A 72,089-nucleotide genomic window follows, 5' to 3' on the forward strand; every position below is an offset into this window, starting at 1 on the left:
AACTAAATTCCACCTGAACTGCTTAGTCATTCCAGCACTTTCTGTCCCCTTTTTAAACCAACATCTGCTGTGATACACGTCTCTTTAAACCTTTTGCATGTAATATTAAGCGTCCTGAAATGGACCTCAAGAGTCAAGAGAGTAAAAAATGTTTAATTGTCTTATTTACAAGGGGAATTTATGACAAGGTCTATATACATCATACCAGGGAACACCAGGGGACACCTTTCAACTGTCCTGCCAACTTCCTAAGTTCAGTGAGAGCCATCTCATCAAATAAAAAAACATTACCTTCTACTATAAAGTCATTCAAGTAGAAAGAGGTTCTCGTATTTTTATTGTGTGCTTTGAACTTAAACCTTCCTGACTCATGTAGCACGGAAACAGACCAAGTCATTCATGTTAACCAATATGTCCCATCGAAGCAAGTCCCATTTTCCAATATTTACCCCATATTCTTTATAACCTTTCCTATACTTGTACCTGTCAGGAAAAGTCTCGACTCGAAACGCCTCCCATTCCTTCTGTCAGATATGCTGAGTTACTCCAGCATTTTGTGTCTATCAAGTGTCTTTCATATGTTGCTATTGTACCTCCCTCAACTACCTCCACTGGCAGCTCGTTCCATCTGGGATTCATGGGAGGGGGTCTTGGAGGGGAGGATGCTCCTCAAACTGCAGAGCATCCTGGACAATACAGCTCACCCTCTCTCTCCATGACACTCTGGTCAACCTAAGGAGCACCTTCAGCAACAGACTGGTTCCACCAAGATGCAGCACAGGACGCCACAGGAGATCCTTCTTCCCTGTGGCTATCAAACTGTACAACTCCTCCCCCTTCTGTCGTGGGGTAGACTGAATCACCCCCCCAATTTTTGTACATCTCCCAATCCTTTCCACTCATCATTTTGATTTCATGTTTCGTGTATTTTGTGTTTCATGACTGTTGGCAAATCAATTTTCCTCCTGGGATAAATAAAGTTCTATCGTATTGTATTGTATCGTATCGTATCATATACTCTCTGAGTGAAAAAGTTGCCCCTCAGGTTCCTATTAAATTTCCCCTCTCACCTTAAACCTATGTCCTCTGGTTTTTAATTCCCCCACTGGGTAAAAGACTGCATTAATCCTATCTATTCCTCTCATGATCTGATACACCTTACAGAACCAGGGGCCACAGTTACAAATAAGTGGTGTGTCATTTAGGACTGAGATGAGGAAAAAACTGTTTCACTCAGAGAGTTGTGAATCTGTGGAATTCCCTGCCACAGAAGGCAGTGGAGGCCAAATCACTGGATGTTTTCAAGAGAGAGTTAGATTTAGCTCTTCGGGCTAACGGAAGCAAGGGATGGGGGGAGAAAGCAGGAATGGGGTACTGATTTTGGATAATCAGCCATGGCGATGTTGGCTCAAAGGGCCAAATGGCCTTCTCCTGCACCTATTTTCTATGTATCTATGTTTTTATGTTTCTATATTTCTAAGGTATAATTCTCCAGAGAAAAAAACATGTCTAGCATGCGCTGCTTTAAGCTGCAGGGCTGTGGAACAACTAGCTGAGTGGGGTAACACACTGTAGGTGGTGGCTAACTGCTTGCTGTGCCTATTTGTTCCGATTTTGAAACTGATGTATGAAATGCTTTGGGTAGGAGAAGCAATGGAAGTGGCTGGGAAGTCAAGCCACCTGTCTCTTTAAATTATCCTCCCTGCTCCCACTCTGATTTGTTTGCCTTTTGACAAAAGTTCAGTCTAGTTTGTTGTCTTGTGTACAGAGGTACAGTGAAAAGCTTTTGTTGCGTGCTATCCAGTCATCGGAGAGACAGTACACGATGGCCGGTGATATGGCCACTCAAAATGTTAGTTTGGTTAACATTTCTTAGTTTTGCAGTTTATTTATCAAACGATTGCAAATGAATCCTCATAGATGTATTTCTTTTGCAGCTTGATGCTGTGTACAGACCGGACCCAAATTATCTTCGAGCAATAGTCAATAATTTCAGGTAAGGAATAAACAATTTGCATCTCTTGGCTGTGGGTAGTCAATCAACTTAACATTTTTTAACCTCAACCTAAAGGGAGTGCAAATAGAAAAAAATTCAGGTCCACTGCATGGAACCAACTAATGGCTGGAGTCCTGCCATTAGACCACAGAGGTTGATAATAGAAAATATACCCTAGAACACAGTACAACACAGGAACAGGACTTTCAGTCTGAAGAAGGGGCTCGACCCGAAACATCACCCATTCCTTCTCTCCAGAGATGCTGCCTGTCCCGCTGAGTTATTCCAGCGTTTTGTGTCTCTCTTCGGTTTAAACCAGCATCTGCACTTCCTTCCCACACACTGGAAAAGGCCACTATGTTGTCCATCCAAGTAAACCCAACTACCTCCACGTGGTATACACCGATCAGCCAAAACATTATGACCACTGACGGGCAAAGTGAATAACATTGGATCGCGCCCTGCTGCGTATGGGGCTGCACATGGAGGACCAACAGCATATTAGGCAGGTGGTCATAATGTTTTGGCTCATCAAGACATAATGTTTTGGCTGATTGGTGTAAATCCATCTATTCCCAGCCTGTATATGTCTCTGTCTTAATGCCTCTAACATTGCTATCGTATTTACTTCCACCACCACCCACACAGTATGTTCCAGGCACAAACTGCCCTCTGAGTAAAAATCTTGCCTCCCATATCTCTTTTAAACTTTCCCCCTCTCTCATCTTAAAGCCATGCCCTCTAGTATTTGACATTTCAACGCTGGGAAAAAATATATCATCTACCCTATCTACGCCTCTCAGAATTTTATCAACCTCTATCAGGCCTCCCCTCAGCCTCTGATGCTTCAGAGAAAACAATCCAAGTTTGCCTAATCTCTTCTTACAGCTCTTCTTCTTCTTAAGCCCTTGGCTCCTCGGTCTTTCGAGATCTCCCCAGTTGAACCACTCCCAGACATTTGTGCCTGGACCCCTCTTCTCCAGCTGTTCCTGGGGCCACCTCTTTTCCTTTTTCCTTGGGGGTTCCATTTCAGGGCTTGCCGGGTGATGTTTGTGGCGCGTTTTCTGAGGGTGTGTCCAATCCAACCCAATTTTCTCTTTCAAATTTGTAAGTCAATGGGATCCTGGCTTAGCTATTACTCCTTAATCCAGGCATCATTCAGTTTACAACTCAGCGGTATGAATATAGACGAAATGTGTAGGAAGGAACTGCAGATGCAGAGACACAAAAAGCTGGAGTAACATATGTCCTTTGAACCTTTGGGGTAAGATGGTTCTGGATCTGGCTTTAGAAACAAGGAACTGCAGATGCTGGTTAATATATAAAAGAGCACCATGTGCTGGAGTAACTCAGCAGCATCTCTGGAGAACATGGATGGGTGATGTTTCGGGTCGAGAGCCTTCTACAGACTCTAAAGAAGGGTCTCGACCTGAAACATCACCCACCTTTTTTCTCCAGATTTACTCCAGAATTTTGTATCTATCTTAGGAAAGGTTTAGAGGGATACAGGCCTAATGCGGGCAAATGTCAAGTCAAGTCAAGTCAATTTTATTTGTATAGCACATTTAAAAACAACCCACATTGACCAAAGTGCTGTACATCAGTTCAGGTACTAAGGACGAACATACAATGGCACACAAACATAACAGCACATACATAAACAGTTCACAGCACCCCCTCAGAGGGCCTCAAAAGCTAGGGAGTAGAAATAGGTTTTGAGCCTGGACTTAAAGGAGTCGATGGAGGGGGTAGTTCTGATGGGGAGAGGGCCATCTTGGTCAGCACAGACGGGTTGGGCCGAAGGGCCTGTTTCTGTGCAGTATGATTATGGCTATCTATGACTAGTTCAACATTTGTTCCAAACTCCTGTCTAAACATGGTTCTCAAAACGTTGCTGGATATGAAATAAACTGGATATTACAGTTCAAGATGTATAACCAGATGAATTTACTTTTTCTAGGAATGGATCCATTATCGCAAACTGTACCCTAGAGTATGGAAATACCACCCCACCTCCCAATGGGTCAGAAGTGGAGAGACAATTGGTTAATAGTTTAGCAAATGGCACGGATTTAGGAAACGTCACACTTATTCCAGGGACCATCAGTTCTGGTGGTAAGTGTTATAAATTATGCTGCAAATTTCACAATGCAAGAGCTACCTGATTGTTGCAAAGACTGATGTACATGGATAGGACAGGTTCGGAGGGATATGCACCAAAGGTGGGACTAGTATAAATGGGGCACGTTGACTAGTGTGGGCAAGTTGGGCTGAAGGGCTTGTTTCCACAATGTATCACTCTGTGACTCTAACCAGCAGGTTGAAGTTGACTGGTCAATGTTTCTCGTAAAGGTGAAAGGGGTCGGAAATAAAGGTTCCAAAGAGGAAATTCCTCCCACATCCCTCCATAACATTAATAATGTTGTCACCCTGTGAATCAATTGAAAAAAAACTTGCATTAGAGTATGTTCCTTTATAGTAAGTCACAGGGTGATGGAGAGATTTAGTGGCTCTTCGGCCCAGAGTCCATGCCAACTATCAATTACCCATTAATCACATTTTCTGTTCTAACCACCTTCTTGTCAATTCCCTCCAGATTCTCCACTCACCTGAATGAATGAATGAATGAATGAATGAATGAATGAATGAAAACCTTATTGTCACATGAGACAAGTCACAGTGAACTTCTATCCTTGCATACCTTGGCCCCCATCCCTGCACCAGTTCCCCCTTCGTTCTTGCCCCCCCCCCACGGCGGTCCCCCCATTTTAGAAGGATGAGAGGAGATCTTATCGAAACGTATAAGATTATTAAGGGATTGGACACGTTAGAGGCAGGAAACACGTTCCGAATGTTGGGGGAGTCCAGAACAAGGGGCCACAGTTTAAGAATAAGGGGTAGGCCATTTAGAACTGAGATGAGGAAAAACTTTTTCAGTCAGAGTTGTGAATCTGTGGAATTCTCTGCCTCAGAAGGCAGTGGAGGCCAATTCGCTGAATGCATTCAAGAGAGAGCTAGATAGAGCTCTTAAGGATAGCGGAGTCAGGGGGTATGGGGAGAAGGCAGGAACGGGGTACTGATTGAGAATGATCAGCCATGATCACATTGAATGGCGGTGCTGACTCGAAGGGCCGAATGGCCTCCTCCTGCACCTATTGTCTATTGTTCTTCAGGGCGGTCCCCCCACGCCAGGTCCTCCTTTGTTCCTTCCCTTGGCAGCGACTTCCTTACTTCACGGGGACGTCTCGCCCGTCGGTCGGCGCCATCATCGACCGCCGCTGTGACCTCTCAATGAAATATGAGATGCTGTTCCTCAAATGATTCTGGGTGATCAGCCATGATCATGTTGAATGGCTGTGCTGGCTTGAAGGGCCAAATGGCCTCCTCCTGCACCTATTTTCTATGTTTCTATGTTAATTTGCGTTGTGCCTCTGACAGTGGAGGAGGCCCAGGATAGGAATGTCAGTGTGGGAATGGAAGGGGGAGTTAAAGTGTTTAGTCTAAATAACGTCCAAAAATTAAGTATCAGTATAATGTGGAAAATTAACGTGACAAATGCTATGCAAAGCTTCCCTGGGGGAATGGAACACATTGGGTAAGGCTCAGTGGTCGGAAGCCATTATATATATATATATATATATATATATACATACATATATATATATGTATATATATATGTGTGTGTGTGTGTATATATATATATATATATTCAGTCTGAAGAAGGGTCTCGAACTGAAACGTCACCCATTCCTTCTCTCCCGAGATGCTGCCTGACCTGCTGAGTTACTCCAGCATTTACTACACCAAGAACCTTGGGGCAAAGACTATTCCCAACCCATTGTAACTGTCCGTCTTTAGTTTTTTAGTTTTAGATGTACAGGCCCTTCGGCCCACCGAGTCCGTACCAACCAGCGACCCCCGCACACTACACTATCCTACACACACTAGGGACAATTTACATTTATACCAAGCCAATGAACCTAGAAACCTGCACGCCTTTGGAGTGTGGGATGAAACCGAAGATCTCAGAGAAAACGCAAGCAGGTCAAGGGGAGAACGTACAAACTCTGTACGGACAGCACCCGAAATTGGGATTGAACCTGGGTCTCCGGCGCTGTAAAAGCTGTAAGGCAACAACACTACCGTTGCGCCACCGTGCCGCCCACAAATGTCTAATGTAACTGCACCAAAGGCAGATATGCCAAAGAAACAGAATTCCAGTAATGCAAGCCTGGTACCCAGGCTTAATGTGTGACATGCTACTGGAGTCCAGAGTCCTAGTTTCACCTGACATAGATAGTGCAATAATACTCGGATATCAGTCTCAAAAGGACGTGAAGGTACAGAAACTGGACCTAACAGGACACAAATAGAGCAGAAAATTGTGGGTCGTGGGATGATGCAAGTATTAATGTCAGAGGGAAGATTAAAATGAACTTTCCAAAAGACAAAAATTATGAACTAATAATGTTGTTTTCCTCATTCAACATTGTACCACCAGATTCCGCACAATCACAATTCTCCAGTACAACTGAATTACCAACTACATCTGGACCAACAACTGCCAGTACAACAGAATCACCAACTACAACCACGCAAAATCGGGTTGTAGCTAATGTCCCACTCTCTTTCAGTGTTGTTGGTGATTTTGAACCAAGCTTAAATAATCGAAGTTCCCGCAACTTCCGATCCTTGGCTGCCAGTATTACAACTGGGGTAAGTTCCCTTATTCTGTGTTGATCTATTTATTAATCTCTCGTTGATCCTATTGTTTTTACGAAACAATGCCTTAGAACTTCATTTATCCCAGGAGGGAAATTGATCTGCAGACAGTCATAGAAACACAAAATACATGAAACATGAAATTAAAGTGACGAGCAGAAAGGATGGGGGATGTGCAAAGATTGGGGATGGGGGAGGGGGAAGGTTGGAGGGTGGGGGGGGGGGGGGGGGTGGTGGAGGGTCAGTCTACCCCACGACAGAAGGGGGAGGGATTTGATAGCCACAGGGAAGAAGGATCTCCTGTGGCGTTCTGTGCTGCATCTTGGTGGGACCAGTCTGTTGCTGAAGGTGCTCCTCAGGTTGACCAGTGTGTCACGGAGGGGGTGAGCTGTATTGTCCAGGATGCTCTGCAGGAGATGCTTTGAGGAGCATCCTCCCCTCCAAGACCACCTCCCATGGACCCCATATGGATCTAGCTGCCAGAGGAGGTCGCTGACAGGTTTTGGTGCGTTCTTTATCATTTTCTCATTTAGTAAGGAATACAGCCTAAGTATTACTGTAGATATGTTTAATGGCATATTTTCTTTTAGTGTGCTTTAAGTATGAGAAGGTGCAGGAGAGTAATGTTGCATCTCTGAATCTCCAAGGAGATTTGCTGAGTGGATTTTCCTATCTTAAGCCACGTTGACAGAGACAGAGCCATTTCAATCTTTCAAAGGAAAAATGCAGAGTACAATTTTGGGAAAATGTTGTGCAAGGGAACTGGCTGAGTGATGTTGACTGGTTTGCCCCACTGGTTGCTAGCATGGGCCAGCTGGGCTGAACGGCCTCCTTCCCTGTCTTTATGTTCCGTGAGTCTAATACTTGTACAGGACTGAGCAAATGCTTCAGTGATGATGAATGACACAAAGTGCAGGAGTAACTCAGTAGGTCAGGCAGCCTCTCCAAAAGACATGAATAGGCAATGTTTCAGATTGGGACCCTTCTTCGAACTCATTGTCCCGACCCAAAATATCACTTATTCACGTTCTGTCGAAATTCTAGGACAGCGCGGTGGTGCAGTGGTAGAGTTGCTGCCTCACAGCGCCAGAGGCCCGGGTTCAATCCAGACTACGGGTGCTGTCTGTACGGAGTTTTTACGTTCTCCCCATGATCGCGTGGGTTTTCTCCATGTGCTCCAATATCCTCCCACACTCCAAAGACGTACAGGTTTGTAGGTTAACTGGCTTTTGTAAACATTGTTCCTAGCGTGTGGGATAGTGATGGTTTACAGGGTTTGCTCTTTGGCGCGGAATCGATGGGCCAAAGGGGCAGTTTCCGCGCTGTATCTCTAAACTAAACTAAACTAAAAGCCAGATAGACACAAAATGCTGGAGTAACTCAATGGGTCAGGCAGCATTTCTGGAGAGAAGGAATGGGCGACGTTTCGAGGCGAGACCCAAAACGTCACCCATTCTTTCTCTCCAGAGATGCTGCCTGACCTGCGGAGTTACTCCAGCATTTTGTGTCTACCTTCGATTTAAACCAGCATCTACAGTTTTTTTCTTAAACTAAATTCCACCTGAACTGCTAAGTCATTCCAGCACTTTCTGTCTCCTTTTTAAACCAACATCTGCTGTGATACACGTCTCTTTAAACCTTTTGCATGTAATATTAAGCGTCCTGAAATGGACCTCAAGAGTCAAGAGAGTAAAAAATGTTTAATTGTCTTATTTACAAGGGGAATTTATGACAAGGTCTATATACATCATACCAGGGAACACCAGGGGACACCTTTCAACTGTCCTGCCAACTTCCTAAGTTCAGTGAGAGCCATCTCATCAAATAAAAAAACATTACCTTCTACTATAAAGTCATTCAAGTAGAAAGAGGTTCTCGTATTTTTATTGTGTGCTTTGAACTTAAACCTTCCTGACTCATGTAGCACGGAAACAGACCAAGTCATTCATGTTAACCAATATGTCCCATTGAAGCAAGTCCCATTTTCCAATATTTACCCCATATTCTTTATAACCTTTCCTATACTTGCACCTGTCAGGAAAAGTCTCGACTCGAAACGCCTCCCATTCCTTCTGTCAGATATGCTGAGTTACTCCAGCATTTTGTGTCTATCAAGTGTCTTTCATATGTTGCTATTGTACCTCCCTCAACTACCTCCACTGGCAGCTCGTTCCATCTGGGATTCATGGGAGGGGGTCTTGGAGGGGAGGATGCTCCTCAAACTGCAGAGCATCCTGGACAATACAGCTCACCCTCTCTCTCCATGACACTCTGGTCAACCTAAGGAGCACCTTCAGCAACAGACTGGTTCCACCAAGATGCAGCACAGGGCGCCACAGGAGATCCTTCTTCCCTGTGGCTATCAAACTGTACAACTCCTCCCCCTTCTGTCATGGGGTAGACTGAATCACCCCCCCAATTTTTGTACATCTCCCAATCCTTTCCACTCATCATTTTGATTTCATGTTTCGTGTATTTTGTGTTTCATGACTGTTGGCAAATCAATTTTCCTCCTGGGATAAATAAAGTTCTATCGTATTGTATTGTATCGTATCGTATCATATACTCTCTGAGTGAAAAAGTTGCCCCTCAGGTTCCTATTAAATTTCCCCTCTCACCTTAAACCTATGTCCTCTGGTTTTTAATTCCCCCACTGGGTAAAAGACTGCATTAATCCTATCTATTCCTCTCATGATCTTATACACCTTACAGAACCAGGGGCCACAGTTACAAATAAGTGGTGTGTCATTTAGGACTGAGATGAGGAAAAAACTGTTTCACTCAGAGAGTTGTGAATCTGTGGAATTCCCTGCCACAGAAGGCAGTGGAGGCCAAATCACTGGATGTTTTCAAGAGAGAGTTAGATTTAGCTCTTCGGGCTAACGGAAGCAAGGGATGGGGGGAGAAAGCAGGAATGGGGTACTGATTTTGGATAATCAGCCATGGCGATGTTGGCTCAAAGGGCCAAATGGCCTTCTCCTGCACCTATTTTCTATGTATCTATGTTTTTATGTTTCTATATTTCTAAGGTATAATTCTCCAGAGAAAAAAACATGTCTAGCATGCGCTGCTTTAAGCTGCAGGGCTGTGGAACAACTAGCTGAGTGGGGTAACACACTGTAGGTGGTGGCTAACTGCTTGCTGTGCCTATTTGTTCCGATTTTGAAACTGATGTATGAAATGCTTTGGGTAGGAGAAGCAATGGAAGTGGTTGGGAAGTCAAGCCACCTGTCTCTTTAAATTATCCTCCCTGCTCCCACTCTGATTTGTTTGCCTTTTGACAAAAGTTCAGTCTAGTTTGTTGTCTTGTGTACAGAGGTACAGTGAAAAGCTTTTGTTGCGTGCTATCCAGTCATCGGAGAGACAGTACACGATGGCCGGTGATATGGCCACTCAAAATGTTAGTTTGGTTAACATTTCTTAGTTTTGCAGTTTATTTATCAAACGATTGCAAATGAATCCTCATAGATGTATTTCTTTTGCAGCTTGATGCTGTGTACAGACCGGACCCAAATTACCGTCAAGCAATAGTCAATAATTTCAGGTAAGGAATAAACAATTTGCATCTCTTGGCTGTGGGTAGTCAATCAACTTAACATTTTTTAACCTCAACCTAAAGGGAGTGCAAATAGAAAAAAATTCAGGTCCACTGCATGGAACCAACTAATGGCTGGAGTCCTGCCATTAGACCACAGAGAAAATATACCCTAGAACACAGTACAACACAGGAACAGGACTTTCAGTCTGAAGAAGGGGCTCGACCCGAAACATCACCCATTCCTTCTCTCCAGAGATGCTGCCTGTCCCGCTGAGTTATTCCAGCGTTTTGTGTCTATCTTTGGTTTAAACCAGCATCTGCACTTCCTTCCCACACATTGGAAAAGGCCACTATGTTGTCCATCCAAGTAAACCCAACTACCTCCACGTGGTATACACCGATCAGCCAAAACATTATGACCACTGACGGGCAAAGTGAATAACATTGGATCGCGCCCTGCTGCGTATGGGGCTGCACATGGAGGACCAACAGCATATTAGGCAGGTGGTCATAATGTTTTGGCTCATCAAGACATAATGTTTTGGCTGATTGGTGTAAATCCATCTATTCCCAGCCTGTATATGTCTCTGTCTTAATGCCTCTAACATTGCTATCGTATTTACTTCCACCACTACCCACACAGTATGTTCCAGGCACAAACTGCCCTCTGAGTAAAAATCTTGCCTCCCATATCTCTTTTAAACTTTCCCCCTCTCTCATCTTAAAGCCATGCCCTCTAGTATTTGACATTTCAACGCTGGGAAAAAATATATCATCTACCCTATCTACGCCTCTCAGAATTTTATCAACCTCTATCAGGCCTCCCCTCAGCCTCTGATGCTTCAGAGAAAACAATCCAAGTTTGCCTAATCTCTTCTTACAGCTCTTCTTCTTCTTAAGCCCTTGGCTCCTCGGTCTTTCGAGATCTCCCCAGTTGAACCACTCCCAGACATTTGTGCCTGGACCCCTCTTCTCCACTGTTCCTGGGGCCACCTCTTTTCCTTTTTCCTTGGGGGTTCCATTTCAGGGCTTGCCGGGTGATGTTTGTGGCGCGTTTTCTGAGGGTGTGTCCAATCCAACCCAATTTTCTCTTTCAAATTTGTAAGTCAATGGGATCCTGGCTTAGCTATTACTCCTTAATCCAGGCATCATTCAGTTTACAACTCAGCGGTATGAATATAGACGAAATGTGTAGGAAGGAACTGCAGATGCAGAGACACAAAAAGCTGGAGTAACATATGTCCTTTGAACCTTTGGGGTAAGATGGTTCTGGATCTGGCTTTAGAAACAAGGAACTGCAGATGCTGGTTAATATATAAAAGAGCACCATGTGCTGGAGTAACTCAGCAGCATCTCTGGAGAACATGGATGGGTGATGTTTCGGGTCGAGAGCCTTCTACAGACTCTAAAGAAGGGTCTCGACCTGAAACATCACCCACCTTTTTTCTCCAGATTTACTCCAGAATTTTGTATCTATCTTAGGAAAGGTTTAGAGGGATACAGGCCCAATGCGGGCAAATGTCAAGTCAAGTCAAGTCAATTTTATTTGTATAGCACATTTAAAAACAACCCACATTGACCAAAGTGCTGTACATCAGTTCAGGTACTAAGGACGAACATACAATGGCACACAAACATAACAGCACATACATAAACAGTTCACAGCACCCCCTCAGAGGGCCTCAAAAGCTAGGGAGTAGAAATAGGTTTTGAGCCTGGACTTAAAGGAGTCGATGGAGGGGGTAGTTCTGATGGGGAGAGGGCCATCTTGGTCAGCACAGACGGGTTGGGCCGAAGGGCCTGTTTCTGTGCAGTATGATTATGGCTATCTATGACTAGTTCAACATTTGTTCCAAACTCCTGTCTAAACATGGTTCTCAAAACGTTGCTGGATATGAAATAAACTGGATATTACAGTTCAAGATGTATAACCAGATGAATTTACTTTTTCTAGGAATGGATCCATTATCGCAAACTGTACCCTAGAGTATGGAAATACCACCACACCTCCCACTGGGTCAGAAGTGGTGAGACAATTGGTTAATAGTTTAGCAAATGGCACGGATTTAGGAAACATCACACTTATTCCAGTGACCATCAGTTCTGGTGGTAAGTGTTATAAATTATGCTGCAAATTTCACAATGCAAGAGCTATCTGATTGTTGCAAGGACTGATGTACATGGATAGGACAGGTTCGGAGGGATATGCACCAAAGGTGGGACTAGTGTAAATGGGGCACGTTGACTAGTGTGGGCAAGTTGGGCTGAAGGGCCTGTTTCCACAATGTATCACCTGACTCTAACCAGCAGGTTGAAGTTGACTGGTCAATGTTTCTCGTAAAGGTGAAAGGGGTCAGAAATAAAGTTTCCAAAGAGGAAATTCCTCCCAGATCCCTCCATAACACTAATAATGTTCTCACCCGTGAATCAATTAAAAAAAAACTTGCATTAGAATATGTTCCTTTATAGTAAGTCACAGGATGATGGAGAGATTTAGTGGCTCTTTGGCCCAGAGTCCATGTCAACTATCAATTACCCATTAATCACATTTTCTGTTCTAACCACCTTCTCGTCAATTCCCTCCAGATTCTCCACTCACCTGAATGAATGAATGAATGAAAACCTTATTGTCACATGAGACAAGTCACAGTGAACCTCTTTCCTTGCATACCTTGGCCCCCATCCCTGCACCAGTTCCCCCTTCGTTCTTGCCCCTCCCCCCCCCCCACGGCGGTCCCCCCATTTTAGAAGGATGAGGAGATCTTATCGAAACGTATAAGATTATTAAGGGGTTGGACACGTTAGAGGCAGAAAACATGTTCCCAATGTTGGGGGAGTCCAGAACAAGGGGCCACAGTTTAAGAATAAGGGGTAGGCCATTTAGAACTGAGATGAGGAAAAACGTTTTCAGTCAGAGAGTTGTGAATCTGTGGAATTCTCTGCCTCAGAAGGCAGTGGAGGCCAATTCTCTGAATGCATTCAAGAGAGAGCTAGATAGAGCTCTTAAGGATAGTGGAGTCAGGGGGTATGGGGAGAAGGCAGGAACGGGGTACTGATTGAGAATGATCAGCCATGATCACATTGAATGGCGGTGCTGGCTCGAAGGGCCGAATGGCCTCCTCCTGCACCTATTGTCTATTGTTCTTCAGGGCGGTCCCCCCACGCCAGGTCCTCCTTTGTTCCTTCCCTTGGCAGCGACTTCCTTACTTCACGGGGACGTCTCGCCCGTCGGTCGGCTCCATCATCGACCGCCGCTGTGACCTCTCAATGAAATATGAGGTGCTGTTCCTCCAATGATTCTGGGTGATCAGCCATGATCATGTTGAATGGCCGTGCTGGCTCGAAGGGCCAAATGGCCTCCTCCTGCACCTATTTTCTATGTTTCTATGTTATTTTGCATTGTGCCTCACTCTGACTGTGGAGGAGGCCCAGGATAGGAATGTTAGTGTGGGAATGGGAGGGGGAGTTAAAGTGTTTAGTCTAAATAACGTCCAAAAATTAAGTATCAGTATAATGAGGAACATTAACGTGACAAATGCTATGCAAAGCTTCCCTGGGGGAATGGAACACATTGGGTAATACTCATATATATATGTGTGTGTGTGTGTGTGTGCGTGGGTGTGTGTATATCTATGTGTTGTATATATATATATATATATATGTGTGTGTGTGTGTGTGTGCGTGTGTGTATATATATATATATATATGTGTGTGTGTGTATGTATATATATATATATATATAGGTGTATGTGTGTATGTATATATATATATATATGTGTGTGTGAATGTATGTATGTATGGATGTATTTATTCACAAAGTGCTGGAGTAACTCAGCAGGTCAGGCAGCATCTCAGGAGAGAAGGAATGGGTGACGATTCGCGTCGAGACCTTTATTCAGTTTTCTTGGGACTATGTATGTATGTATATATATACGATATTAGAATATACATAAAAATATAATGATATAAAGCTGCTTTACTAAATATTTATATATCTATTTTTTCTTCTCCAGGTACCACTCTGAACAATTTGCAACCTATTTCTTTGAGTATTTCCTATGTGATAGAAAATATGGCTTTCACCAACACACTCAACAACATGAGTTCTACTGAGTTTATAAACCTCACATCTTCAGTGATAAATTGGGTATGTCACAGCAAATCGCTCATACTGTCTGTTGACTTTGCCAAGTGCAGGGACAGACTACTGAGACCAAGTGTAAAGTTTAACCAACTAACCCTTTTTGTTTCTTTTCATTAAACAGCTTAAACCAGTGTTGACATCAGTGTTTGGTGCAAGAACCACGTCCAATTATAATGTCAGTTTTAGGTAAGTCTCCTAAATGCTGACCCTTGTACAGGAGGGGTAGTGTCACCCTAACGTCACAGTGCTGCGCCTGTGAAATAACAGACAATAGGTGCAGGAGTAGGCCATTCGGCCCTTTGAGCCAGCACCGCCATTCAATGTGATCATGGCTGATCATTCTCAATCAGTACCCCGTTCCTGCCTTCTCCCCATACCCCCTGACTCCGCTATCTTTAAGAGCTCTATCTAGCTCTCTCTTGAATGCATTCAGAGAATTGGCCTCCACTGCCTTCTGATGCAGAGAATTCCACAGATTTACAACTCACTGACTGAAAAGTTTTTCCTCATCTCTGTTCTAAATGGCCTACCCCTTATTCTTAAACTGTGGCCCCTGGTTCTGGACTCCCCCAATATTGGGAACATGTTTCCTGCCTCTAACGTGTCCAACCCCTTAATAATCTTATACGTTTCGATAAGATCCCCTCCTGTCCTTGTATTCCAGTGTATACAAGCCTAGCCGCTCCAGTCTTTCAACATATGACAGTCCCGCCATTCCGGGAATTAACCTAGTAAACCTACGCTGCACGCCCTCAATACATAGAAGAGCACAGAACGCGATCAGGCCCTTCAGCCCACAAAGCCCGCGCCGACCATGATGCCAAGTTAAACTAATCTCCTGTGTCGGCATGTGATCCACATCCCTCCATTCCCTGCACATTCATGTGTCTATCTAAGAAGGGTCTCGACCCGAAACACCACCTATTCCTTCTCCCCAGAGATGCTGCCTGCCCCACTGAGTTACTCCAGCTTTTTGTGTTTACTATCTAAAAACCTGTTCCATGCCACTGTGGCACCTTCACGCCCACGTTGGTTTTACATACAGCCTGTCACCACAGGCAACTTGCCAGCAGCCTCACGAGAAGGTCCAGAGCTCAACAACAACTCCAAGGCCAGATGCACTAATTGGGCTTATCTGCACACGGGTTTTGATTGGTGAGAATGTAGGTAAAAGGGGCTTCTGGAATAAATGTGACACAAGGTGTCTGGCTCAGCTAAGTGTCGTTTGTTCTTTGCCTTGTGTCGTGGGATTCAGTAGATCCTACACCACTGTTGTGTCCACCTCCACCACCACCCCTGGCAGCGCGTTCCAGGCCCCCACCACCCTCGATGTGAAAGAAAACTTGCCCGGCACATCTCCTGTAAACGTTGCCCCTCTCAACTTGAAGCTATGACCTCTAGTCTGAAACGTCACCCATTCCTTCTCTCCAGAGATGCTGCCTGTCCCGCTGAGTTACTCCAGCTTTTTGTGTCTATCTTCTTGTCCTTGACATTTCCACCCCAGGGAAAAGGATCTGACTATCTACCCTGTCTATGCCTCTCATAATTTTTTATATACTTTCTTCAGATTCCCCCCCTCTCAACCTCTGAAATACCGGAAAAAATAAACCAAGTGTGTTCAAAATCTTCTAGTTAATAGCCTCCACTCCAGGCAGATTCTGGAAAACCTCCTGCACCCTCTTCAAAGCCTCCACATCGTTCCTGTAATGGGGCACCTAGGACTGCCCGCAATGCTCCACACACAGATAAACCAGAATCCCTTAAAGTTGCAACATGGCTGCCCAACTCATACTCAATGCTCTGTCCATATTTAGGACAGAGATAGATAAATTCTTGTGTAGGGAGAAAACTGCAGGTGCTGGTTAAAATCGAAAATGGAAAATGCTGGAGTAACTCAGCGGGTCAGGCAGCATCTCGGGAGAGAAGGAATGGGTGACGTTTCGGGTCGAGATCCTTCTTCAGACTGAACCTGAAATCTTCAGTCTGAAGAAGGGTCTCGACCCGAAACGTCACCAATTCCTTCTCTCTCTCGAGACGCTGCCTGACCCGCTGAGAGACTCCAGCATTTTGTGTCTACCTTAGACAGATTCTTGATTAGTACGGGTGTCAGGAGTAATGGGTAGAAGGCAGGAGATTGGGGTTAGGAGGGAGAGATAGATCAGCCAAGATTGAATGGCGGAGTAGACTTGATGGGCCGAATAACCAATTTCTGCTCCGATCACTTATGGCCTAATGATACAAGAATGTCAGCGGAAAGTCAATGATTCAGCTCTGTGACAAACGAACATAGAAAAATGATGCAGGAGGAGGCCATTTGGCCCTTCGAGCCAGCACCGCCATTCATTGTGATCATGGCTGATCATCCACAATCAGTAACCCGTGCCTGCCTTCTCCCCATATCCCTTGATTCCACTGGCCCCGAATCGAATTCTCTTTTAAATTCATCCAGTGAATTGGCCTCCACTGCCCTCTGTGGCAGAGAATTCTACAAATTCACAACTCTCTGGGTGAAAAAGTTTTTTTCTCACCTCAGTTTTAAATGGCCTCCCCTTTATTCTTAGACTGTGTGTGGCCCCTGGTTCTGGACTTCCCCCAACATTGGGAACATTTTTCCTGCATCTAGCTTGTCCAGTCCTTTTATAATTTTAATAACGTCTTGTGATTATTTTTTAGCAATGTTGCAACAATGGTGCAAGTATCTACAAACGTGCTGATCAACACCACCAACTTTGCGAATGCAACAATGCTGCGTGATCTACTCATTCAAAATGTCACTGCTTCAGGCTTTGACATTGTCATATCCAGTATTCGCGTGGACGGTAAGTCTCCTGGCGAACTGTGTTACAATAGACAATAGGTGCAGGAGTAGGCCATTCGGCCCTTCGAGCCAGCACCGCCATTCAATGCGATCATGGCTGATCACTCTCAATCAGTACCCCGTTCCTGCCTTCTCCCCATACCCCCTCACTCCGCTATCCTTAAGAGCTCTATCCAGCTCTCTCTTGAAAGCATCCAACAAACTGGCCTCCACTGCCTTCTGAGGCAGAGAATTCCACACCTTCACCACTCTCTGACTGAAAAAGTTCTTCCTCATCTCCGTTCTAAATGGCCTACCCCTTATTCTTAAACTGTGGCCCCTTGTTCTGGACTCCCCCAAAATTGGGAACATGTTTCCTGCTTCTAATGTGTCCAATCCCCTAATTATCTTATATGTTTCAATAAGATCCCCCCTCATCCTTCTAAATTCCAGTGTATACAAGCCCAATCGCTCCAGCCTTTCAACATACGACAGTCCCGCCATTCCGGGAATTAACCTAGTGAACCTACGCTGCACGCCCTCCATAGCAAGAATATCCTTCCTCAAATTTGGAGACCAAAACTGCACACAGTACTCCAGGTGCGGTCTCACCAGGGCCCGGTACAACTGTAGAAGGACCTCTTTGCTCCTATACTCAACTCCTCTTGTTACGAAGGCCAAGATTCCATTGGCTTTCTTCACTGCCTGCTGTACCTGCATGCTTCCTTTCATTGACTGATGCTCTAGGACACCCAGATCTCGTTGAACTCCCCCTCTTCCTAACTTGACACCATTCAGATAATAATCTGCCTTTCTATTCTTACTTCCAAAGTGAATAACCTCACACTTATCTACATTAAACTGCATCTGCCATGTATCCACCCACTCACACAACCTGTCCAAGTCACCCTGCAGCCTTATTGCATCTTCCTCACAATTCACCCTACCCCCCAGCTTAGTATCATCTGCAAATTTGCTAATGGTACTTTTAATCCCTTCGTCTAAGTCATTAATGTATATTGTAAATAGCTGGGGTCCCAGCACCGAACCTTGCGGTACCCCACTGGTCACTGCCTGCCATTCCGAAAGGGCCCCATTTATCCCCACTCTTTGCTTTCTGTCTGTCAACCAATTTTCTATCCATGTCAGTACCCTACCCCCAATACCATGTGCCCTAATTTTGCCCACTAATCTCCTATGTGGGACCTTGTCGAAGGCTTTCTGAAAGTCGAGGTACACCACATCCACTGACTCTCCTCTGTCAATTTTCCTAGTTACAGCCTCAAAAAATTCCAGTAGATTTGTCAAGCATGATTTCCCCTTCGTAAATCCATGCTGACTCGGAATGATCCCGTTACTGCTATCCAAATGCTCAGCAATTTCGTCTTTTATAATTGACTCCAGCATCTTCCCCACCACTGATGTCAGACTAACTGGTCTATAATTACCCGTTTTCTCTCTCCCTCCTTCCTTAAAAAGTGGGATAACATTTGCTATCCTCCAATCCACAGGAACTGATCCTGAATCTATAGAACATTGAAAAATGATCTCCAATGCTTCCACTATTTCTAGAGCCACCTCCTTAAGTACCCTGGGATGCAGACCATCAGGCCCTGGGGATTTATCAGCCTTCAGTCCCATCAGTCTACCCAAAACCATTTCCTGCCTAATGTGGATTTCCTTCAGTTCCTCCATCACCCTAGGTTCTCCGGCCCCTAGAACATTTGGGAGATTGTGTGTATCTTCCTCAGTGAAGACAGATCCAAAGTAACGGTTTAACTCGTCTGCCATTTCTTTGTTCCCCATAATAAATTCCCCTGCTTCTGTCTTCAAGGGAGCCACATTTGCCTTGACTATTTTTTTCCTCTTCACGTACCTAAAAAAACTTTTGCTATCCTCCTTTATATTATTGGCTAGTTTACCGTCGTACCTCATCTTTTCTCCCCGTATTGCCTTTTTAGTTAACTTTTGTTGCTCTTTAAAAGAGTCCCAATCCTGTCTTCCCACTCTTCTTTGCTATGTTATACTTCCTCTCCTTAATTTTTATGCTGTCCCTGACTTCCCTTGTCAGCCACAGGTGTCTCTTACTCCCCTTAGAGTCTTTCCACCTCTTTGGAATAAATTGATCCTGCAAACTCTGCATTATTCCCAGGAATACCTGCCATTGCTGTTCTACCGTCTTCCCTGCTAGGGCCTCCTTCCAGTCAATTTTGGCCAGCTCCTGCCTCATGCCTCTGTAATCCCCTTTGCTATACTGTAATACCGACACTTCCGATTTTCCCTTCTGCCTTTCCATTTGCAGAGTAAAACTTATCATGTTGTGATCACTGCCTCCTAATGGCTCTTTTACCTCTAGTCCCCTTATCAGATCAGGATCATTACACAACACAAAATCCAGAATTGCCTTCTCCCTGGTAGGCTCCAGTACAAGCTGTTCTAAGAATCCATCTCGAAGGCACTCTACAAACTCTCTTTCCTGGGGTCCATTTCCAACCTGATTTTCCCAGTCTACCTGCATGTTGAAATCTCCCATAACCACCGTAGCATTACATTTTTGACACGCCAATTTTATCTCCTGATTCAACTTGCACCCTATGTCGAGGCTACTGTTTGGGGGCCTATAGATAACTCCCATTAGGATCTTTTTACCCTTACAATTTCTCATTTCTATCCATACTGATTCAACATCTCCTGATTCTATGTCACCCCTTGCAAGGGAATGAATATCATTCCTTACCATCAGAGCAACCCCACCCCCTCTGCCCACCTGTCTGTCTTTTCTATACGTTGTGTAACCCTGAATATTCAGTTCCCAGCCCTGGTCCTCTTGTAGCCATGTCTCAGTGATCCCTACAACATTATACTTGCCCATGACTAACTGAGCCTCAAGCTCATCCACTTTATTTTTTATACTACGCGCATTTAAGTACAACACTTTAACTTCTGTATTCACCTCCCCTCTCACACTGGTCACAATTGGCCCTGCCCTTAATTTCTTTTCCCCTCTAGAACCTCTGTTCCCATTCTTCCGAGAGTCTTTTGCAATATCTCCTGTATTCCCTTTTTTTTTACCTCATCTTCATATTCACAATTTGTTAACCCCTCCCCCCCACAACTTAGTTTAAAGCCACAGGTGTCACACTAGCAAACCTACCTGCCAGAATGTTTGTCCCCCTGCTGTTAAGATGTAACCCGTCCCTTTTGTACAAGTCACCCCTAGCCCAGAAGAGATCCCAGTGGTCCAGAAATCTAAATCCCTGCTCTCTGCACCAGCCCCTCAGCCATAAATTCATACCCTCTATCTCTCTGTTCCTGGCCTCACCAGCACGAGGTACCGGTAGCAGTCCAGAGATAACCACCTTCGACGTCCTACTTCTCAGTGTTTTTCCCAACTCTCTAAACTCCCGCTGTAGCACCTCCTTCCTCTTCCGCCCGACGTCATTCGTGCCCACATGCACAACGACTTCAGGTTGATCGCCTTCCCTCACTAGGATTTTCTGAAGCCGGCCCGTGATGTGTTGAACCCTGGCACCAGGGAGGCAACAGACCATCCTCAAGTCCCTCCTGCTGCCACAGAATCTTCTGTCCGTCCCTCGGACGATGGAGTCACCGACCACTGCGGCTCTTCCTGACTTCGGTCTCCCCTGTCGAGTATCCTTGCCAACAGGTCCGCTACTCGGACTGGAAACGTCTTCTGCCCCGACAGTTCCCAAGAGAGTATACCTATTTGCAATAGGCACAGCCACTGGGGTCTCCTGTAGTCCTCGTCCACTCCCCCCTGAAACAGTCTCCCACATTCGCTCGACCTGGACCCTTGGCGTGACAGCCTCACAGCAGGTCCTGTCGAGGAAACTCTCGCATTCCCGGATGGCCCTGAGGTCATCCAACTGCCTCTCCAACTCCACCACACGTCCCTTCAGGAGCTGCACCTGGACACAGTTCTTGCAGGTGTAGCTCCCAGAAGCTCCAGCAACGTCCCTGTCTTCCCACATCCTGCAGGAAACACACTGCACCAACTTTTCCGCCATTACCTTGTGTCTGGCTTAAAACAATTGTAACCTCCTCACCTCAGCCTCCTCGCCGAAGACTCGCAGCCAAAGACTCGCACTTCCCTCACAGGGCACTTCCCTCACAGGGTTGCACCCTTTTGCAAGTCTTGCTTATATCACCAATTAAATTACCTGATTGTCCAATTTACCAGACTTCTCACTTAAATGATCAACCAATCCACGTATTCTCTTCTGACTGACTTATTACACTAATTCCCACTCACTTACAGCCAATGGTGGTCCTCTCTCCAACTTCCCGACCTTTACGATCGACACTTTACATAGAAACATAGAAAATAGGTGCAGGAGTAGGCCATTTGGCCCTTCGAGCCTGCACCGCCATTCAATATGATCATGGCTGATCATCCAGCTCAGTAACCTGTACCTGCCTTCTCTCCATACCCCCTGATCCCTTTAGCCACAAGGGCCACATCTAACTCCCTCTTAAATATAGCCAATGAACTGGCCTCAACTACCTTCTGTGGCAGAGAATTCCACAGATTCACCAATCTCTGTGTGAAAAAAAACGTTCTCATCTCGGTCCTAAAAGACTTCCCCCTTATCCTTAAACTGTGACCCCTTGTTCTGGACTTCCCCAACATCGGGAACAATCTACCTGCATCTACCTGTCCAACCCCTTAAGAATTTTGTAAGTTTCTATAAGATCTCCCCTCAAACTTCAAAATTCCAGCGAGTACAAGCCGAGTCTATCCAGTCTTTCTTCATATGAAAGTCCTGCCATCCCAGGAATCAATCTGGTGAACCTTCTCGGTACTCCCTCTATGGCAAGAATGTCTTTCCTCAGATTAGACGACCAAAACTGTACGCAATACTCCAGGTGTGGTCTCACCAATGCCCTGAACAACTGCAGCGGAACCTCCCTGCTCCTATACTCAAATCCCCTCGCTATAAATGCCAACATACTATTCGCTTTCTTCACTGCCTGCTGCACCTGCATGCCTACTTTCAATGACTGGTGTTCAACTTGGAGCTCAAAGTCCTGCCTTCTGTAAATGGATTACAGTTGACTGATCATAGTTACCCAATGTCAGTCAACTGGGACCTTGTTCTGAACTATGGACCAACAGTCAATGGTAGACCAGCATCTGCAGTTCCTTCCTACACGATGGTCATTGGAGCTTTAGTGTCACATGTTTGCATAGAATTCACTAAAGTATTGCCATATAAGAGGCCAATTCACTGGATGTTTTCAAGAGAGATTTAGCTCTTAGGGCTAACGGAATCAAGGGATATGGGAAAAGCAGGAACGGTGCTACTGATTAGGATGTTCAGCCATGATCATATTGAATGGCGGTGCTGGCTCAAAGGGCCGAAAGCACCTATTTTCCATGGTTCTATGATATGTGCCAAATGCAGGCAGGTGGGCCTAGTGTAGATGGGGCATGTTGGGCCGAGGGGCCCGTTTCTGTGCTGTGTCACTCTATGATGGACGTGTGGACTTGACTTCTGAAGGTCTCACTTCTGAAACGTCGCCCATTCCTTCTCTCCAGAGATGCTGCCTGGCCCGCTCCTGCTTTTTGTGTCTATTCGATGTGGACTTGACATCTAGTTGTTGTTCCTCCCACAGGTTTGGCCCTTACCACTCAAAGCTTACCACTGCAGCTCCGCTTCACCAATCTAAACTTCACAAATGACCTCACCATGCGAGGAAGCGCCAGGTTCAAAGGCCTCAGCGCCAACATCACGAATGTGGTACGTACTCCGTCTGTGGTTCTTGGTTCTTGGTCCTCCAAAATATTCCAAATGGAGTTTAAACTGGAGGTGGCGGAGTATGGACTTAAGCAAGAAGGGCTTCTTGGAGAAGAAGAGCTGCCTTAAACTTAGTTGCCGAGATGCTGTGTGAAGTTGCATCTAACTTTCTGTAGCTGCAAGATATTTTATGAATGACGTTTCTGGTTACGGTTTGCGCTATGCTTAATTAAGATGGGTTATTGCATGCCAATTCCACAAGGTGAAAACTATCACAAACGTGGAATTAAAACGTCTATATCTTCCTCACCCCCCCCCATCCCCCTCTCCCCTCCCTCCCCTGAAACCTCGCTAGCCTTGCACCATCCGCCCACCACCCCCCATCCCCAAATGCAGCATTCACAATGGACACACCATTCACAACTTTTATCTCCCCCAGTTTAACAATTTGCAAGTCTTTATCCTTTTAGGCTCACACCTGTCTTTTCATCTCTGGTTTTTATAGAAAATAGGTGTAGGAGGAGGCCATTCGGCCCTTCGAGCCAGCACCGCCATTCATTGTGATCATGGCTGATCATCCACAATCAGTAACCTGTGCCTGCCTTCTCCCCATATCCCTTGATTCCACCAGTTCCTAGAGCTCTATCTAACTCTCTTTTATCTAACAATCTGCTTATCAGGGGTATGGGGAGAAAGCAGGAACGGGGTACTGATTGAGAAGGATCAGCCATGATCACATTGAATGGCGGTGCTGGCTCGAAGGGCCGAATGGCCTACTCCTGCACCTATTGTCTATTGTCTATCAGGTAACCTCCTCACCTGGGTTCACCTATGACTGGTCGTGCCTCTCTACCCCAGCTCCTGCCCCTCTCTACCCCAGCTCCTGCTCCTCTCTACCCCAGCTCCTGCCCCTCTCTACCCCAGCTTTCTTTCCTGTGCCCTCCCCACCCCTACAATCAGTCTGAAGAAGGGTCCTATCTCAAAACGTCACCTATCCATGTTCTCTAGGGATGCTGCCTGACCCGCTGAGTTACTCCAGCACTTTGTGTCTTTCTTCGGTACATACCAGCATCTACAGTTGCTTGTGATCACAGTAAAACCTCGATCTTTCCTTGGGCCACTGACAGGAGGTGATATTTTCACCATTGTTGCTGGATCCAATGTTATTTTTTGTTTGCCTCCATCTATTTTACTTAATGGGAAACAAAAAGATTGTTGGTGTTGCCAACTTCCTCACTCCCATATTCGGGACAATGTGATGTCACCGCCCCGCGCCCCAGGTGACCTCACCCAGTCAGCGGCCACGTGCTCCCGCTCCACCAATGGCGGCCGCTGGCTGGGTGAGGTCACATGGGGCGGTGACGTCACCCTTTGTCCCGTATTTGGGAGTGAGGAAGTTGGCAACCCTACTAAAGGGGATAAGGGCGGTCCTACACAGAACAAACCAATTTAGCCCAAAATACGGGATGTCCCGGCTAATACGGGACAGTTGGCAACTCTAGATATGGTACCACTGTACTGGAACATGGATCAGTGCAGCACAGGAACATGCCCTTCATTCTGTAAAGTCTGTGCTGTACATGATGCCAAGATCAATTAAACATGATCCTTATCCCTCCATTCCCCGCATGTTCACTCCTTTTTATGTCTGACAAGGTGACAAAAACATTCTGTTTAATGTGAAGTGTGTGACTGTTTTACTCAGTGCTCTCTGCTGTGGCTTTGCTTCTGTTAAAACATGTGCTTTTGTGTTCTAGGTGAACAATATCTACATGAATAATCCCAACTTCGTCGATATCGTAGTTAATGAATTTAGGTAAGTACCATGCTCCTCCATCGCTCAAAGAAAGTGTGGTTCCTTCTCTCCAGAGATGCTGCCCATCCCGCTGAGTTACTCCAGCATTTTGTGGCTGTCTTTACGGGTGTCAGAGGTTATGGGAAGAAGACAGGAGGGGGAGATAGATCAGCCGTGATTGAATGGCGGAATAGACTTGGTGGGCCGAATGGCCTAATTCTGCTCCAATCACTGATTGGCATGGGGCGGTGATGCCACCCTCTGTCCCGTATTTGGGAGTGAGGAAGTTGGCAACCCTACTAATACGGGACAAGGGCGGTCCCTTACGGGACAAACTAATTTAGCCCAAAATACGGGATGTCCCGGCTAATACGGGACAGTTGGCAACCCTAAACAGTACAGCACAGGAACAGGCCTTTCAGTCCACCACATCTGTGCTAAACATGATAATAATAATAATAATAATAATATTCATTTATTGTCATTGCAACGAGTACAACGAAATTAAAAAATAGCCAATCCTGACGGTGCGTAAAAACATATATGCAATAAATGCAAAAACAAATAAATACAATTATATTAAGTACAAAAGATTTTTTAACAGTGTTGCCTAGTGCAGAAGGTAGTGTTCAGTTCTCGTATGGCCCTGGGGTAAAAACTGTTCTTAAGTCTGTTTGTTCGGGATTTGATCGACCTGAAACGTCGACCAGAGGGCAGATGAACAAACAGACGGTGGCCGGGGTGGGATGGATCTTTTATTATTTTGCCTGCTCTACTGAGGCAGCGTAGGCTGAACAGGTGCTCCAGGGAGGGCAGTGAGCAGCCGATGATCTTCTGGGCCGTCGTGATGACCCTCTGAAGGGCCTTCCTGTCCTTTTCTGAGCAGCTGGCATACCATGTGGTTATACAGTATGCCAGCACACTCTCGATGGAGCAGCGATAGAAGGACATCATGAGCTTCTCCTGCAGGTTGGTTTTCCTGAGGATCCTCAGGAAATGGAGTCTCTGCTGTGCCTTCTTCACTGTGGTGATGGTGTTGGTAGACCAGGTAAGATCCTCTGCGATGTGCGTACCCAGGAACCTGAAAGCGGGTACCCTTTCCACACAGACCCCATTGATGTAGAGTGGGTCGTATTCTACACTGGTTTTCCTGAAGTCAATTATAAGTTCCTTTGTTTTGGAGGAGTTCAGGACAAGATTGTTCACTGAACACCATGCTGCCAAACTTTGGATTTCATCCTTGTAGGCTGTCTCATCTCCTCCTGAGATGAGTCCAACCACAGTCGTGTCATCCGCGAACTTGATGATGGTGTTGGTGGGATGGGTGGGGGCGCAGTCGTGAGTGTAGAGGGAGTAAAGGATGGGGCTCAACACACAGCCCTGTGGTGAGCCGGTGCTCAGTGTAATGGTGGAGGAGAGGTGAGGGCCTATTTTGACGGTCTGGGGGCGGTTGGTCAGGAAGTCCTTGATCCATTGGCAGATGGTTTGGGAAAATCCAAGGTCGGAAAGTTTTGTGACCAGTCTGCTCGGGATGACCGTGTTAAAGGCAGAGCTGAAGTCGAGGAAGAGCATCCTCACATAGCTCCCCTGGTGTTCAAGGTGGGTCAGTGCAGTATGAAGAGCAGTGTCGATGGCATCCCCTGTAGACCTATTTGCTCTGTAGGCAAACTGGTATGGGTCGAAGGTGGGTGGGAGGCTGGCTTTGATGTGCTGCAGGACCAGTCTCTCGAAGCACTTTGTGATGACCGGTGTGAGTGCTACCGGACGGTAGTCGTTAAGGCCGCTGATGACAGACTTTTTCGGCAGTGGGATGATTGTGGCGGACTTCAGGCAGGGAGGGATGGTGGATTTTAAAAGGGACAGGTTGAAGATTTTTGTGAAGACCTCAGATAATTGGTCTGCACATTCCATCAGCACTTTGCCCGTCACACCATCGGGGCCTGCAGCTTTCCTGGGATTCACTGCTCTGAGCACGCGCTTAACATCATACTCCTGCACAGTGAAGGTGTTGCTGTCAGGTGCTGGAGAGGGTGTTATGTCTGCCACTGCAGCTTTCACCTCGAAATGAGCAAAGAAACAGTTAAGTTCCTCTGCCAGCGAGGCGTCGCCGTCGGCAGTCGTGCGGTTGCTGGTCTTGTAGTTGGTGATGTGCTGGATGCCTTGCCATACCCGCCGTGGGTCATTGTTGGTAAAGTGGTCCTCAATCTTCCTCTTGTAGGACGCTTTGGCATCCTTGATGCCTCTCTTCAGGTTGGTTCTAGCAGCACTGTATAGAGCTCTATCACTAGACCTGAAGGCGGTGTTACGGTCCTTGAGGAGAGACCTGAGATCCTTTGTCATCCAGGGCTTCTGATTGCGATACAACCGGATACGTTTGTCGACGGTGACATTGTCAACACAGTTTTGGATGTAGCAGAGTACAGTTGATGTATACTCCTCCAAGTCCTGATCCTCAAAAATATCCCAGTTGGTCCTTTCGAAGCAATCCTGCAGCTGCGAGGAAGCTCCTTCAGGCCATGTCTTAACAGTCTTTATGGTGACTGGAGCTTTCCTCCTGAGTGGGGTTTATGCTGGAGTTAAGAATATGGACAGGTGATCTGACTGCCCCAGGTGTGGTAGTGGTGCTGACCTGAAACCCTTCTTAATATTTGAATAAACCTTGTCTAGTGAGTTTTTCCCCCTGGTAGCACATCTTATGTGTTGTTCAAGTTTCGGGAGAACTGACTTTAGGTCTGCATGATTGAAGTCCCCGGCTATGATGTGGGCTGCTTCTGGATATGTGCTCTGTTGTGAGTTTATTGCACCGAGCAGGTAGCCTAAAGCTGTGCTAGCGTTAGCATTCGGTGGGATGTAGACTGCTGTTACTATAACCCTGTAAATTCACGAGGAAGGTAAAAAGGCCTGCATTTAACTGTTAGGAACTCCAGATCAGGAGAACAATGGCTATCCATGATTTGGATGTTAGTGCACCAGTTGTTGTGCACGTAAATGCATAACCCCCCCCCCTTGCTCTTACCGGAGTCGATGTTTCTGTCCCAGCGAAACGCTGTACGCCCGGCTAGCTCAATGGCTCCGTCTGGGATAAGTGGATGAAGCCATGTCTCTGTTACTAAGAGAATGCAACAGTCCTCCACGAGTTTGTTTGCTGATATCTGTAGTTTTAGTTCGTCCATTTTGTTGATGATGGATCTGACGTTGGTGAGAAACATGCTGGGTAGCGGTGGTTTGTGTGGCTGTCTCTTTAGCTTGGCAAGTATACCGGACCGGCGTCCTCGCTTTTGCTTCCTGTTTCTCCTCCGCCTGGGACGCCTGTTCGCGCCGACAACTATCCACGGAGAGCCCGGTGTCCTGGCTATCTCTTCCGGTATATTTCGTGGGTGTAGCAATTCGCTCGTAAGGTCCCGATTGCACTGGAATCCTATGATCAGAAGATCCTTGCGGTTGTAAGTAGGATTTGCCTGATTTGCATGACTAAAATTGACTAACAGACATAACACAGATAAAAAGCACCGAAAGGGAGAGCTGTGAGCCGCTGCGTCCGTGCGCGCCGCCATCTTGACATAGATAAACTATTCTTCACTGCCTGCACGTTATCCATATCCCTCCACTCCCTCCTAAACTTATTCTCCTGCCTTCTCCCCATAACCCCTGACTAATCAAGAATCCATCTATCTCTCTCTGAAAAATATCCATTGATTTGGCCTCCACAGCCTTCTGTGGCAAAGAATTCCACAGATTCACCACCCTCTGACTAAAGAAATTCCTCCTCCTCTCCTTCCTAAAAGAACGTCCTTAAATTCTGAGGCTGTGCCCTCTGGTCCCAGACTCTCCCACTAGTGGAAACATCCTCTCCACATCCACTCTATCCAGGCCTTTCACTATTCCGTACATTTCAATGAGGTCCCTCCTCATTCTTCTGACCTCCAGCGAGTACAGACCCAGTGCCATCAAATGCTTAATTGATCTAACGCTGAATATTAATTGATTTGTATTGATATTGAACAATTGAATGTCATGTCAACGCTTATTTTTGGTTCTGTTTCTATTTATCTAGGAGTGGTTCAGTTGTGAGCAGCACGGCTATCACTGTGCAACCAAACACCATATCGCAAGCTGAGGCAGCCCAAACACTGGCTAATAACACAGCACAGTTTGCCAATGCGGGTCTACATTTGGATGTCAACGCCCTCACCAACACAAGTATGTTGCTATTGTTGCTCTTGAGGGAGTGCAGCGTAGGTTAATCCCCGGGATAGTGGGACTGATATATGATGAACGAATGTATCACAAAATGCTGGAGTAACTCAGCAGGTCAGGCAGCATCTAGGAGAGAAGGAATGGGTGAGGTTTCAGGTCGACACCCTTCTTCAGACCCGACCCGAAACGTCACCCATTTCTTCTCTCCTAGATGCTGCCTGACCTGCTGAGTTACTCCAGCATTTTGTGATACCTTCGATTTGTACCAACATCTGCAGTTATTTTCCTACACAACTATGATGAAAGAATGGATCAACTGGGCTTATATTCACTGGAATTTAGAAGGATGAGAGGGGATCTTATAGGAACATATAACATTCTTAAGGGATTGGACAGGCTAGATGAAAACAGCACCAGTGAAGAAAGGTCCCAATCCAAAATGTCACTTAACCTCGTGTTTTCCAGAATGCTGTGCGACCTACTGAATTTAGTTTGGTTTAGTTTTGTGCTGTACCGTGTGGAAATAGGCCCTTCGGCCCATTGAGTCCATGCTGGTCAATGATCACCCGCAGACGAGTTCTATCCCACACACCAGGGACAATTTTAATCAAGCCAATTAACCTGCAAAACTGCACGTTTTTGGAGCGTGGGAGGAAACTGGAGCACCCGGAGAAAACCCACACGGTCACGGGGAGAACGTACAAACCCCGTACAGACAGCACCTGTGGTCAGGATGGAACCCGGGTCTCTGGCACAGTGAGGCAGACACTCTACCGCTGCGCCACCGTGCCACACAAACTGTTGCTCTAGCACTTTGTGTGTTTTTCTCATTGTAAACAAACACTTGCTGTTCCTTTGTTTCTGTGCGCCTGTGAAATGCTTGACCTTTTGTTTCTCGTTCCCAGCAACCACGCCAACCGCAGCAGGCACCACCATCACGTCAGGCACCACCATCACCACGGCAGGCACCACCATCACCACGTCAGGCACCACCATCACCACGTCAGGCACCACCATCACCACGGCAGGCACCACCATCACCACAACCGGTGCTACGGTCAACCAGCCAACTCCAACACGACCATTCCCAAGTTATGCTATTGCCATCATCGTCATTGGTGTTCTCCTTCTCATTGCCGTGCCCTTCGTTATTGTTCTGGTGAGTTCACATAACGGCCAACGACTGAGGCAAAACCATAATCACCACACCTCTTTAATCATCAACAAAGCACTGTATTTTTTTTAAATTACCAAACATAATTGTAATCAACTATTTACAAAAATACAGTGCAAAATTATAAACAAATCCACCACCATAACTCAGCGGGACAGGCAGCATCTCTGGAGAGAAGGAATGGGTGATGTTTCGGGTCGAGACCCTTCTTCAGACTGATGTCAGCGGAGAGGGAGATGCATAGATAAGGAAGTGTAAGGTGTGAAAACAGGACAAAGGGAATGTGGATCAAGGAAAATGTGGAACAGATCATTGTTAGCTGGGAGAAGATAAAGCAAACAGAGATAAAATGTAGTTGTAAACAGTACGACAGGTTGGAGAACTGGGAAGGGGAGGGGTGGAGATAGAGGGAAAGCAAGAGCTACTTGAAGTTAGAGAAGCAATGTTCATACCGCTGGGGTGTAGGCTGCCTAAATGAAATATGAGGTGCTGTTCCTCCAATTTGCGCTGGGCCTCACTCTGACAAAGGAGGAGGTCCAGGACAGAAAGGTCAGTGTGGGGATGGGAGGGGGAGTTAAAGTGTTTAGTGACCGGTAAGGCAAATGTAGAAACATGGCAGAGTCTAGTTTAAAATAAAAAGAGAACCGAGAGAAAAAGGAAATGAGAGAACCTGGACAAAGTCTAAAGTCTAAACTCTAATATGTCTCCTCGTGTTTTCTTTCTGCAGTGTGTTAAGACTGGTTATTGTTCCAAAGTGGCAAACGCCTTCCGGTCGGAATCTCCTGAGATTTCGGATACGCGACTTCCAATGTTTGGGGTAAGTGCCCTCCGTACACAACATGCCAGCATCAGAATGACGAATTGCCCTAACTTAAGCTGAACAGTCCTTTGTACCCAGAAGGAACACAGTGGCACAGCGGGTAGAGCTGCTGCCTCACGTTCCCACATACCTGGGTTCCATCCTGTCCTCAGTTCTTTCTTATTTCAGTTCAGTTTAGTTTATTGTCAGGTGTACCTGAGGTACGGTGAACAGCTTGTGTTGCGTGCCAACCAGTCAGCGGAAAGACAATACGTGATTACAATTGATCCGTCCACAGTGTACAGACACATGATCAGGGAATAATGTTTAGTGCAGAGTAAAGCCAGCAAAGTCCGATCAAGGATAGTCCCAGGGTCACCAAAGAGGTAGATAGTAGTTCAGGACCGCTCTCTACTCCCTATTAAATCTTGCCCTTGCACCATCAACCTATGGTTCTTGATCCCCCTACCCTGGGTAAAAGACTCTGCATTCACCCCATCAATTTCCCTCATGATTTGACACACCTCTGTTCAGCCTCCTGTGCTCCAAGGAATAAAGTCCTAGCCTGCCCAATCTCTAGCTCAAGCCCACGAGTCCTGGCAACACCCTCGTAGGTTTGCTCTGAACTCTCTCCAGCTGAATGTGTTGATGGTTGCTGGATAAATTTGCTTCTTCTGTCCCCACTTTAGAGGCTGTCCCACAACTTCAACTGATGAGACACCAAAGAGACCAGAGCTTTGGATTCACGGGGAAAAGTTGACATGGATTTTGAAGATCACAAATGAGGAATATTGACTGCAGTACTTTTCTAAAAAACAACCAAACCAATGCATGAGTATCTTAATGAACCAAGGTTTCATCATGCTAATTCTTTCAAATCAAATCAATTTATAAAGTGGTAGTTACCAGGTTTTCCTTCATAATGAAAAATATACATATTGTTATGTTGTATGGATGTGGCTGTATCAAGAATTTGCTTTTAATGGGAGTTTTGTGCTAAATTTATATTTGTTTGTAAAGTTTTGTCTCTGAACTGGTATATACATTATGTTGGCCCAAATCAGCTTTCTGTCTAATTGTTGATGGTCCCGTGATGTGTGGAAGCTTACTTGCTTGCAGGCATCTCCAATGTTCTGCCATCAACAAAACCGTAACCTGCATTGAGTGAGTGAAGTTTTATTTCACTTGCAAGTGAATTGTACACTGGTGTCTGCTGTTTTATTTACTGGAGGGCCAAGTGAAACAAGTATGAAGCTGGGGCATTGAGGTGAAATGAGAATCAGGAGTTTGTGCACTTCAGTGATGGTGGGATCCACTGCTTACATCCTTGGCAAAAGGCCAAAGCACATACTGTGACCAGTTTAACTCGGGGTTTGCTTGGTGTTGCCCCAGACTGGTTAGTTTTCAGGTAACACAGAAACCAACCCCAGCTAAAGGGCAATCTGAGATCAGAAACACAACCGAGCTGCCTCGGATGTGTGCGCACGGATGAAAGTTGTACGTGGCCCTGGCTTGCAAGCTCAATGTTAACCTTATTGTCTTGGTGCCAAAGATAGACAAACAATGCCGGAATAACTCAGCGACACAAGCAGCCTCTCTGGAGAGAAAGACTGGGTCGAGACCCTTCTTCAGACTGCTGTTGCTTCTTGTGGGAGAGTCAATGGTGGACATCTCAGTACACAGGATGGAAGCCACATCTTCAGAGATAGAGGGTGGTCAATGTCATTAATCAGAGGCAGATCACCTCAAGTGCACCCATGCTTGCTTCCTCCTGCACACTTTGGAGCTCTGATGCTAGGTACGTGCTTTAATGAGAGTCTTCATTGCATGTGGACATGGACCACTGTTTACGTAGCTTTACAAAACACATCTTCACTGCCGGTCAGCACTGTTTTGACTTATGATACACCTTGGGTGTGTAGGGGAAAGCATTATTTATAAGGATACCCTGTCTTGCAGTAACATTGTGTGAGCCAGTGGCAAAGACAGGAGGTCCAGGACACTGGGGTGCAATTGTAGAATGCGGTCGCATTCATCTGCTATGATCCACTGCAGGGGGACTTTGTCCATTAGTGCAGTGAAGAGTTTTAAAACATTGTGTTTCAGAGTCCACGTGCCTGTCACCCACCCCCCCCCCCCCCCCTGCCCCCCCCCAACAACACAACCTCAAGGCTCAGATGCCCAAGATGGACATGCCAATGATACGAGGCATATACACCATTAACCTGCAGCTTGCCGGAGGTTAAGGGGAGAAGGCAGGGGATTGGGGTTAGGAGGGAGAGATAGATCAGCCATGATTGAATGGTGGAGTAGACTTGATGGGCCGAATGGTCTCCTCCTGCTCCTATCACGTATGACCTTATGACTTTTTAATTAAAATCGTTGAAGGTAGCGATGAATATTTAGTTCACATCATAGATTGTATAGACATGTAAGGATTTAACTTATGTTTTATAGTTTTGTATCTTTCCACTAAGTTTCACTAACTGTATCAGACATTACGGCTCAAACTAAGGTGGGAAGTGGCATGTTGCCAATGGAAACATAAAACAAGTCGCCCATGCCTTGTTTGAAATGCTGATTTTATCGAGACTTTGAATCTCACTGTTAAAGCAAGAAGGATTCCAGACTGTTTTGATTTGTAAACCTAGTGTTTGAGGCTGAATCAGGACTGTCAGCCTGAGTGTGTGAGTGGGAGACGTAACCACTACATTATATAAACTGGTCACCTCCGGTTGCAAATGTATACTGATCCCTTGTGTTTCAAAAGGAGCTTGAAGTTAGTTTTGCAATTGGAAGAAATTTAAAGACTTCTTGAAAAATAAAATCTCAAAACCTGCACTTTACGCGTTAAATCCACCTGTAGCCATAACCAATTCTCAGGAATAGATTGATGGCAGGAGTGGCTGACACTATTCCAGTCAGGCAAGTTAGCTTCACTTGAAAACACACTTAACAGCCTTCAGTCCGATCCCTAAGGAAACGCACCGAAACTATTGCCCAGAGATAGCTTTAGTTAAAATTCAACCTCTCCTTTATCAGAGCAGTCATCTTACACGAGCATATATTTACACTGATTTCACCATGACACTAATTGGCCCAAACCTCACACGGGAAGAATGCGTACAACATTCTCACAGCTTTACGCTACTCAATCAGTGGTGAAATTCCTCCTAGACAGTATCTCTACCCCCTTGCAGTTTCACGTTATCTGATCGTGGCCAGGGCAACTGATTCTCAGAACTATTTCATGGGTTCTAAAATTGTTTTGAAGCATCCTGAAGGGGAAGTAAAAGGAACTAAAATAAAATGACTTTCTTCTCAAAGGCAGTCCCAATGTAAATCGCCACTCCTAGTGTTTCTAAGTACAGAATGTAGGAACAAGGAACTGTAGATGCTGGTTTACGCAAGAGGTCACAAAGTGCTGGAGTAACTCAGTGGGTCAGGCAGCATCTCTGGAGAACATGGATAGGTGTCGTTTCACAGAGTGCTGGAGTAACTCAACGGGTCAGGCAGCATCTCTGGAGAACATGGATAGGTGACGTTTCACAGAGTGCTGGAGTAACTCAGCGGGTCAGGCAGCATCTCTGGAGGACATGGATAGGTGACATTTTGGATCGGGACCTTTCTTGGAACATCACCCATCCATGTTATAGAGTCTTAGGGTCATACAATGTGGAAACAGGCCCTTCGGCCCAACTTGTCCACGCTGACCAACATGTCCCATCTACACTTCTCCAGAGATGCTGCCTGACCCGTTAAGTTACTCCAGTTCTTAGTGTCCTTTTGTTTGTCAGTACATTGGGAATATAGTGTCAGTCATAAGCTATCTCACCTTGCAGGAATGCTAAATTGAATCAAATCAATTTTAAGGGATTATTTATCGACTATTCTTACTGTTAAACACTACAATAATTTAATTGTGCCAAGTTTTCTTTACAAAAATGTTCTAGTTCAATTGATGCAACCTGTTGTTAGTTTGGAAACAAACACAATGCAAAGATATATATTTTCTGACCTTGTATTTTATGTTGTAAATGTATTATAAAATTGAATAAATATTTCTTACAAATCAGAACAATTCTTTGGCTCTTATTTTTGCTTCATTTAAATAAAAGAGATCAAGTTATATAATATTGACCTCTTTAACTTCAAGTAGCCCTTGCTTTCCCTCTCTCTCCATACCTCCCCATCCTAGTTCTCCGACCAGCCTGACTGTCCCCCTTGATTATATTTTATCTCTGTATACTTCGTTGTCACCTTCCCCAAGCTAACAATGAGATATTCTACATGATCCTAGATCCCATCCCCTTTGATGTCTCGTTTTCACACCTGACCCTTCCATATCTCCGTGTCTCCCTCTCCCCTGACTCAGGTCTCAATCCGAAACATCACTCATTCCTTCTATCCAGAGATGCTGCCTGCCCTATTGAGTTATTCCTGCGTTTTGTGTCTATCTTCTAAATATTCCCAGTGCCAGCCCAGTTGTTGACTTTGGGCATTATTGGTCAGTCAAAACCAACTCCTTTGTGTGTGTGGCTCTGTCTCTGAAGCTCAGATGTTAGTCATCCATCGTCAACAACTGGCTTGGGTTGGGCCATCAGGAGAATTTGCATAGGCACGGAGATCAGGCTGACATCCCAGTTCTATTCAAAGCACTACCTTTCATGTTTTGGCTCCAGGCGTGCTCAGATTGATTCTTTCATGAATCACAGATCTCCCTTCAGCCTCAGGCACCATCTGGGTCCAAACAAAGGATGGTTTGGATACTAGACAGAAACTTAACAAAACCAGGGTCGTTGATGCTATCTGATCAGGTCAGAGGCTAGATGTCCAGCTGACACCCCAAAGACATTCCACTTTCTGCAAGGCAGGAGAGTGATGGACCACTCTCATGTGTCCATAAGACCATGAAATAGGAGAAGATTAGACCATTCGGCCCATCAAATCTACTCCACCATTCGATCATGGCTGATCTATCTCTCCCCCTCAAACCCCATTCTCCTACCTTCTCCCTGTAACCTTTGACACCCTTACTAATCTAGAACCTAACAATCTCCGCTTTAAAAATAGGTGCAGGAGGAGGCCATTCGGCCCTACGAGCCATTCAATATGATTATGGCAGATCATCTAAAATCAGTACCCCGCTCCTGCTTTCTCCCCATATCCCTTGATTCCGTTAGCCCCAAGAGCTAAATTGAACTCTCTCTTGAAAACATCCAGAGAATCAGCCTCCACTGCCTTCTGTGGCAGATAATTCCACATATTCACAACTCTCTGGGTGAAGATGGTTTTCCTCATCTCAGTCCTAAATGGCCTGCCCCTTATTCTTAAACTGTGACCCCTGGTTCGGGACTCCCCCAACATCGGGACCATTTTTCCTGCATCGAGCCTGTCCAATCCCTTAAAAATTTAACATGTTTCTATAAGATCCCTTATCATTAACTATGTCTAACACTCTGTAACCTCCTTTATTCCTGGGCGTTTGAGTTGCCGAACCAGTCAATATGTTCTCTGCCGTACACCTGTCTGAAGAAGGCTCCCGACCCGAAACATTGTCTGTCCATTGTCCCCACACCTGGCCCGCTGAGTTCCTCCAGCACTGTGTTTTTCTCCAGTTTCCAGCATCTTCAGTTTGTTGTGTCTACCCGAGTCTTTGTGAGCTGAGTAAGTGTGAACGACCGAGAAGAGATAATGACAATCAATTTTGAGCTGCCATGGTAAATTTTAATCTGTGCATTGTTGTGAAATTATATTCAGAAGGCATGAAGGAGAGCAAGTCAAGTCAGGCATTTTAATAATTGCGTGTAATGTGGACACCATTGGCCACAGTTGTTGCTATAACTGTGATAAAGAATGTTGGTTAGTGATTAAATAAGGATATGGTCTGAAGAAGGGTCTCGACCCGAAACGTCACCCATTCCTTCTCTCCAGAGATGCTGTCTGACCAGCTGAGTTACTCCAGTGTTTTGTGTCTGCCTTCGATTTAAACCAGCATCTGCAGTTCTTTCCTGCACATATTGGTATTTCATTTGTTTTTCAATTGACAAGTCTGCCCAAACCTGTTTGAGCCTTAGATTGGGGAAAGGTTAAATAAGATACACACAATCTCCCAAATGTTCTAGGGGCTGGAGAACCTAGGGTGATGGAGGAACTGAAGGAAATCCACATTAGGCAGGAAATGGTTTTGGGTAGACTGATGGGACTGAAGGCTGATAAATCCCCAGGGCCTGATGGTCTGCATCCCAGAGTACTTAAGGAGGTGGCTCTAGAAATAGTGGAAGCATTGGAGATCATTTTTCAATGTTCTATAGATTCAGGATCAGTTCCTGTGGATTGGAGAATAGCAAATGTTATCCCACTTTTTAAGAAAGGAGGGAGAGAAAAAACGGGTAATTATAGACCAGTTAGTCTGACATCAGTGGTGGGGAAAATGCTGGAGTCAATTATAAAAGACGAAATTGCTGAGCATTTGGATAGCAGTAACGGGATCGTTCCGAGTCAGCATGGATTTACGAAGGGGAAATCATGCTTGACAAATCTACTGGAATTTTTTGAGGATGTAACTAGGAAAATTGACAAGGGAGAGTCAGTGGATGTGGTGTACCTCGACTTTCAGAAAGCCTTCGACAAGGTCCCACATAGGAGATTAGTGGGCAAAATTAGGGCACATGGTATTGGGGGTAGGGTACTGACATGGATAGAAAATTGGTTAACAGACAGAAAGCAAAGAGTGGGGATAAATGGGTCCCTTTCGGAATGGCAGGCAGTGACCAGTGGGGTACCGCAAGGTTCGGTGCTGGGACCCCAGCTATTTACGATATACATTAATGACTTAGACGAAGGGATTAAAAGTACCATTAGCAAATTTGCAGATGATACTAAGTTGGGGGGTAGTGTGAATTGTGAGGAAGATGCAATAAGGCTGCAGGGTGACCTGGACAGGTTGTGTGAGTGGGCGGATACATGGCAGATGCAGTTTAATGTAGATAAGTGTGAGGTTATTCACTTTGGAAGTAAGAATAGAAAGGCAGATTATTATCTGAATGGTGTCAAGTTAGGAGGAGGGGGAGTTCAACGAGATCTGGGTGTCCTAGTGCATCAGTCAATGAAAGGAAGCATGCAGGTTCAGCAGGCAGTGAAGAAAGCCAATGGAATGTTGGCCTTCGTAACAAGAGGAGTTGAGTATAGGAGCAAAGAGGTCCTTCTACAGTTGTACCGGGCCCTGGTGAGACCGCACCTGGAGTACTGTGTGCAGTTTTGGTCTCCAAATTTGAGGAAGGATATTCTTGCTATGGAGGGCGTGCAGCGTAGGTTCACTAGATTAATTCCCGGAATGGCGGGACTGTCGTATGTTGAAAGGCTGGAGCGATTGGGCTTGTATACACTGGAATTTAGAAGGATGAGGGGGGATCTTATTGAAACATATAAGATAATTAGGGGATTGGACACATTAGAGGCAGATAACATGTTCCCAATGTTGGGGGAGTCCAGAACAAGGGGCCACAGTTTGAGAATAAGGGGTAGGCCATTTAGAACGGAGATGAGGAAGAACTTTTTCAGTCAGAGGGTGGTGAAGGTGTGGAATTCTCTGCCTCAGAAGGCAGTGGAGGCCAGTTCGTTGGATGCTTTCAAGAGAGAGCTGGATAGAGCTCTTAAGGATAGCGGAGTGAGGGGGTATGGGGAGAAGGCAGGAACGGGGTACTGATTGATAGTGATCAGCCATGATCGCATTGAATGGCGGTGCTGGCTCGAAGGGCTGAATGGCCTACTCCTGCACCTATTGTCTATTGTCTATAAGATGACAGAGGAAAGATTTAAATTTAGTTTTAGTTGAGAGATACTGGCCTCTCAGCTAGTCGACCATTGATCACCGATTCACACTTGATAGTCATAGAGTAATTTGGTGTGGAAACAGGCCCTTCGGTCCAACTTGCCCACGCTGACTAACATCTACACTAGTCCCATCTGTCTGCGTTTGGTCCATATCCCTCTAAACCTACCCTATCTATGTACCTGTCTAAATGTTTCTTAAACATTGGATAATCCCTGCCTCAACTAGCTCCTCCAGCAGCTCATTCCATACACCTACCACCCTCTGTGTGAAAGTGTTACCACTCAGATTGCCATTAAACCTTTCTCCCCCCACCTTAAATCCCCTAATCTGGTTCTCGATTCCCCTACTCTGGACAAAAGACTTGTTTAGCCGATCTATTCCTCTCATGATTTTGTGCACCTCTATAAGATCACTCCTCATCCCCCTGCGCTCCAAGGAATAAAGTCCTAGCCTGCTCAACCTCTCCCTATAGCTCAGTTCCTTGAGTCCTGGCAACATCCTAGACAATCTTCTCTGAACCCTTTCAAGCTTGACAACATCTTTCCTATAACATGGTGACCAAACCTGAACACAATCTTCTAAATGTGCCCCCACCAACATCTTATACAACTGCAACATGACCTCCCAACTTCTATACTCAATACTCTGACTGATGAAGGCCAATGAGCCAAAACCCTTCTTGACCACCCTATCCACCTGTGACGCCATTTTCAAGGAACAATGCACCTGCACTCCTAGATCTATGCTATCCCACACTCTCATCCACTTCCTGCACACCCAAAACTGTTCTCCAGAGATGTTGCCTGTCCTGCTGGGTTACTCCAGCACAATGGTCTTTTGTGTATTAACCAGAAACCTTAGTTTATTCAGTTAAGGTGGATACAAAATGCTGGAGTAACTCAGTGTGAAAGGCAGCATCTCTGGAGAGAAGGAATGGTTGACGTTTCGGGTCGAGACCCTTCTTCAGACTGATGTCAGGGGAGGGGTTGGGACAGAGATAGAGTGTAGTCGGAGACAGTAGGAGAACTGGGAAGGGAGAGGGGATGGAGATAGATGGAAAGCAAGGATTACTTGAAGTTAGAGAAGGCAATGTTCATACCGCTGGGGTGTAGGCTGCCCAAGCGAAATATGAGGTGCTGTTCCTCCAATTTGCACTGGGCCTCACTCTGACAATGGAGGAGGCCCAGGACAGAAAGGTCAGATTGGGAATGGGAGGGGGAGTTAAAGTGCTGAGCCACCGGGAGATCAGGTAGGTTAAGGCGGACTGAGCGGAGGTGATCAGCGAAACACCTCTTCAGTTAATTAATTTCATTAGTTAATGTATATTTGAATGGATATTACAGCTGTATAAGACTTTGATTAGGCTGCATTAGGAGTATTGTGTGCAGTTTTAGTTAACCTGTTACTGGAAGGATGTGAGGGGTTTGGAAGTTGGACAGACGTGCACTGTTTTCTGTGGAACGCTAGAGGTTGAAAGGATAGAATTATATAACACTCTAAAAGGCATAGGTAGGGTAGATAGTCAGAACTTTATTCCCGAGACTGAAAATGTCAAAAAATTAACAGCAGACCTTTAAGGTGAGTGGGGCAAAGTTTATAGGTGTGTGGTGCACCAATTTTTACACAGAGGGTGGCAGATGCCTGGAATGTGATGGAGATATGATCGTGGTGTTTAAGAGACTTGTCGAAAGGCACATTATACAGGAAATAATGGAGAAAGGTCATGGCAGGCAGATGATTAGTTTAGCTTGGCATAATGTTCGGGACAGACATTGAAATGAAATTCTTACAGTAGGTGTAACAGATACTCTATAAACACCACAGTAAATAACATAGAGTTCAGTTATACACACATACACACGTACATACACAAACATACACAGACACACACACGTACACGCACACACATACACACACATACACGTAGACACATACACACATACACAGACACACACGCACACAGACACATGCACACACACACGTGCATACACACAAACACATGCACACACACATGCACACACAGACACACACACAGACACATGCATACACACACACATGCATACATAGACACATGCACACACACATACACACACACAGACACATGCACACACACACAGAAGAACATTGTTTATGTCTTAATATAAAGACAAACAATATCTCCACACAGCCAGCACCCGAGTCAGGATGGAACCAGCTCTATCAGCTGTGCCACTGTGCTGCCACTAATCTTTGGTTTATAATACACAATATAACTTTGATGGAAGCAAGTTTCAGAACTGCCAGAAGAGGTAATTTAAAAGAATTTTTAAGACACCGCGTGTTCCCTCTCCAGGGACATATGGGCACGGATGTAACCCCGGAGGAGGGGCTGTCAGACGACCCTTGTGCGGCCATCGACTGCCCGCTGCCTGGTCCGGCGAATGGCCATCTTGGCCAGGCCAGGAGCAGACCGACAGGGAGACCCTCTCCTCCTTCCTGACTCTCCCCCCTCTGTACCGGGAGCCCAAATATCAGGAGCATAGGACTAAAATGGAGCCAAAACTTGGGGAGCAGCCCCTTCAGATACTCGAAAAGGAGCTGCAAGCTCACGCACTGTAAATACAAACGGTACACGGTCCCCTCCTCACCGCAGAAGTGACAGGCGGTCGGCGAGTCCGTGAACCGGCTCAAGTACCTGCTGCAGGCCACGGCTCTGTGCAACTCTCTCCACCCCAGGCCCCTGGTGTAAAGGGGGAGGACTAACCCTTGTAGAGAGACCTCCACTGGGGACCGTTCCTGCCGTCAGGTGGTAACACGGACCGCCAGGGCGTGTGCGGACGGAAGGCGGGGGCGTGGAGGTGGAGAGTGTGCAGGAGTAGCTTGTACAAGACGCGCTTCTCCGCATCACGGAACGGCGCGCTGGACGTCTTGGAAAGGCGGCTCATGTTGCCCGGGGCCCGCTCTCTGGAAGGGACCCAGGCCGTGGGCCCGATGAGCAATTCCGACGGAGCGGAGGTAAGCTCGGCCGGGATCGCTCCACGCACACGCCTCGACTCCCACCCACCGTGACAGGGTGAGGACCGCCCCCCCCCCCCCTCACAGTTACAACACCCCCCTCCCTCTGAGGAGCAGCGCACTGGCTGAAGGTGACCAGATTCCTGGCTTTCAGTAAAAGCCATGCAACTCCCGCCTAGTTTGGGAGGTGCTGTTGAAAACATCGTCTTCAACTTTAATTATGTTGGTCTACGTCATGCCTGAACTTGCCACTGGTGTGTAGCTGCCTGCATTTATGGGTGACCTACTGTACTTGTGAGTTAGCATGCTCCATCTTGCCTCATCCTTAACAGCAGGATATCAAAACACTCACAGAAAATTGGGAAGGGGTCAAATTTTGCTGAATGCAGCTATTTCCATTGCTCTATGCCACATGTGTCAAACGCAAGGCCCGCCACGCCATTTTATGTGGCCCGTGAGAGCTTAATTGTCATTGGTCGAATATCTTTTAAGTTACAGACATTTTAAACTTTAAACGTTTCATTTCTAAACACATTTTTTAAAGGCCTCTCCTCACTCGCACAAACAAGATGGACGCCGTTAGCGGAGCCGCCCGACCGCAATCACCGCCTCCCCTCTACTCTCCCCCCCCTCGCTCCCCACTCACCCCCCCTCACTCCCCCCCCCCTCACTCCCCCCCCCCTCGCTCCCCACTCACCCCCCCCTCGCTCCCCCCCCCTCACTCACCATTCACCCCCCCTCACTCCCCCCCTCGCTCCCCACTCACCCCCCCCCTCGCTCCCCCCCTCGCTCCCCATTCACTCCCCCCCTCGCTCCCCACTCACCCCCCCCCTCACTCCCCCCCTCACTCCCCATTCACTCACCCCCTCACTCCCCATTCACCCCCCCTCACTCCCCCCCTCACTCCCCCCCTCGCTCCACATTCACCCCCCCTCACTCCCCCCCCCTCACTCCCCCCCCCTCACTCACCCCCTCACTCCCCATTCACCCCCCCTCACTCCCCCCCTCACTCCCCATTCACCCCCCCTCACTCCCCCCCTCACTCCCCACTCACCCCCCCTCACTCCCCCCCCTCACTCCCCACTCACCCCCTCGCTCCCCATTCACCCCCCCACTCCCCCCCCTCGCTCCCCACTCACCCCCCCTCACTCCCCACTCACCCCCTCGCTCCCCATTCACCCCCCCACTCCCCCCCCTCGCTCCCCACTCACCCCCTCGCTCCCCCCTCGCTCCCCACTCACTCCCCCCCTCGCTCCATTCACCCCCCCTCACTCCCCCCTCGCTCCCCACTCACCCCCCCCCTCGCTCCCCATTCACCCCCCCTCACTCTCCCCCTCACTCCCCCCTCGCTCCCCACTCACCCCCCCCCTCGCTCCCCCCTCGCTCCCCACTCACCCCCCCCCCCCCTCACTCTACCCCTCACTCTCCCCACACCCGGGGGACACTCCCGAGCAGGAGGGAGATGGTCGGACTGATGGTCCGCTCATCCGTCCCTTCAACCCACGCCACGGCATCCTCGAGTCCCCCCTCCCGCCCGGGCCCAGCACCGTTACCGCACACAGGCCGCAGCGCAGCGCAGCGGGCAGCTTCACCTCCTACTTCAGCGGCCGCTTCCACCGACGGCGGCGTCGACCAGGGCCGCTGCCACCGACTGCCCCGTCGCGACTTCACAAAGATGGCGGCCGCTTCCACCGATGGCGGCGTCGACCAGGGCCGCTGCCACCGACTGCCCCGTCGCGACTTCACAAAGATGGCGGCCGCTCTCCTCACGCTCCGCCATCTTGTGCGCGCCTCTCCCGCCGCGCCTCGCGCCTCTCTCCCGCCGCGCCTCGCGCCTCTCTCCCGCCGCGCCTCGCGCCTCTCTCCCCTCGCGCCTCTCTCCCCTCGCGACGCTCCCAGATCCGCCGCTGCCCGACTGGAGTAGTCCGGAGCTCCCTCCTCCTCCCTGCACGCTCGGTAAGTGCCTTTCGCCGCAAACGGCTCCACGGAGGGGAGTGGACGTGGGGGCCGAGAGGGTGGAGGGAAGGGTGGGGGTAGGAGGGGGGTGAGGGTGGGGGAAAGGGGGGGTGGAAGTGAGAGTGGGTGAGGAGAGTAGGGGGAGAGTGGGACTGGGGAGGGGGGGGGGGCAGCATGGGTGGGGGGTAGTTGGGGGAAGAGAGAGTGGGGATGGGGGGAAGGGGAACAGTGGGGGTCAGAGAAGAGGGGGGAGGGGGAGGGTGGGAGGAGCAGAGAGTGGGGGTGGGAGGGAGAATGGGACTGGGGAAGGGGGTGGTGGTCGGGAGGAACAGAGAGTGGGGGTGGGGGGAGGAAAGGGGGAGAAGGGTGGGGGGAAGGGGACAGTGAGAGTGAAAGGGTGAGGAGGAGGTGTGGGGGGAAGGGGGGTGGTGGGGGGAAGGGGGACAGTGGGAGTGGGGAAGAGGGGGGGGTGGGGAGGGGCAGTGAGAATGGGGGTGGGGCGAGTGTGTGGAGGGTGGGGGTAGGAGAGTGGGGCTGGGGGAGGAGAGAGGTGGAAAGTGGGGGGTGGGTGAGAGTGGGGCTGGGGGAAGAGAGAATGAGGGGGTGGAGGAGAGAGTGGGGGAAAGGGGGATGTGGGGGATGGTGGGGAAGGGGTGGGGGAGAGTGCGAGTGGGGGTGGGAGGGGGAGTGGAACTGGGGAGGAGGGCAGAGTGCGGGTGGGGAGGAGGAGAGGTGGGGGGAAGGGGACAGCAGGGGAGGGGGGTGGTGGTGGGGGGTTGAGAAAGTGGAGGAGGGGGAAGGGGGACAGTGGGGGTCAGGGAAGGTCAGGGAAGAGGGGAGAGTGGGGGGAGGGAGGAAAAGGTGGGTGAGGGGGAAGGGGACAGTGAGAGTGAAAGGATGGTGAGGGTGGGGGGAGGAGAGAGGAAGTGTGGGGGAAGGGGGTGGTGGTAGGGGGAAGATAGTGGGGGGGAAGGGGGAAAGTGGGGTGGAGGGGGGGGTGAGAATGCAGGTGGGGCGGGTGGGTGGAGGAGAGGGTAGGGGTGGGAGAGGAGGGGTGGAGGAGTGTGGGGCTGGGGGAGAGTGAGAGTGGGGCTGGGTTAGGAGAGAATGTGGGGGGGGGGGGGAGGAGAGAGTGGGGGGAAAGGGGGGCTAGTTACAACCGGCCCTTTGAGGGCAACCATAATGCTGATGTGGCCCGGGGTGAAAATGAGTTTGACACCCCTGCTCTATGCTTTTTCTTGTGAACGTACTAACAGTAAGTAAACTGATGACAATTTATCCTAGTCTTTACTTTTATTTATAATGAAGGATCTCTTTCTATCTACTTTGCTGCTGTAACACTGTAAATTTCCCCGGTGTAGGACGAATAAAGGAATATATATCGGATACGTATGTGTAGGAAAATATCTGCAGATGCTGGTTCAAATCGAAAGTATCACAAAATGCTGGAGTAACTCAGCGGGTCAGGCAGCATCTCAGGAGAGAGGGAATGGGTGACGTTTCAGGTCGAGACCCTTCTTCAGACTCAATTAAAGCAATCACCCTTGTACAGAGATGAATTATGCTAACAAAGCAATGGAGAACATCCAATTATTTCTCAACTAAAAGGCATGCCTTTGCCAACAATACCGCTTATGGGTGTGCCCATTCAATGAATCATGGACTTATGAACATCAATCATTTGGCAACATAATTCCAATCAAGTCTCTGTTGGTTTAAGCAGACTGCAAAATTTGGAAGGGGTTTCGACAGACTAATAGGCAGAAGGAACTGCAGATGCTGATTTACAAAGTGCTGGAGTAACTCAGCGGTCAGGCAGCATCTCTGGAAGGCATGGATGGGCCATGTTTCCCAACGGGATCCTTCTTCAGACTGATTGTAATGTGGGGGGGGGATGGGAGAAAGCTGGAAAATAGGTGGGGGCAGGCCAAAGCCTGGCAAGTGATAGGTGGATAGACAGGAGTGTGCAGGAGTGCTTCAGACTTAGAGTTTGAGGAAGGGTCTCGACCTGAAACGTCACTCGTTCCTTCTACCCAGAGATGCTGCCCGTCCCGCAGAGTTACTCCAGCATTTTGTGTCTATCTTCGGAGCAAACCAGCATCTGCGGTTCTTTCTTACACAAGTGATAGGTGGATAGAGGTGGGGGGGGATGAGGAGGTTGATTGGCAGGTGGGTGGAATAGTAGGAACAAGGAAGTATACCGTATGATCTAGGGTGTGAGCTTGTAAATCTGAGGTTTTGCCCTGGAGCCAGTTTTGAGCACAAGGAATGGACACGAAAGCATTCAATGTGTACTTTAACAGTTTATTAATAGACTTGCAGAGCAGCTACGAGTCTATTTGCCCGTACCTGCAGCGTACAGTATTTTCAGCGTCCTTGCACCTCATTGTAATTTTGCAGATGACAATTAACTTGACTTAACTTGAAGCACCTCTTTGTGTAGGCTAGCCAGTGTTGATTTGTTGCCATTTAGTTTTGTTTAGAGATACAGCGCGGAAACAGGCCCTTCGGCCCACCGGGTCCGCGCCGACCAGCGATCCCCGCACACTAACACAATCCTACACTCACTAGGGACAATTTACAATTTTACCAAGCCAAGTTGCTTAGTTTAGAGGTTAGGGATACAGCATGGAAACAGGAAATAAACCCACAACATTTAAGAAGCACTGGAGATGTCTACCATTGTTAATGGAAACGAAAAATAGATATTTTCTGTCTGAAGAAGACCCTCGACCTGAAATGTCACCCATTCCTTCTCTCCAAAGATGCTGAGTTACTCCAGTATTTTGTATCTGTCTTTATGAACAATTACATTTTTGAAATGAAATCGTAAATGACTGAAATATTTCCGAACCCTGTCAGCCTGAAACTGCAGGGCTAAATCAGATGATGCAGAACATTAATCTTGCCTGACAAGATCAACAACAAAATCTCGTTTCACAAGAATGTCAGAAGTTGACAGATAACTCCTTTCATTTGAATATTTTTCTTCCATCTTGATAAGGGGAGCCATTGTTCAAGGAACATTGCAACAGGTTGAGAAATTGTCAGACTGAGAGTTGGGGCAAGGGAGACAGAGATATGGAAGGTTAAGATGTGAAAAGGAAACAAAGGGGACTATAGACAATAGATTGTCTATTGGGATTAAAAGTATCATTAGCAAATTTGCAGATGACACAAAGCTGGGTGGCAGTGTGAACTGTGAGGAGGATGCTATGAAAATGCAGGGTGATTTGGACAGGTTGAATGAGTGGGCCGATGCATGGCAGATGCAGTTTAATGTGGATAAATGTGAGGTTATCCACTTTGGTGGCAAGAACAAGAAGGCAGATTATTATCTGAATGGTTTCAAGTTAGGAAAAGGGGAAGTACAACGAGATCTGGGTGTCCTTGTTCATCAGTCACTGAAAGTAAGCATGCAGGTACAGCAGGCAGTGAAGAAAGCTAATGGCATGTTGGCCTTCATAACAAGAGGAGTTTAGTATAGGAGCAAAGAGGTCTTTCTGCATTTGTACAGGGACCTAGTGAGACCGCACCTGGAGTATTGTGTGCAGTTTTGTTCTCCAAATTTGAGGAAGGACATTCTTGCTATTGAGGGAGTGCAGCGTAGGTTCACTAGGTTAATTCCCGGAATGGCGGGACTGTTATATGTTGAAAGAATGGAGTGACTGGGCTTGTATACACTGGAATTTAGATGGATGAGAGGGGATCTTATTGAAATATATAAGATTATGGGATTGGACACGCTAGAGGCAGGAAACATGTTCTCGATGTTGGGGGAGTCCAGAACTAGGGGACACAGTTTAAGAATAAGGGGTAGGCCATTTAGAACAGAGATGAAGAAAACCTTTTTCACTCAGAGAGTTGTGAATCTGTGGAATTCTCTGCCTCAGAAGGCAGTGGAGGCCAATTCACTGGATGCTTTCAAGAGAGAGTTAGATAGAGCTCTTAAGGATAGTGGAGTCAGAGGGTATGGGGAGAAGGCAGGAACGGGGTAATGATTGAGAATGATCAGCCATGATCACATTGAATGGCGGTGCTGGCTCGAAGGGCCGAATGGCCTCCTCCTGCACCTATTGTCTGCTATCTTATGTTTAAGAAACAGTTGTATGGGTACATGATTAGGACAGGTTTGGAGGGAAATAGGCCACACGCATGGACTAGTGTAGATTGGACATGTTGACCGGCATGGGCATGTTGGGCCGAAGGGACTGTTCCCACACCATCACTCTTTCGAGTTTTGGAAAGAATCTCGCATCAGGAAACTAGCTGTGAATGCGGAAATAAAATGAATGCTGGAAACTCTCGGGATGCCCTGCAGAGAAAATCTTTCTGACGAACGATGTGCGATGTCTAATTGTCTTTCTTCAGAGGCAGACCGACCTGCTGAGCATTTGCCTACGGGGATTTTATTAAAGGAGGGACTACCATCGTGCATCAGTGGCCAGTACCAATTCCAGCTTATTACTGTCGGGAAAAGTTAGTTCTCAACAACACCTTGAGGAAGAGCATTGTATGAGTAAACACACAGGCGTTGTCTCAAGAGTTTGGTTGTGCAATTTTGTTTGAAAGCATGCAATTACAGTTGGCACTGAAATGTCCAAAGAATGCACAGCACGGGGCCACATCTGCAAAACACAGTGAGGTTTGGAAGCAGGATTAGAAAAAGTGCCCATGCTAACTTGGCTCGAGTGTTATTTAATAATAATAATAATAATGCATTACATTTATATAGCGCTTTTCATATACTCAAAGATGCTTTACAGGGATTTAAAGATTTAAATGCAATAAACGTGCAGAAAGGTAGCAAAAGTAAAAAATTATGGAATCCGTATGTTTAAGTCACGAGGCAGAGATGGCGAGACTTCCAACATTTTAACCCCACCAGATAAAGACTGGATAAAGGCGCTGTCTGTACGGAGTTTGTACGTTCTCCAGGTGACCTGTGTGGGTTTTCCACCAAGATCTTCGGTTTCCTCCCGCACTCCAAAGATGTACAGGTTTGTGGGTTAATTGGCTTGGTATAAATGTAAATAGTGTGCAGGACATTGTTCGTATAAATGTAAATAGTGTGCAGGACATCGCTGGTCGGTGTGGACTTGGTGGGCTGAAGGGCCAGTTTCCATGTAAAATCTCTAAACTAAACTGGCATCAATGGTAGGCGGAAAGGAGAGGCGGGGAGAGATTTTGCAAAGCTGGTGGGTGCTGGAGGGCTGAAGATCAACATGTTCCCGCATTAAGGTCATGAGCGATAGAAGCAGAATTAGGCCATTCGGCCCATCAGGTCCACTCCGCCATCCAGTCATGGCTGATCTATCTCTCCCTCATAATCCCCATTCTCCTGCATTTTTTTATAACCCCCAACAACTGTACTAATCTATCCATCTCAGCCTTAAAAATACCCACTCTCTTGGTTTCCACAGCCTATTAAATCAAGAGAACAATTTTAAATTGGAAATGTGTTGGTTTGCTCACAGTGGTTTTGTCCCCTTTCTCTGCCCCCCCCCCCCCCCCCAGCAGCATCTCCACCCTCTCATCTCTTCCAACTTCTTCCACCAAAATAAACTGTCTCAACCCAGAACAGTACCTATCCATGACCTCCAGAGATGCTGCCTGACCCATTGAATTACTCCAGCAATGTCAGAGAGGGTCAGTGATAGTGTAGAAACTGGCCCTTCAGCCCAACTTACCTACACCAGCCAACATGTCCCAGCTACACTAGTCCCACCTGCCAGCATTTGTTCAATATCCCCCCAAACCAGCCCTATCCATGTACCTATATAATTGCTTCTTAAATGTTGGGTTAGTCCCTGCCTCAATAACCTCCTCTGGCAGCTTGTTCCATACACCCACCACCCTTTGTGTGGAAAAAGCTACCCCTCAGATTCCTGTTAAATCTTTTCACCTTCACCTTAAACCCATGTCCTCTGGTCCTCGATTCACCTACTCTGGGCAAGAGACTCTGCATCTACCCGATCTATTCCTCTCATGAGTTGGACATGAACGTAGATGGCTTGTTTTGTAAGTTTGCAGATGACAATGATTGCTGGGGTCAGGGAAGAGATGGTAGGAGGATCACACCAGGGATATTTTTCTTCCATCTTGATAAGGGGAGCCTTTGTTCAAGGAACAGTGCAACAGGTTGAGAAATTGTCAGACTGAGAGTTGGGGCGAGGGAGACAGATATGGAAGGTTAAGATGTGAAAAGGAAACAAAGGGGACTATAGACAATAGATTGTCTATTGGGATTAAAAGTATCATTAGCAAATTTGCAGATGACACAAAGCTGGGTGGCAGTGTGAACTGTGAGGAGGATGCTATGAAAATGCAGGGTGACTTGGACAGGTTGAATGAGTGGGCCGATGCATGGCAGATGCAGTTTAATGTGGATAAGTGTGAGGTTATCCACTTTGGTGGCAAGAACAGGAAGGCAGATTATTATCTGAATGGTGTCAAGTTAGGAAAAGGGGAAGTACAATGAGATCTGGGTGTCCTTGTTCATCAGTCACTGAAAGTAAGCATGCAGGCAGTGAAGAAAGCTAATGGCATGTTGGCCTTCAAACAAGAGGAGTTTAGTATAGGAGCAAAGAGGTATTTCTGCAGTTGTACAGGGCCCTAGTGAGACCACACCTGGAGTATTGTGTGCAGTTTTGTTCTCCAAATTTGAGGAAGGACATTCTTGCTATTGAGGGAGTGCTGCGTAGGTTCACTAGGTTAATTCCCGGAATGGCGGGACTGTCATATGTTGAAAGAATGGAGTGACTGGGCTTGTATACACTGGAATTTAGAAGGATGAGAGGGGATCTTATCGAAACATATAAGATTAAGGGATTGGACACGCTAGAGGCAGGAAACATGTTCTCGATGTTGGGGGAGTCCAGAACTAGGGGGCACAGTTTAAGAATAAGGGGTAGGCCATTTAGAACGGAGATGAAGAAAACCTTTTCACTCAGAGAGTTGTGAATCTGTGGAATTCTCTGCCTCAGAAGGCAGTGGAGGCCAATTCACTGGATGCTTTCAAGAGAGAGTTAGATAGAGCTCTTAATGATAGCGGAGTCAGGGGGGGATGGGGAGAAGACAGGAACGGGGTACTGATTGTGGATGATCAGCCATGATTACTGTGAATGGAGGTGCTGGCGCGAAGGGCCGAATGGCCTACTCCTGCACCTATTGTCTGCTATCTTAGGTTTAAGAAACAGTTGGATGGGTACATGGATAGGACAGGTTTGGAGGGAAATAGGCCACACGCATGGACTAGTGTAGATTGGACATGTTGACCGGTATAGGCATGTTGGGCCGAAGGGACTGTTCCCACACCATCACTCTTTCGAGTTTTGGACAGAATCTCGCATCAGGAAACTAGCTGTGAATGCGGAAATAAAATGAATGCTGGAAACTCTCGGGATGCCCTGCAGAGAAAATCTTTCTGACGAACGATGTGCGATGTCTAATTGTCTTTCTTCAGAGGCAGACCGACCTGCTGAGCATTTGCCTACGGGGATTTTATTAAAGAAGGGACTACCATCGTGCATCAGTGGCCAATACCAATTCCAGCTTATTACTGTCGGGAAAAGTTAGTTCTCAACAACACCTTGAGGAAGAGCATTGCATGAGTAAACACACAGGCGTTGTCTCGAGTTTGGTTGTGCAATTTTGTTTGAAAGCATGCAATTGCAGTTGGCACTGAAATGTCCAAGGAATGCACAGCACGAGGCCACATCTGCAAAACACAGTGAGGTTTGGAAGCAGGATTAGAAAAAGTGCCCACGCTAACTTGGCTCGAGTGTTATTTAAATGCAATAAACGTGCATAAAGGTAGCAAGAGTAAAAAATTATGGAATCCGTATGTTTAAGTCACGAGGCAGAGATGGCGAGACTTCCAACACTGGGCCCCACCAGATAAAGACTGGATAAAGGGCGTCACGATGGCACAGCAATAGAGTTGCTGCCTCATAGCGCCAGAGACCCGGGTTCAATCCTGACTGCGGGCGCTGTCTACGGAGTTTGTACGTTCTCCAGGTGAGCTGTGTGGGTTTTCCACCAAGATCTTCGGTTTCCTCCCGCACTCCAAAGATGTACAGGTTTGTGGGTTAATTGGCTTGGTATAAATGTAAATAGTGTGCAGGACATTGTTCGTATAAATGTAAATAGTGTGCAGGACATCGCTGGTCGGTGTGGACTTGGTGGGCTGAAGGGCCAGTTTCCATGTAAAATCTCTAAACTAAACTGGCATCAATGGTAGGCGGAAAGGAGAGGCGGGGAGAGATTTTGCAAAGCTGGTGGGTGCTGGAGGGCTGAAGATCAACATGTTCCCGCATTAAGGTCATGAGCGATAGAAGCAGAATTAGGCCATTCGGCCCATCAGGTCCACTCCGCCATCTAGTCATGGCTGATCTATCTCTCCCTCATAATCCCCATTCTCCTGCATTCTTTATAACCCCCAACAACCGTACTAATCTATCCATCTCAGCCTTAAAAATACCCACTCTCTTGGTTTCCACAGCCTATTAAATCAAGAGAATAATTTTAAATTGGAAATGTGTTGGTTGGCTCACAGGGGTTCTGTCCCCTTTCTCTGCAACCCCCGCCCCCACCCCTAGCAGCATCTCCACCCTCTCATCTCTTCCAACTTCTTCCCCCAAAATAAACTCTCAACCCAGAACAGCACCTATCCATGACCTCCAAAGATGCTGCCTGACCCATTGAATTACTCCAGCAATGTCAGAGAGGGTCAGTGATAGTGTAGAAACTAGCCCTTCAGCCCAACTTACCCACACCAGCCAACATGTCCCAGCTACACTAGTCCCACCTGCCAGCATTTGTTCAATATCCCCCCAAACCAACCCTATCCATGTACCTATATAATTGCTTATTAAATGGTGGGATAGTCCCTGCCTCAACTACCTCCTCTGGCAGCTTGTTCCATACATCCACCCTGTGTGTGAAAAAGTTACCCCTCAGATTCGTGTTAAATCTTTTCACCTTCACCTTAAACCCATGTCCTCTGGTCCTCGATTCACCTACTCTGGGCAAGAGACTCTGCATCTACCCGATCTATTCCTCTCATGAGTTGGACATGAACGTAGATGGCTTGTTTTGTAAGTTTGCAGATGACAATGATTGCCGGGGTCAGGGAAGAGATGGTAGGAGGATCACACCAAGGAAAATGCACGCACCAAATTTGCGACCAAACTAAAGCCTCATTTAAAAATGAATCCTTCAGTGCAAATTCCTACCATTTTGAAGTGAACAAATTGTTCAGATGACATCCAAAATGTGTCTTTCACAAAAACAAGTCATGCTACATTTTTGTGTAGGAAACAAAAACTGCAGATGTTGGTTAAAATCAAAGGCAGACACAAAATGCCGGAGTAACTCAGCGGGTCAGGCAGCATCTTGTGAGTGAAGGAATGGGTGATGTTTCGGGTCGAGACCCTTCTTCAGACTGATGTCAGGGGAGGGGATTGGTCACGTTTTTGCGTAGCAGCTTCAATGAGTAATATTAAAACTCAAACCACAACATGTTTTATAAACGTAGTGATCTCTCACGGCACCTTTTGTGCAACATGGATTTGGGAACATGTTTCATTGATGGCACGTAATCCATTGCTGTAAGAAAAATGATTAATATCTAGTCTCACATTTGCAATGAAGTGATCCATGGTACAAGCTTTTAATGGCTGTTAGATGTTGGCTTTAAACCGAAGATGGACAAAATTCAACCATTCCGACCAAGATGCTCCGTCTAAGCTTACATATGATAAAAGAATGGGTCGACTGGGCTTGTATTCACTGGAATTTAGAAGGATGAGAGGGGATCTTCTGGAACCTTAAAATTCTTTAAAGGATTGGACAGGCTAGATGTAGGAAAAATGTTCCCCATGTTGGGGGAGTCCAGAACCAGGGGTCACGGTTTAAGAATAAGGCCATTTAGGACTGAGATGAGGGAGAACTTCTTCACCCAGAGAGTTGTGAATCTGTGGAATTCTCCACCACAGAAGGCAGTGGAGGCCAATTCACTGGATGTTTAAGAGAGGGTTAAATTTAGCTCTTAGGGCTAATGGAATCAAGGGATATGGGGAAAAAGTACAACAGGGTACTGATTTTAGAAGATCAGCCATGATCATATTGAATGGTGGTGCTGGCTTGAAGGGCTGAATGGCCTACTCCTGCACCTATTTTTCGATGTTCCTACGCTACTCCCATTCCAAATTATCCCAATTGTTGTTGGGTGCCAGAGAATGGGGTGGGCATTGGCTGTTGATGGCCAAAGGACAAAATGGGCAACAGAGAGGTGGAACAGAATCGGAATGCTTGAAGAAAACCAATGTGGATGGGAACCCCGAGCTACAAACTCAATGGCCAAATGGCCTCTGGTCACACAAATATAATTTGGTGTTAAAATTACATGCCTGTGTAAGGACTGGAGCTGAACTGGATGCTAACTAAACCACTTTCCAACCCTACAGGATTATAGAAGAACAAGAGAAATGCAAAACTCAAAACCAAAGATCTCAAATTTCAGAAGTTTACATTTTATTAAAACCGTAAAAAATTATCTTGATATCCAACCTGTGTATGAAAATGTTTTATAAACCACGTCTTCCAACAAATATTGAACTGCAGATTAGCTTTTACACATGAAATTGGCACCATAACATGAGATCTGCTATTGAAGAAAGAACAACAATGAAACAAACAGCTTAGTCAAAGTAACAAGCAAATATCACAATACTGTTAGCAATGACTTCAATTCTATCCACCCACTCCAAAGAAGATAGTGTGGTCATCAATAGAAATCCCATTCATGTCTCCATGTGGGTTAGATGTTAAATACCATCTATACTGGCAGAATTTCTTGTATATTCCTCACGAGGACTGCACTAGTATTAGACGAGAGCACACAGGCATGTTGGAAAGGAGTTCTAATGTGCATTACCTCGGTGGTTGAAAGATACAATCCTACATCCAAGTAACTGGCCAAAATGGCGGCCAACGTTACAAGGAAATGCAACAGCTCTCATTTACCTGGATCATTTCCTTAGTATTTTTATATTTTAGTTTAAGCATATACAAAGTTCAACCAGTTCACAGCTCATAATACTGACAGCTTGTTCAATAGAAAATAAAATTCAAGAACATATTGCATGAGAGCATCAGAAAAATGACAGGTGTTCAGGTGCAACCAGTCAGAAATCCCAGCTCGTGTGTGCGCATAAAAACCTACAAACGTTGCCAAACGTGATATAATTGAAGTAAAAAAAGTTACTTGTGAAAAATGCTAGCAAAGTTGAGGGCAAGGCCATCTTTCCTTGCAGTGCAAGGTGGTTTAAACTTCCGAACATAACCTACTGAACCATGCAATATCTGGAGTAACAAGAATGAAGGGCAATGAACAACTTTCAAAGCACGGGCATGGATCCATTCGTCATTTGGTTGTAGCTGGATGCAAATGCTGATTTGGCCTTTGAATCTGGAACAATGTGTTTAGCCTAGATTTAACTATATACCAGCGCCGAATACAAACACATCGCCATAGCTTGTATAAAGATGAACTGCACATGGTGGTTTAAAGCAAAGATACACACAAAAAGCCGGAATAACTCAGCAGGACAGGCAGCATCTCTGGAGAGAAGGAATGGTGACATTGCAGGTCGAGACCCTTCTTCAGAAGGAGGGTCGAACTCTCCAGCGATACCGCCTGTCTCGCTGAGTTACTCCAGCTTTGTGTCTAACATCACCATAGCTTCCTCTGCTGTTTGGAAGTCACCCAAAAACTCAAGTAAAAATCCTTTCTCATCCAAATAGCAGTGGCAGGCTTCTTAATCCAAGCCCTGTTACAATCACCTCTTGAATATTGATCAAAATTCTAAATATTAACAAATGCCTCCAAAAAGCATGAATGTTTGTCTATTTAAACAAGCACATAATATCAATATATTAAACTGAATTTAAAGTTCAAACACCACATGGGGAAACTCGGATTGGAAAGGGGAAAAAAAGGGCATTTTCACTTTATTTTATTACAGCTGTTGAATTAATCAATCAAAATTGAAATGGCAAAAATCTTCCTCTATGTACAATGGCAACCATTTGAAAATGGATTACCACAGAGATTTATGAAGCACCCAAACATTGAGAGAGACAGTTTATCCTGAAGGATCAAGTATACAGGGTAGATGCCAAGACTGTAGTTCGACCTTGACACCAATTCCAGTTCCTCAAACTTCTCTTCCATGTGGAGAAAACAGGCTTCGTTCATTCTTTGACCTCCCCAGATTTTGCTTGAAGGGTTTCAAGACTCAAAGGAACAATTGGCATAGGCTTCATTGAGTCTATAACGTTCTGGTTTTATCTGTTTAAGAACACACACAAAACACTAGCCATGTATTAAAGAATATATGCATCGCAGAAATGTATAAAAGTCTTCAATCATAGCCAAGTACCTGTATTTTGTTGAAAACTAAGTTTTCTGTAGTAGTTTAGTTTATTGACATATATACTGAGGTACAGAGAAAAGGCATATTGTTGTGTGCTATTCAGTCAGCGGAAAGACTGTGCATGATAATAATCAAGCAGTTCAGATACTAGAGAGGGTATACTGTTCAGTGCAACATAAAGACCGATCAAAGATAGTCCGTGGGTCTACAATGAGGTGGATGGTAGGTCAGGCCAAAACTGACAAACTTCTGTTGGTGATAGGATGGTTCATTTGCCCAATAACAGCCAGGAAGAAATGGCCCCTCAAACTGGAGGTGTGTGTTTTCACACTTCTGTACCTCTTGCCTGATGAGAGAGGGAGCGACCAAGTCAAGCCAAGTCAATTTTATTTGTATAGCACATTTAAAAACAACCCACGTTGACCAAAGTGCTGTACATCAGTTCAGGTACTAAGAAACGAACATACAATAGCACACAAACATAACAGCACATACATAAACAGTTCACAGCGCCCCCTCACAGGTCCTCAAACGCTAGGGAGTAGAAATAGGTTTTGAGCCTGGACTTAAAGGAGTCAATGGAGGGGGCTGTTCTGATGGGGAGAGGGATGCTGTTCCACAGTCTCGGAGCTGTAACCGCAAAAGCGCGGTCACCCCTGAGCTTAAGCCTAGACTGCGGGACAGTCAGTAGCCCCAAGTCGGCCGACCTGAGGGAGTGGAGATAGAGTGGTGGGTTAGAAGATTTTTTGATATGGGGGGCAAGACCGTTTAGGGTTTTGTATGTGAATAGGAGGGCCAAGGTGAGACGTTCTTGATTTTTACTGGTGGCCTTGCCGAGACAGCCTGAAGTGTAGATGAATTCAATGGAAGATATGTTGGTTTATATGGTCTGTCCACAACTCTTGCAGTCTTGGATGGAGCTGCTCCCAATACAGTCTACATTTACTAATATGGATTAGAAAAAAATCCATAAGGCATGATGGATTTAATGGGTCGCTGGAGCTTTTAACCCAGCAAGTGTCTGCAAATCAACTCATCATCCTATTTTCTACATGAAAGCAGATGATGGAAAAATAATTCACTGAATCCTGGTTTGAGGAATGTCTGTCATCCTCTGGTGAATAAAATGGGATTCCATTTCAGAGGCAAGTAGAAATCAGGAACTGCAGATGCTAGTTAATACACAAGGACAGAGCTGGAGTAACTTAGGTTAGGCAGCATCTCTGGAGAACATGGATAGGTGATGTTTTGATGCAAAACCTCGCCTATCCATGTTCTCCAGAGATGCTGCCTGACCCGCTGAGTTACTCCAGCACTCTGAAACGTCACCTATCCATGTTCTCCAGAGATGCTGCCTGACCTGCTGAGTTACTCCAGCAGTCTGTGAAACGTCACCTATCCATGTTCTCCAGAGATGCTGCCTGACCCGCTGAGTTACTCCAGCAGTCTGTGAAACGTCACCTATCCACGTTCTCCACAGATGCTGCCTGACCCACTGAGTTACTCCAGCATTGTGTTGTTCAGTCAAGAAGCTCAAACTAGCAGTGCAGGTGGTTTCAACAAAATAGATTTACATAAGAGGATAAAAATTTAAGGAATGCATGAGACAGGTCGTGGAGAATTGGTGGCAGGAATGCCAACCATCAAATATTTAGAGACTAGTTGTGTTATCTCCCTTTCTCATCAGCCACACTAGGGGAAATTTACAGAAGCTAATTAACCTACAAACCCGCATGTCTTTGGAATGTGGGAGGAAACAGGTGAAAACCCATGTGGTCATAGGGGTGGACGTGCAAATTCCGCACAGACAGTGCCCAGAGTCAATCTAGGAAAACAACTGCAGATGCTGGTACAAATCGAAGGTATTTATTCACAAAATGCTGGAGTTACTCAGCAGGTCAGGCAGCATCTCAGGAGAGAAGGAATGGGTGACGTATCCGGTCGAGACCCTTCTTCAGACTGAAGGTCTCGGCCTGAAATGTCACTCATTCCTTTGCTCCCGAGATGCTGCCTGACCTGCTGAGTAACTCCAGCATTTTGTGGTACCCAGAGTCAGGATTGAGCCTGGGCTTCTGGTGCTATGAGGCAGTAGCTCCACAGCTGTGCTGCCCAAACAGTTCAGCTGCTTAATGATGGCATGATGTACAGAGAGAAAAAACATCTAGCAATTATAGACCTATTAGTTTGATGTCTGTGGTGGGAAAATTAATGGAAAAGATACTTAGGGACAATATATATAATTATTTGGACAAACAAGGCCTGATTAGAAACAGTCAACATGGATTTGTGCCTGGAAGGTCATGTTTGACTAATCTTCTTGAATTTTTTGAAGAGGTTACCAGGGAAATTGATAAGGGCAAGGCTGTGGATGTTGTCTATATGGACTTCAGTAAGGCATTTGACAAGTTTCCACATGGAAGGTTGATTAAGAAGGTTAAATCGTTGGGTATTAATAGTGAGGTTGCAAGATGGATTCAACAATGGCTGAATGGGAGATACCAGAGGGTAATGGTTGACAATTGTATGTCAGGTTGGAGGCCAGTGTCTAGTGGAGTGCCCCAGGGATCTGTGTTGGGTCCACTGTTGTTTGTCATTTACATTAATGATCTGGATGATGGTGTGGCAAATTGGATTAGTAAATATGCAGATGATACTAAGATAGGTGGTGTAGTTAGTAATGAAGTAGAGTTTCAAAGTCTACAGAGAGACTTGGGCCTTTTGGAAGGGTGGGCTGAAAGATGGCAGATGGAGTTTAATGCTGAAAAGTGTGAGGTGCTGCATTTTGGTAGGACAAATCAAAATAGGACGTACAGGGTAAATGGTAGGGAATTGAGGAATGCAGTGGAACAGAGGGATCTGGGAATAACTGTGCATTGTTCCCTGAAGGTGGAATCTCATGTGGATAGGGTGGTGAAGAAGGCATTTGGTATGCTTGCCTTTATAAATCAGAGCATCGAGTATAGAAGTTGGGATGTAATGTTAAAATTGTACAGGGCATTGGTGAGGCCGAATCTGGAGTATGGTGTGCAGTTCTGGTCGCCAAATTATAGGAAAGATGTCGACAAAATGGAGAGGGTACAGAGGAGATTTACTAGAATGTTGCCTGGGTTTCAGCACTTAAGCTACAGAGAGAGGTTGAACAGGTTGGGTCTTTATTCTTTGGAGCGTAGAAGGTTGAGGGGGGATTTGATAGAGGTTTTTAAAATTTTGAGAGGGACGGACAGAGTTGACGTGGGTAGGCTTTTCCCTTTGAGAGTGGGAAAGATTCCAACAAGGGGACATAGCTTCAGAATTGAGGGACAAAAGTTTAGGGGTAACATGAGGGGTAACTTCTTTACTCAGAGGGTGGTGGCTGTATGGAATGGGCTTCCGGTGGAAGTGGTGGAGGCTGGCTCGATTTTATTATTTAAGAGTAAATTGGATAGGTATATGGATAAGAGGGGATTGGAAGGTTATGGTCTGAGTGCAGGTAGATGAGACTAGGTCAGGGAGAATGGTCGGCGTGGACTGGAAGGGCCGAAAGGGCCTGTTTCCGTGCTGTAGTTGTTATATGGTTATATGGTTATTCATGCAAGGTGCATGCCACTGTGCCACCCAATGTTAGCACCCACAGTCAGGATTGAACCCAAGTTTGGCACCTTTTGCAAATAAATGCATGGAAGAGATCAGATACATGCTCTTGCAAAGCCAATTCACCGAGTCTCCAACACCTTAAACAACAATTAGGCTTGTATACACTGGAATTTAGAAGGATGAGGGGGGATCTTATTGAAGCATATAAGATAATTAGGGGATTGGACACATTAGAGGCAGGAAACATGTTCCCAATGTTGGGGGAGTCCAGAACAAGGAGGCCACAGTTTAAGAATAAGGGGTAGGCCATTTAGAACGGAGATGAGGAAGAACTTTTTCAGTCAGAGAGTGGTGAAGGTGTGGAATTCTCTGCCTCAGAAGGCAGTGGAGGCCAGTTCGTTGGATGCTTTCAAGAGAGAGCTGGATAGAGCTCAAGGATAGCGGAGTCAGGGGGTATGGGGAGAAGGCAGGAACGGGGTACTGATTGAGAGTGATCAGCCATGATCGCATTGAATGGCGGTGCTGGCTCGAAGGGCTGAATGGCCTACTCCTGCACCTATCGTCTATTAACACACCCATTAAAAGTCCGATTGGATAAAGTTTCATTGACGTCCACTTAGTTCTCATGTGGAGAGGTTGCCCCAAAGCTCACCTCTGGCAGGGCCAAGTGTTGGCTCATGTTCTCCTGCGCCACGTCCCACCCTTCGCCAAGAAAGCCTTCCTTGCATGTTGTACAGAAATGGTACCTCCAGCACTACAACAAGAAACACAGTGCCAAACGTCAACACTATGGACAGCCATCCTTTGAGATGTTGAAGTTAGTGAAAAAAGTCCCCAAAATTTCCTTCGTGCTCCACATTATTTTAGTCGATCCAACTATATATGCCCCTCGCCCACTCTCTGACAAACTAATTTTGAGCGGGTCAGTCAGTATCTCTGGAGAGAAGGGTATCGACTGGAAACATCACCCATTCCCACAAAATCACCAACTTCCTCTCTATTCTGGCCAACCTACTGAGATTCCTTCCCCTCCACTTTTGGCCGCAAACATTTAAGGAAAACCCATAAACAGAAAGGATTGCAGATGCTGGAATCTTGTGTAGAACACAAAGTGCTGGAGTAACTCAATGGGCCAGTGCGCATCTCTGGAGGACATGGATAGATAACATTGAGTCGGGACCATCTTCCGTCTAAAGGATCCAGACCCAAGATGTCACCTAGTCTTGCCCTCCAGAGATGCTACCTGACCTGCTGAGTTACTCTGGCACTTTGTGATCTCGGGAAAACGAGTCGGGGCAAAAAACATCTTGGGGCAGCACGGTGGCACAGCGGTAGAGTTGCTGCCTCACAGCGCCAGAGACCCAAGTTTGATCCCGACCAAGGGTGCTGCCTGTGTGGAGTTTGTACGTTCTCCCCGTGACCTGCGTGGGTTTTCTCCGGGTGCTCCGGTTTCCTCCCACACTCCAAAGACGTGCAGGTTTGTAGGTTAATTGGTTTTGATAAAGACTGTAAATTGTCCCTGGTGTGTGTAGGATAGTGTTAGTGTGCGGGGATCGCTGGTCGGTGCGGACTCGGTGGGCCCGTTTCCGCGCTGTATCGCTAAACTAAACGTGATTGGTCTCACAGCCCCTGCATTTAAGCCAGCCCAACCCCAACAGCACCAACTTTGTCTACCTACACAAGGACTCGAGTTACAATAGACAATAGGTGCAGGAGTAGGCCATTCAGCCCTTCGAGCCAGCACCGCCATTCAATGCGATCATGGCTGATCCCTCTCAATCAGTACCCCGTTCCTGCCTTCTCCCCATACCCCCTCACTCCGCTATCCTTAAGAGCTCTATCCAGCTCTCTCTTGAAAGCATCCAACGAACTGGCCTCCACTGCCTTCTGAGGCAGAGAATTCCACACCTTCACCACTCTCTGACTGAAAAAGTTCTTCCTCATCTCCGTTCTAAATGGCCTACCCCTTATTCTTAAACTGTGGCCCCTTGTTCTGGACTCCCCCAACATTGGGAACATGTTCCCTGCCTCTAATGTGTCCAATCCCCTAATTATCTTATATGTTTCAATAAGATCCCCCTCATCCTTCTAAATTGCAGTGTATACAAGCCCAATCGCTCCAGCCTTTCAACATACGACAGTCCCGCCATTCTGGGAATTAACCTAGTGAACCTACGCTGCACGCCCTCCATAGCAAGAATTGGAGGTTACAGAACACATTTATCACCCTTCAATACAAAAGCCAGCCAAACCTGATTTTAATTGAAGGCACATTCTGGAGAAGGCAACACAGGCATTCAGTATTAATACAATTCACGCTGAACGAGTGCAGCTCTTTGTAGATAAAACATTCTTGCAATAAATATTCACTCTTGGCACACTTGGTAATAGCTAACCAAGGGTAGGGATAAGTCGTACCCTTAACTTGCAGAGGTGTCAAAAATAACCAAATTAATTGCTGAAGGTGGACACAAAATGCTGGAGTAACTCAGTGAGATTGGCAGCATTCTGGAGAGAAGGAATGTGTAGGAAGGAACTGCAGATGCTGGTTTACACCAAAGATACACAAATTGGTGGAGTAACACAGCGGGACAGGCAGCACCTCTGGAGAGAAGGAATGGGAGATGTTTTAGGTAGAGACCCTTCTTAGAAACAGAAAAATAGGTGGAGGAGTAGGCCATTCGGCCCTTCGAGCCAGCACCACCATTCAAGATGATCATCTAAAATCAGTTCCTGCTTTTTCCTCATATCCCTTTAACCCCAAGAGCTAAATCTAACTCTCTCTCGAAAACATCCAGTGAATTGGCCTCCACTGTCTTCTGTGGCAGAGAATTGCACAGATTCACAACTCTCTGGGTGAAAACGTTTTTCCTCATCTCAGTCCTAAATGGTCTACCCCTTATTCTTAAACTGCAACCCCTGGTTCTGGACTTTCCCTACTTAGAGAAACATTTTTCCTGCAGACATTTTTCCTGCAGACAGTCAAGGGAGAGATGCGGAGAGGCAAGGTGTGAAAAGGACAGATCAAAGCAGACAATGCTAAGGAAGTGTAGAATGGTTCATTGTCAGCAGAGGGGGATTAATTGCCGTTTAGTTTCAGTTTTTTAGTTTAGTTCAGAGATACAGCGCGGCAACAGGCCCTTCGGCCCACCGAGTCCGTGCTGACCAGTGACCCCCATACACCAACACTGTCCTACACACACAAGGGACAAGTTTTACATTTACCAAGCCAATTAACCTACAGTATACGTCTGTGGAGTGTGGGTGAAGACCGTAGATCTGAGAAAGCCCACGCAGGTCATGGGGAGAACGTACAAACTCCGTACAGACAGCACCCGTAGTCGGGATCGAACCTGGGTCTCTGGCACTGCAAGCGCTGTAAGGCAGCAACTCTACCGCTGCGCCCAATGAAAATAAAAATGTCACCCCCCCGCGTCCGCGACACACCGTTGGCACAACTCTCTCTCTGGAGAAGGGGCACAGCTTCACTCACCAGGAGAGCCACCACAGGGAGGGAGATGACTACCAGGATACACATCAAGATCAGGGCAATCCCAAACCCAGGGAAGTGAAGGGGTTTGTACGGTCTCTCCAGTCTTGCATCTGAAACAACAAGAGGATGTTCAAACACTCAACAAGTTGCCTGTAGGCTTGAAGCAAAGCATTGTTACAATAATGGAAACAAGGAACTACAGATGCAGAGACCAGAGGAGGGTCTCGACCAAAAAGTCACGCTCCTTTTCTCCAGAGATGCTGCCTGGTCCAGTGAGTTACTCCAGCTTTATGTCTAACTAGAGATGCTGGTTTAGCAAAATATAGTACTGTGTTAACTTTGGGTCAGGCAGTATCTCATTCCACTTGGGCAGCTTACAACTGCGGTGCTGGCTCGAAGGGCCAAATGGCCTCCTACTGCACCCATTTTCTATGTTTCTAACCCATTTGGTATGAACATTGAATTCTATAATATTAGGAAATACACCCCTTCTCTTTTCTGTGGCCCACCTATTTCACCCAACATCCGGACCTCTCCTTTTACCTATCTACCTTTCATTTCATTCCCTTTCAAATATCCTTTGTCTCCTTATCTCTAGCCTTCGTCCACTCTCTGCAGATCAAAACACCTCCCCCCCACATCTGCATCCACCTATCGCTTGCCAGACTTTGTCCTTCCCCCCTCCTAACCTTTTAGATATGGGAACTTTAAATGTCTAGTCAATTCTAGTCAATTTTATTTGTATAGCACAATTAAACACAACCCACGTTGACCAAAGTGCTGTACGTCAGTTCAGGTACTAAGAACAACATACAATATCACACAAACACAACAGCACATACATAAACAGTTCACAGCGCCCCCTCAGAGGGCCTCATACGCTAGGGAGTAGAAGTAGGTTTTGAGCCTGGACTTAAAGGAGTCGATGGAGGGGGCAGTTCTGATGGGGAGAGGGATGCTGTTCCACAGTCTAGGAGCTGCAACCGCAAAAGCGCGGTCACCCCTGAGCTTAAGCCTAGACTGCGGGATAGTGAGTAGCCCCAAGTCGGCCGACCTGAGGGACCTGGAGATAGAGTGGTGGGTGAGAAGATTTTTGATATGGGGGGGGGGGGCAAGCCCGTTTAGGGCTTTATATGTGAATAGGAATGTTCTACTACACACCCCAATTGTTCACACCCCTCAACACGACATTTTAATTACAAGATTTAGATCTGTTTGCACAGTAACGAGATCAATTAGTTGCGTGCAAAATAGGAACTCTGCAACAAACTTGTAAACCTCTAGGAGGCAGTGCAGCACCACAATTGCTGTAGGAACCATAGACAAACGGCAAAAGACAACTTTATGGACACATCTTACTGCAAAGCTGGCAACTTCAAATCCTGGACAACACAAATGTGCACTTAAATAGAAGGCTGACCAGCAAGCAGTCCAACACAACCACATTTTGCAAGCTAACCTTTCCCTATGTACCTTCTACATCTCTATTTCCTTTCCCCTGACTCGCAGTCTGAAGGGTCTCCACCTGAAAAGTCACCTTATCCTTTTCACCAAATATGCTGCCTGACCCGCTGAAATACTCCTGCTTTGTGGACCACTGGTTTTGACCGGATAGAAACAGCTGGTAAGCAATTTAGGACGATTCACCTTATCATGGATAAAGTCTGAAGAAGGGTCTCGACCCGAAACGTCACCCATTCCTTCTCTCCCGAGATGCTGCCTGACCCACTGAGCTACTCCAGCATTTTGTGAAATACCTTTGATTTGTACCAGCATTTGCAGTTATTTTCTTACACCTTATCATGGACGTGTACGAAACTGTAAGACATGAGAATTAGGCCATTCAGCCCATCAAGTCTACTCCGTTATTCAATCATGGCTGACCTATTTTTCCCCTCTCAACCCCCATTTTTCTGCCTCCCCTGTAACCTTTGGAGCCCTTCTCAATCAAGACCTACCAATCTCACCTTAAAAATACCCATTGACTTGGCCTCCATAGCCTTCTGTGGCAGTGATTCCACAGATTCACCACACACTGGCTATAGAAATTCCTCCTCATCTCCATTCTAAAGGTACGTACTTTTATTCAGAGGCTGTGCCCTCTGGTCCTAGACTCCCATTACTGGAAACATCCTTCACAAACCAAACTCAAGTACAATTTGCAAGTACGAGAGAGGGCTGCAATTTAGTTGAAACAGGGACTAATTAGTTTTATTTTAAAATCTAGGACTCGTCAGCACATGTAAAGCTACAGCAGGTTATTCCAAGTCAGCATATTGTTGTTCAGGGCACCAACCAATCAGTAAACTCCACATCTGGTTTGTACCCGGTGACTTCAGAAGCGGTTCCCTGAGGCACCTCATTGCAGACCGACCGCCCGACCGCCCGCCAACTCCCAACTGTTGATGCAGCAAGCCAAAATAGCCTACAATCGTCACGTGGCAGCGCAACTACAAACCATTGTTCATTTAATTAATAAAAACAATGTCCCAGGGGGGAATAAGGGGTGAGGCGGAAGAGAGAAGTGCTTTAGTTTTGGAGATGCAGCGCGGAAACAGGCCCTTCAGCCCACTGAGTCCATGCCAACCAGCGACCACCCATACACTAGTTCTATCCTCCACACCAAGGACAATTTACAGAAGCCAATTAACCAACAAACCCGCGTGTCTTTGAAGTGTTGGAAGAAACCGAATTTGCAGGTGAAACTGGAAATCCAGTCACAGGGAGAACATACAAACTCTAGAGTCAGGATCGAATCCAGGTCCCAGCGAGGCAGCAACTCAACTGCTGTGCCTCATTTCATCTCGTCCATTATGAACTAGAAACATTTTAGGTGTTGAGATAGGGATATTGCACAGCACAGACCCTTTTAAGCTCATCTAGTCCATGCTGATCAAATATACATCCTCACTAATCAAAAAACAAAGACAGTATTGGAGCAACTCAGCAGGTCAGGCTGCATCTCTGGAGAACATCGGTGGGTGGCAATGTGAGAATGGACTCTTCTTAAGACAGATTATAAGGGGGGGGGGGGGGGGGGGGAGGACAAAACCCAAGGGCAAGGATTACCCATTCCCTGCTACCACCCCAAACATGAGATGCTGTCCGGCCCACCAAGTCACTCCAGCGCTGCTGTTTTAAAAAATATATAAACCAATATCTTCAGTTCCGCATTTCAATTCTTTGTAATGCAGAATTCTTTAAAGTCACACCAGTGTAAACCTTACAAAATCATGAACCCCAGCTGAGGAAAGGACTCTTCACCACCAACACACCCAGGCATTCAGGATTGTACAAACCATCTTCTGACACCTGCAAACAAAGTCACAGATGGAATATGCACATGGCCAGGATTCCTTCATATTGTGAAGTTAATGTGAGGAAGCATTCAAGATCACGGCACAAACATTTGTCTGCACTTCTCCCACGAGTCATCCCCAATCCTCAGGGAACTGTCGACAACCAAATCCCAAAACACAGACTAGACTGAATTAGCTGCCAGGTCCATTGGGATCCATTCAACAGCAGGCAAGAGAATCACCGGCTCAGAATATTACAACAGTACTCGTACATAAGCCAACCCAAGCAACTTCTACAGAGTTAGTCACTTTGGGGATGAGTTTTAGTAGAGCAACAAGATTAGAGTTGCCAACTTCCTCACTCCCAAAGAAGGGACAAAGGGTGACGTCACCGCCCCACGTGACCTCACCCAGCCAGCGGCCACGTGCTCCCGCTCCATCAATGGCGGCTGCCCAGGCCGGGTGGCCACCATTGGTGGAGCGGGAGCACGTGGCCGCTGGCCGGGTGAGATCACGTGGGGCGGTGATGTCACCCTTTGTCCCTTCTTTGGGAGTGAGGAAGTTGGCAACCCTACTAATCGGTCCCCTACGGGACAAACCAATTTAGCCCAAAATGCGGGATGTCCCGGCTAACACAGGACAATTGGCAACCCTAAGCAAGATAGATGTCCATTATTTCAGCAAAGAGAACGAACTGCAATAGCTTGTGTAGGAGGCAACTGCAGATGCTGGTTTAAACCAAATGCTGGAGTAACTCAGCAGGACAGACAGCATCTATGGAGAAGAGGAATGGGTGACGTTTCAGGTTGAACTTGATCCTAACTTGAAGGTGATACTGGAAAACACCCAGTGTTCTGGTTCAGTAAGCACACACCTTTATAACCAGGGTCATTTGGCCAGTAAAGTCATAGACGTTGAATTGGCCATCGCCTGACCAGACCATATGGCAACGTTGCATTTAACGTTTACTAATTCAGGCCTCTGCAAATATCAGCTTTTCCCCTCAGTGATTTGCGAAAGGCAATCATTCACATATCATTCATCATTCAGCCCAAGCTCAAGTTATTTCAGACCAAAAAACCACAAAGCTAAAATCACAATAACTGGCATTTGCAATTACCGAAGTCTCCGTAGCCACGATACCTCCACCAGGCATCATTGTCTCCAATTGGCATCCTATGTCTAAAAGCTGGAGCCATTTGATTTACAATTTGTTAGAATTATGCCAATGGAATGTTGGCCTTCATAACAAGAGGAGTTGAGTATAGGAGCAAAGAGGTCCTTCTGCAGTTGTACAGGGCCCTAGTGAGACTGCATCTGGAGTACTGTTTTTGTCTCCAAATTTGAGGAAGAATATTCCTGCTATTGAGGGCGTGCAGCGTAGGTTTACTAGGTTAATTCCCGGAATGGCGGGACTGTCATATGTTGAAAGACTGGAGCGACTAGGCTTGTATACACTGGAATTTAGAAGGATGAGAGGAGATCTTATCGAAACGTATAAGATTATTAAGGGGTTGGACACGTTAGAGGCAGGAAACATGTTCCCAATGTTGGGGGAGTCCAGAACCAGGGGCCACAGTTTAAGAATAAGGGGTAGGCCATTTAGAACAGAGATGAGGATTTTTTTTCTTCAGTCAGAGAGTTGTGAATCTATGGAATTCTCTGCCTCAGAAGGCAGTGGAGGCCAATTCTCTGAATGCATTCAAGAGAGAGCTAGATAGAGCTCTTAAGGATAGCGGAGTCAGGGGGTATGGGGAGAAGGCAGGAATGGGGTACTGATTGAGAATGATCAGCCATGATCACATTGAATGGCGGTGCTGGCTCGAAGGGCCGAATGGCCTCCTCCTGCACCTATTGTCTATTTATATTGGATAGAGATTTGTTTAATTGTGTAATTTTCAACATTCTGTCATTCACTCTTAGATGCTTTTTAGCCAACTCTTTCCACGGTGGCACAGCCGTAGAGTTGCTGCCTAGGTTCAATCCCAACTGCAGGTGCTGTCTGTACGGAGTTTGTACGTTCTTCCCGTGACCGCATGGGTTTTTCCGAGATCTTCAAATTCCTCCCACCCCCCAAAGACCTGCTGGTTTGTAGGTTAATTGGCTTAGTGCGAATGTAAAAATCGTCCCTAGTGTGTGTAGGGCAATGTTTAGATTTTAGAGATACAGCGCGGAAACAGGCCCTTTGGCCAACCGGGTCCACGCCGCCCAGCGATCCCCGCACATTAACACTATCCTACACACACTAGGGACAATTTTTTTTACATTTGCCCAGCCAATTAACCTACATACCTGTACGTCTTTGGAGCGTGGGAGGAAACCGAAGATGTCGGAGAAAACCCACGCAGGTCACGGGGAGAACCATGTGTGGGGATTACTGGTCGGTGTGGACTCAGTGGGCTAAAGGGCCTGTTTCCACGCTGTATCCCTAAACTAAACATCACTTTAGATGCACTTACCTCCAACTATGAAGGAGTAGGCATCTACTTGTATATCCGTGCCCATCAGGAAACCATTCCCATTAACCAAGCTGAAGAAGACATCCAACACCTCGCGACTTGCTGGAGCAGCGCTCACGAACACCAGGTCATAGGTGGAGATCACCGAGCCGTGCCTTTTGGAGTTAGTGAGGACAATTAGATCACAGGTCACGTCAAAAAACAGCTCTGGCCTCTCCCCATCATAGATACTCCCATTATCCCTCCCACTCCTTAAAAGGACAGTCTACCCCAGTGCTGAAGGGTCGTTAACATGAAACACCATTCCATTGTTCTCTTTCTAATCCCCACGAAGGCCGAGCTTGTCCTGGGGTGGTCATAGAGGAGAGTGGCATCTCAGTACGGCGTGGAGATGCAGCGGGTAGAGCTGCTGCCACACAGCAGTAGAGTCCAAGCTTCAATCCTGACCTCCGGTGCCGTGTGTGGAGTTTGCACGTTCTCCCCTTGACTGCGAGGGTTTCCACCCCCACTAGGTCAGAGGTGATAGGTGTAGACGTAGCCACTCGACCCATCAAGTCTACTCCGCCATTCAATCATGGCTGATCTATCTCTCCCTCCTAACCCCATTCTCTTGCCTTATCCCCCATAACCTCTCATCTGTACTAAAATATCTATCTATTTCTGCCTTAAAAATATCCACTGATGGGCTCTACAGCCGTCTGTGGCAAAGAATTCCACAGCTTCACCACCCTCTGACCAAATAAATTTCTCCTCAACTCCTTCCTAAAAGAACATCCTTTAATTCTGAGACTGACTTCTAGTCCTAGACTCGCCCACTAGTGGAAACATCCTGCCCACATCCACTCTACCCAAGCCTTTCACTAGTGTGTGTCATCCCAAAGACAAGTGGGTTCGTGGGTGAATTGGCCTGTAAATTGCCCCTAGTGTGAGGAGAGTGGATGAGAAAGTGGGATAACATAACTAGCGCGAACAGTGGTGTTTAAGATGCTTTTAAATGGAAATGGAAACAGAGGGTTATGGACGCGCAAGATGAGATTCATCTTTGCATCACGCTAGGCATGGACATTGTGGGCTGAAGGGCCATTCCTGTGCTGTACCATTCTATGGTCAGGCCAACTCAACACTTGCGCTCAATTTTCCCCTCAGAGGGAAGGCTTGCCTAAACCCTTTCAAGCAAGTCATTTGCAGATATTCTAACCCATTAACAACATAATCAATAGACCAAAGGTGTCACAAAATGCTGGAGTAACTCAGCAGGTCAGGCAGCATCTAGGAGAGAGTGATTGGGTGACATTTCATGTCAAGACCCTTCTTCAGTCTGAAGAAGGGTCTCGACCCAAAACTTCACCCATTCCCTCTCTCCTAGATGCTGCCTGACCTGCTGAGTTACTCCAGCATTTTGTGAATAAATACCTTCGATTTGTACCAGCATCTGCAGGTATTTTCCTAATCAATAGACCAGGACATCTTAAATTTGACACCACTAAGATTTTAAACCCAAAGAAATTGTGGGACAGATTCAAAAAGTGAGGAGAACTTTGAACTAAAGCTTACCCAAAATGGCTCACCACCGCTTGCACAAAGTGGTTGTATTTTGGCTTCAGAATCTCCTGCAACTGAGAGTCATAATTTAAATACATTAAGCATTTCCAAATGCAGAAACAGAACTGCAGCTACTACTTTAGAAAAAAAAAACCTAAGTGCTGGAGTAACTCAGCGGGTTAGGCATCTTCTCTGGAGAAGATGGATAGATGTTTTGGGTCGGGACCTTTCATTAGTCCGATTGCCCAAGGGATCTCAACCCAAAATATCACTTATCCATGTTTAGATTTAGATATAGAGGCACAGCGCAGAAACAGGCCCTTCGGCCCACCGGGTCCGCGCCGCCCAGCGATCCCCGCACACTAACACTATCCTACACACACTAGGGATAATTTTTACATTTGCCCAGCCAATTAACCTACATACCTGTACGTCTTTGGAGTGTGGGAGGAAACCGAAGATCTCGGAGAAAACCCACACAGGTCATGGGGAGAACGTACAAACTCCGTACAGACGGCACCCGTAGTCAGGATCGAACCCGAGTCTCCAGCTCTGCATTCGCTGTAAGGCAGCAACTCTACCGCTGCACCACCGTGCCGCCCGTTCTCCACAGATGCTGCCTGACCTGCTGAGTTACTCCAGTACGTTTTAAATAAGGATTTCCAAGTTATTTCTTTGCTTTTACTGCCTGCACTAAAATTCCAACATGGTCAAGAGGCCAGAAAATAGTCTTCCAGTCTAATAGTCCAACCTTTATCAAGTCCAACAAGGGCAGCCAGATAATCCAAACTGAATGGGGTTAGGAGGGAGAGACAGATCAGCCAATATTGCATGGCGGAGTGGACATGATGGGCCGAATGACCCAATTCTGTTCCTATAACTTACGACCTTGCAAATGGGAGCCTTGCTGCATATTAGAAGCATTGCACGATTAGTTTAAGCACTACCCAAAACACTTCATGAATCGGGAGGGATGCACATCTTTATTCTGCTGTGCCTGGATAATTCTAAAGGAGTTTATAATTTCAGCCCAGATGTTGCAATTGGGCTACTCCACTACTGAAACCCTGCTCAGACCCAAGCATGAAGTGCATGCCATTAACAGGAACTTGGAGTGATTGCAGCTAATTGCACCAAACTGTAGGTGGACTGGGCAGGGTTTAGGACTTCCTGAGGAAGTGAAAGAATAGAGATTAAAACCATGGTGTGGTTTCGTTCTTAAAACAGTTTGCAGCATTCTTGTGCAACAACTTACTCATTTGCACAATATTCCATTTGGAAACTATGATTAAATCAAACCCCCACATCTTGCATAACCAATCGTCTTGCAAAACCACTGTTGAATAAAGGGCACTGCAGAAACATAAACATAGAAAATAGGTGCAGGAGTAGGCCATTCGGCCCTTCGAGCCTGCACCGCCATTCAATATGATCATGGCTGATCATCCAACTCAGTATCCCGTACCTGCCTTCTCTCCATACCCCCTGATCCCTTTAGCCACAAGGGCCACATCTAACTCCCTCTTAAATATAGCCAATGAACTGGCCTCAACTACCTTCTGTGGCAGAGAATTC

The 72,089-nt window shown here is 46.5% G+C and overlaps 1 long non-coding RNA gene across 1 annotated transcript; it reads left to right on the plus strand.

Annotated features, from left to right (window-relative positions):
* Positions 1 to 4,033: 4,033 nt before the first annotated feature.
* LOC144610990 (uncharacterized) lies at positions 4,034 to 10,227 on the plus strand. Its single transcript, XR_013549466.1, has 3 exons — positions 4,034 to 4,111; positions 6,498 to 6,712; positions 10,204 to 10,227. It is a non-coding gene; the product is annotated as an uncharacterized LOC144610990 (long non-coding RNA).
* The last annotated feature ends 61,862 nt before the right edge of the window (positions 10,228 to 72,089 follow it).

The sequence above is a fragment of the Rhinoraja longicauda genome, chromosome 38 (assembly GCF_053455715.1).
Source record: "Rhinoraja longicauda isolate Sanriku21f chromosome 38, sRhiLon1.1, whole genome shotgun sequence".
In the NCBI taxonomy this organism is placed as follows: domain Eukaryota; kingdom Metazoa; phylum Chordata; class Chondrichthyes; order Rajiformes; family Arhynchobatidae; genus Rhinoraja; species Rhinoraja longicauda.